This window comes from Melanaphis sacchari, unplaced genomic scaffold (genome assembly GCF_002803265.2).
Source record: "Melanaphis sacchari strain LSU unplaced genomic scaffold, SCAv2.0 Contig167_pilon_pilon, whole genome shotgun sequence".
Classification (NCBI taxonomy): Eukaryota; Metazoa; Arthropoda; class Insecta; order Hemiptera; family Aphididae; genus Melanaphis; species Melanaphis sacchari.
In genome coordinates, this window is record NW_020270769.1 from 358,871 (window position 1) to 430,959 (window position 72,089).

Sequence of the window (72,089 nt, forward strand, 5' to 3'; positions counted from 1 at the left end):
CAAAAATAAACTGTGAAAACTGGCTTTAAAATATGTATTTAATGTTTTCCCCAAGGGTGTTGGTCTTGAGTATGTGGTTAAAACATATTATATACACTTTGTATATATATATATATATATATACGGCGTAGGCGCCTCCTCCGTGTGCCTATACTCTACGAGTAATTTAAATAATATTGCTGCGGTTTCGAAAAGAAGACCACACAAGGTGAATAATTGTTAATACGTAGACAAATATGAATCGAAAAATGTAGACGCCTTTGACCACAGAATGAAAAACTTTTTCGTCAATAATGTGTGTACGTGTGTGTGTAGTGTGAACAGAAACGTCTATCAAATACCACTCAATAATATTATTTTATTTAAAATACCGTTTTCCGTCTCGTTTGTAAGTGTAAAACGGTTATTGTTAGAGAATCCTAAAATAATAATTAATAACACACTGCTTACGTTGAAAAACTGTCGAGCTGTTCAAATCGATAGCATTATAATATTATAATTTATATATATATTATGATACGAAGTGATCTATTTAACGTAAGACACTCGTTATTAAAGACAACGTTAAAGTTTTTGAAAATTTTCCTTTCATATAATAAAAATCCGTAAAAAGACATTTATTGAAAAAAATTATATTTTTACTATTTTTTATCGTTATCATTTTTTAACCTAAGCAGGATATCGTTTGGAATATTTGGAATTAAATTTAGGGAAACAGTTTATCAGTTATATAAGTTTATAACGTTTAAGCATTTAAAGTTTAGATAAGCGGGAAAATGAACCAAAATTTCACTTATAGGTACTTAACCATGTATTGTACTCCACACCATTCATCTAGACTAAAATAATAATAACTCATAAACTATTCGTCCAAAATTCGATTTGTATAAGTACTTAAAAAAATATTCTAATCAGGATTAAAGAATTAATTAAATACGTCATGTTGTCGTTCAAAAAAAGTAAAAACTTTAAATATCATGAAGATAAAAAAAAATGTAGTTTTTTAACTACTTATAATTATGTGAAAAAAATATTTACAGTAAACATTTTAATAGTTTTTGAAATGGTTATGAGTGTCGCGTTAAACGGATCACCCGGTACAAATTCGTTTACGGTTAGTATTCCAATATCATACGCCTTGTGCGTTCTTAACAATAAATAATTTCTGTCGAGACGTGTATTTGTACCTGCTACAGCGCGTGTGGACTATAACATCTGAACATCATGTAGTGTATTTAATTTGAGATTTTATTGTGCGCGCTAAACGACCGAACACTGCGTGGTAGGTATTTTATATTATAGTGATTATACATTTATACCTAGCTGTAGTGTAGTATATAATATGTACCTAAATGGTATACGAACCGGCATTATATTATTCCTTCTCCGTTAACGCGTTCTTGGAGTACGGAGAACGAGTGTACAATAACAATAATATAATATATTGGAATTTAGTATTATTTTACAGCCGTAGCGATGGATGTAGAACATGTGAGACTGAAGCGTGCTAACACAATATCATTGTTGCACGTAACATAATATTATCATAGGTAGTATACGTACGTTATGATATTTTTATTATACTTATTGACATAATAATGATATTATATTGTTGTGATAGTCCCTATAATAATAGGATCTTAGTATGCGTATGCATGTTAAAATATTTTACGCTTTACCGGTACATAGTCTACCTGTGCAGTGGCGGCTACCCTCAAAAAAATATGTGTTGCTAAAATTATTTCTTACGACCCACCACCCACCAACCCAGGTTGGAGGAGGTATGGTAAGTAGCCGAAATATCAATAACAAACTATTTTGAATTACGTTTGTACATCATTTACAAACTAAATAATATAAAATATAGTCCATATAGCGTGTAGGTATTACTTTTATTATTATAAATTAATAATTTTTAATATACAAAAATAACATTGCACAGGAAACGTTTTCTTCCGAAAACGATTTATTTCAGAAATTGTATTTCTATTGTTATATTTTTTATCATATTACACTAATAAGTCATAGTAATAGTAATAGATTAATGGCCCAGCATCTATCCAACTACCTAAATTTTGTATGTGTTGCTCAGGCAACGAGTGGACCATAGGAAGCCGCCACTGCATAGTACCAGCCGCAATATAGTGTAAAATAAATAATACAAAGTCGATAATAAAATTATAATAATGTGATTGTTCGGTGTGCTATATTGTCACGATATTGTACCATTGTCAATTATGTGCCTTACACGGTTTCCGATCGATAGGTATATGTATATTCTTAATCTGTGGTATACCTACAGTTTATTATGGTATTCGGACTTTTAACGTCCCGGGACATCTGACGCTCAACTATTTTTATTGATATCGGACATTCCACACTAGTTATTTATAGAACACGGACAATAATTGACGTCGATCGTGAGACTGTGAGATGGTGACAGTTACGGCTTTAAAAGCATATGTCACCGTCGCGACTTCGCAAGTTAATGTATTGTTAATTCAATAATTTTAAGTTTTAAAATTTGTAACTCTATAAGACTGATATGAGTTTAACCGGAGTAGTATTAAACAAACAGTTATATAAATAAATTACAAAATTTAAAAAAGTAAACTCGGAAATATATTTATTTATTTTTATTTTTTCATTTATTTAGCTACTAGTATACAACTTTGATAGTTCAACTAATATTATAATAATAAATGACAAGAAAATTGTACAGCTCACAAGATATTGGAATTATATTTATTTGTAAAACTTCGCAGTTCGAATAAAAATTCTGAAAAATTGTTTTTTAAGTATTATATCATTTATTTGTTATCCAACATCAAATTTTAATAATTTTATTTGTATTGTTTAATCATATTATATTATTGTTATTATTACGTTCATGCGTATTTTACGAATTTAATCTAACCTCTATCAGTGGGTGTTAAATAATCAAATTTCCTACATTATATTAGCTTATAACTAGTCTGTTTTAATTTTTAGTAGTAATTAACTATTAATTGATATTTTGATAATATTACTATATAGTAAAATATTGTAGTAATAATTCATTTGAAATTCTAAGAATAATCTAACCGCGTATTACGCACAGATGGACACGGGACGAAAGAGTTAATATTATATTATTATAGTGTAATACAGAGGAACACAATACGAGTAGATTCCTTACTTATAGTATTGCGGTCTTAGAGATTAAGGTATCGGAAAAATATAGGAATAGTTAAAATTAATTATTATCATTATTATATGTCATAAATCATAATAATGAGAATTAACCATAATTTATTATTGTGTTTTACTTCGAAACGATTATTATGTTCTCGGTTGATTCCCCGAAGCCCATGTACCGATATATCGTTATCGAAAGTTTTTCGTTTGATTACGTGTAATGGACAATATTGTTGAACTCAATACTTCCAACGACAATTTTATCATTTGATAATATTATTTGTGATAAGTAACTATATTCCGTACTGTTCGGAGTTGTAGTAAAAAAGGTGTGTTCGTCTATAATAGTTCAAGTGCAGAGACACATATTTAATTCAATAAATATCAGACATCATTATCATCATCATCAGAAGGGTTTTAAACATAACAATATGATATAAAACTACTTTTTTCAACAGAATAATATTAAACTTCCATATTATTATTTATTATTTACACCGATTTTATGACCGTGCGGTTGCGTCGGGGTTGGCTTGTCACTAATTCACATCATAATTTTAGTAAAATACGCATAAAATAACCATCACGAACGTCTTAATACATATACATCCGAAACCCCCTTCGACCATAATATTATTGAGACCCTCCTCAGACGCTGCAGCAGCTGCATCGATGTTACAGTTGTTTAAACGGTGTTACTGTTGCAGGTATATAATATCGTTATATTGTACCGAAGTGATAAAACTATTATATAGCTGCGAACAATATCACATGATGGTATTATATTATTATATAACTTACGTGGACGGTGTCCAGAAGATAGTCGGTAAACGCACATGGCGCGACGAACACGGACGATAAAAAAAACAACAAATTAATAATAAACCAATTATATACGGCCGTGTTGTAGTACGACCTTCGTCGTCGAGTCCGACGACGGCGGCGGCGGCGACGACCGCGACGACGGTCAAACCGGTCGACGAGGACCGGATGAGACCCGCGACGATCGAACGCATCCGCCGCCGCCGTTCCACAAAAACCCGATTTATTATTGTCGTCATTAATATTGTTTACAAACGTTTTCGACTTACCGTGTTGTACGCGTATTGATACCATTTAAACCACTCCGGTTATAAATAACTATATATTCGTTTAAATATGTATATATTTTAATACGCGCAGGGTATTGGCTGTCTGTCGCCCGAGAAACGGATTATACTTATGTCTAGTAAATTAATTAATATCGATAGCGGCATTTAGTTTCTAAATAAAAAACGCTTATTGCAGGAGACGCAATTATTATCACAATTATTGAAGTAAATTAATCAGAAGTTTTTTCTATTATTATTATTATTATATATTGTTAGTATGTAGTTGTTACTTTACAGGTTATTAACCGTAAATATAATAATATGATCTCAAGCATATTTGTGATTAAAATTCTCAGTTTTAAAATTTCACGATTCCTCTCTTTCACTATCTGCAGTTCGGTTATACCGAGGGGGTGATCGACTATTATGTAATTTGTAATTTTAAAATCGTGCTACAATATGCTGTAACTATGATGAGGTGTAACATGTATAATATATTATAGAGTGATATACTGATATTTAACATGAACTTGTTTTTAATTTAAAATATTTTTAATTTTGATATTATATAGATATATGCCAGCAGAATGGTGCATGCGTCCTTTAAACTTATTCGGTCGCGAGTTATCCTGCAGTGAACTTTGATAGTTTAATACAGTAAGTATGATACTCTTCGCGAGTTGCGACAATAACACGAAATAAACATATCTATCACCCTCCACAGAAGGTATTACTTACGCCACTGGTATGTATATTGCATTCCGAGTCCAATAAAATTATTATTATTATTATTATTATTATAGTACGTAATGGGGGTTGTCTATCACCGACGCTATGGGATTTGCTAAAAACACGATTCGTTTGTGCGTGAAATAATAATAACAAAACCATTTATGGTGGGTGCGTTTCGCGTTTATAGGAACATTATCGTGTACATAAACGATACGAGATAATAACATATCAGTTTTATAAAATATTGAATGCGTGTGCCGTGGGTACGACGTGAACATATTATATGTACGATGATCAATTCCAGTCTATTGATTACCAAAGAATTAAATTCAGTTTTATTATTATATTTTACAATACCTATTATAGGTATATTACCTTATCGTCGCATTTCGCGTAACAAATATTACACACGCTCGCGCGCCGCCGTTATATTATCATAGTAGATATATATACATGGGGTATTATAATATATTCTCATCTAAATGACGTTTAGGCAGTTTAGCTGTTATGGAAACGATTATTTCATAATCTCGTAACGCGCGTTTCCACCGATTTTTTTTTTGAACCCCCTCGCGCAGTTCACGCCGAGTAGCACACGTAACGTAGGTATGTATAATGCGGTTAATACTAGTTACGGAATTATATAACAATATTATACAATACTGCAGTTTGGGTATATGTAGGTTCGGTGTGCTAACATGCTATAATATTATAGCTGCTGGTTACTACACACGATCGCGACGACGCCAGGTTCGAAATATCCCCCCCCTCCCCCCGAGCCGAAACAAAAATAATATATTATTATTTTCGAACAAACTGCCGCGTATGTCGCCAACGACAACGCGTGCGCCGACGGATTCGGGCATTTACTCGCACGTACATAATATTATACCAAAGTATACCCATACGAACGCTATAATATAACAATATGACGTAGGCATTCCAAAATATATTATTTGAAAAAAAAATCAACTCGACTACTAACTCTTGCCGTACGCGAGCGAGTCATGTGATATAATAGCCGGGTGTACACGCGGCTGACGTAGTCGCGTCTGTCGTGTCATGTCCAAAAATTGTGAACTCCTCTCGACTGCACCGTAAATTTCACGGTAGATCACGGTTAGTGAACGATTCCGTGATTATACATTCAACGATAAAAGCCGCACGCGACACGACACTGCATGCAGAGCAGACGCAACGCAGATGCGAACCCGGCTCGTTACATATTATTATATACGTCGTGTGTAATTACAGGTACACCCATGTGTTATAATCATATTTGTGATGTGGACGTGTGGACAATTATTGTGGTATGAATGAAATAATATCGTTGAACACTCTGCAGTGCCGTGGTCTACGTGTAATAGTTCCCGATAGGTATATACCTACGCGTTTTTATTTATAAACGTTAAGAAATTCACCGTGTGAGTTTAAAATAACACGGTTTAATAATATTACCTATTGGTGTACACGCTAAATATAGACAGATTCAGTTTCTGATGCAACCTGCTGGCGTAGGTAGTTTTCGCTTACAATATAATATTGTATTTTTATAAAATATACAGTAAATTTAGATTTTAGCCCATAGGTCCTGTTCGTAAGTCGTACACCAATTATACTAATATTATGTGCAGGACTAAGATTTTGTCAATGATTGGACTGTTTGAAGTTTTGTAACTATGTATATATGTATATAGAACAAATTATGCATCCAGTACCTTAATTGCAATACAATATTGCGTTACGACAAAATTCTGAAATGTGAAAAATAATATTATGGGGTTAATGGAAAATATGAATATACTATATAATAATCCCTGATAAAAAATTAGTTTCTTAAAATAAATCATTTTGTAGAAACGTGAAATGCTGGAATTCATTAGTATTTTATGTTTGAGTTGTCGGAGGTCCACTATCTAAGGAAGTATTAAAAAAATAAAATAAAAACGAAATATTTGGTGTACAGAAATAATATTGAATATAATTATTATATTTATGTACTTAATGAATATGGTGAAAATAAATAAACTATGCTTTATAATAAAATTAATAACCGTCTGCCAAGTATAATAATATAGTTAAAATAGAGTAAACACAATGTATATTAATTTATTATTTATTAGTTTTTATGTAAGTAACAGACGGATATTTTATTTAAATGTAAAAATCGCAAACAATATTAACATACTATATCGAATCGAGAGAAATAATGAAATAATTCAATGAAATGTGTTTAGAGACGTGTTCAATAATGCGTGTACTAGTTTTAATTTTAATTATTTATATAAACCGAATTTAATCATAATGTATAATAACTGGACAACAGTGCCCGTGTTATACGGTTTAAAATAACTTACCGGCGTATGTTTCGATAATGACACATAAGGCTTAGTATACATTACCTGTATACACACAAAATTCACATTATCATGTGTAGTTGTATATTATTATTATGTATAGTATATTAATATAAATAATAATGAGTTAAGATAAAGTTTACTGCCAATATAGTAATTCACGAGAGGTGCCATAAAATTATTATCGCGAAATAATATTATAAATATTTATATAATAATAATTATTATGTTATTACTCGTCGTTTTTTTTTTTTTTTTTTTTAACGCTGCTGAGAAATATAATGAAGTGGGTATGAGATTTCATTAAAATTATCACGTTACAGACTATCTCGCGTACGGCAGAATGTTATTTCAACAGACTATTAAAACATAATGCACCACTGCAGTCGCGAAGAGTGCACTTATATAAGACAGAAAAAATATTTTTCACATTACTACTATTGCAGGCGCGAGTATCTACGTGCCGAACACAAATGCCGGTGGTGTACGAGCTGAAATAGACTCGCGGGATAAAAATCTAAAAATCGCTTTATCGAAAGTCCGAAACGGAACAACGCGGAACGGACGTCCGACACCGCAAAGGGCGTACGCGCGTGCAGGACGCGCCGTAATATAATATAATATGCCGTAGGAAGGCATAGAAAGGAACAAAACTGCACTCTCTCTCTCTGTATATATATATGTGTGTGTGTGTGTGTGTGGTGAAACTTCGGACGTGTATTCTATAATCTCATTTGATATTGTATACGCGCGAAATGTCGCGGGTGGACGGAAAAACGGGCCGCAAAGGAAAGAAGGGCGCGCGCGCGCTTACACTGTACATTATAATATTATATACGCACGTGAAACTCGCGGGCGCACGGCGTATGTGTGCATACAACAGCACTCTATATACGACGGTACGATGTAATATTATGCCGAACGGTCTCTCGTAGGAGGATGCGTGCGCGTGAACGTCGAAGGGGGCCGGCGGCGGCGGCGTTTTGCGGTATAGCGCGACGAGCGAGGGCGGCGGCGAGGAAGGGGCGCCAAAAGTCCTCCGGTCGTTACGTCGGACACATACACGTAGGGTGGTGGCGGCGGCGGCGGCGGTGGGCGCCGTATTTTAACACCGGCGTCGTCGTCGTCGTCGTCGTCGCCGCCGCCGCCGCCTCCTGAACAAGCGTTGACCGGCGACGGCGTCCCCCACCAACGCCGCCGCAACCGCGTCGGGTCCAACACGCACACGCACACTCGCAAGCGCGTGTCGTATACACACAAACGCGGACGCACACGCACACACGCGGCGCGCCCGCACAGTACGTCGACGCGAGCTCCGTACGTGTGTGTGTGCGTGTGTGCGTGTTGACGCCGTTGCGTGAAACCGTCGACGCTTGCCGATTGGCCGGGCCGGTCTCGACCAATCCGGACGCGACTCTCATTAACACTCGACCGGGGCGTCGGTGTTGTCACATCGCCGCCGCCGCCACACAGTCAGTCGGCACCGAGCGCGCTAACCGTTGTCGTTGTCGTCGTCGTTGTTGTTGTTGTTCTCGTTATCGTTGTCGCTTTTGTCGTCGTTTTTGTGGTCGTAGTAGTAGTGTGACGGCGATTCGTCTCTACTCGGCCCCTCGTGTTTTTACATATTATTCGCGCGCACACACACGATCACTGTCATAATTATTAACGTTAATTGTACGTATGTGTACAAAAAATATTTTAATAATAATCGTCGCGTTTAATATTTTTTAAACTCTTTTCGCGTTCGACGCTCGAAAACACTCCGTCGAAACCGCGCGCGAACAACAACGATCGACCGTGTCTCGCGTGTGATTGCCGATAAAAATAATATTTTTCCGGAACAACGTCGAAACGAATCACAATAACAATCGAAAAATATAATACAGCGAAGAAAACATACATTTCGCTTTGCGCTGGATTTTTTTTTCCTTTTCCGTGCTCCGTCAATCACTCGCGGTAAACATTTGTGAATGCTCGTACAGGAGTCTGGTCCACCGTAGTGGCTGGGTCAAACGGTAACGGCGTGGACGGCGTGGCTGTTATGCGGTTCGAGCAAGCGGACCTCAGGTGCCGGTCACCCCGTGGGGCACCGGACACCCCGCAGACCGCTGCCGCTATGACCGGCGGCCAACGTTCACCAGACACATCGTACACGGCGGCCCGCGCGTCGTCCACCGATTTTTCCGTCAGCTCGCTGCTGACGAACAACAACAACAGCAGCAGTGGCGGCGCGCCGCCGTCCACGGTGCAGCAGCAAGCCGGTGGCCAGCAGCAGCAGTACCCGCCGCCGCCTCCGCCGCCTCCCGGTCTGTCGGCCGCAGCGGCCGCGGCGTACGCCATGGGCGCCTGTTATCCGGGAACCATGATACCCATGCCAAAGATGCACCACGCGCCGCATCACCCGGGCGCCGGTAGCTATCCGGCCGAAGAGATGCTCGCGTTGGCCGCGGCCGTCGCGCACGGCGTCCACCATCCACACCCGGCGGCCGCGCTACCCCGTTCCGTGGTCAGGCCCGAGGACGACGGCGTGGTCGACGATCCCAAGGTCACGCTGGAGGGCAAGGATCTGTGGGAAAAGTTCCACAAACTCGGCACCGAAATGGTCATCACCAAATCTGGCAGGTCGGTCTCGATAAAAAATAATAATACAATATTTACTACCTATTATACTTCATTTTTATCACAATATTAATGTATCCTTATAAGGTACCTTATAATGTTAAAATTTTTACTTAAAGTCTGGTATTGAGTTTGTGAGTAGGTAACGCGTAGGAATTAATATACCCAATAGGTATAACGCGTAATCATATTCTATTATCGATAAATGCAGTTGGGTACTACCTATCATGCAATAATTAATATATCTGATAAGCATATTAGTATGCTGATTTTGTCTTTTTGAAAATAATCGTATGGGTACGCTTTAGGCCAATTTTTTTTAATCGTGCGTGTCCATAATATTATTATTGATAATAATCAGAATTTTTCTATCGTAACCCATTAACGATGGTCCTATAATCTGTATGATTTAATGATTTATATCATATTTACTCATGAGATTCGCAGTAGTAGGTAATAACAATAGCCAATAGGTATTATTAATTTTATTATAAATAGCTAATACAGCTTAGATACACCGACATTTTATTGCTATAGCTCTAAATATTAATTTTATTGAAAATTTTTATCATTTAAATGTTTAATATTTTACTTTATTAAAATAATATAACAATATCATAACCATAATTAAATTTTATATGTTTACGGATTTTATTTTTAACTTTCAAGTTCATAGTTTTTCTTTCTTTTCACCATAATTATTACTTTTTGTACACCTGTATAGATTGTAATATCTCAAAATAAAGTCATATTTAAAAATAAAAAAAAATTTAAACTTTTTGATCGATTTCTTAAATATTATATTGAAATCAAAATATGTTGGTTATTTATCTAATTTATTTTTCATAATAAGTTTCAACCATCAATCATTAATCAAATTAAAATATAATTCACAAGATGTATAAAACCTAATAAAATAGTATTTTTGAAAAAAGTACAAAGGTTGCATAAAAATGTGATTTTTTTAACGACTTTATTTTTAACTTTAATCTCTCCGTGCCATCGCGCTTAAGAATAGTTGTCGTTCAGGTATAATGTAAGATATTGTAATTATATCATAGTCTATAATGTTATTGTTATATATGGGTAAACAATAAACGTTACCTTGGGGCTATAAGGAAAAGCTGTCGCTCAGCCGACACGACCAAATCGCCTTAAACATTATACATCGTAAATATATATATACGTGTGCAGTGTGTGTGTGTACCATCTTGGCGCCAGACGACAATTAAATCCAACATTATGGACGCGTTTCCATTATGATGATGTTGTTGATGATAACGATGATGATGAGTACGACGACGATGTGCCTAATTACTATACTGACGTCGTCGCTACTGTTTTTTAACTGCTGCGGTAGTAGCGTAGTAGTTAGTAGTAGCACCGTGTTAAAAAATAAATAGTTATAAATGGTTTTGGCGATTTCTTCTATAAATTATTGTACTGACACGCGAATCGCATACGGAAAATTTATTATATTTAACCTTAGGTGCGTGTTGGAACTATGGGAGAATGTGGTTATTCCGTAAATATCCGTCACTCTCTTCGTTTGTTATGTAGTATTAATATTTTGGATTTTAACTCGTATTTCAGTTGGTCGCATTGACAAAAATTTGATCGTACCTACAATATTTAAACATTACCTAAATATAATTTATTGTTATTGTTTTCGATGTTATTTGATAATTCGGAAAAGTGTTATTTTTATATTTATGCACGTTTCTATAAGTTCAAACGCGTCGATTATATAATAAAACACGTGTAATGTATGGGTATTTTAATATTTCATATTTACAATTTCATTATTATTGTTGATATTTGCTTCTACCTGCTTTCTCAGCAAACAATAATCGGTTTCGTTTAGTTATACTCGATTTAGATGCAAATGCATTTTATCCAACCGCATAATAACAGAATAAATATAACGCCGAATTAATATGATACTAACAGCGGTTATTTTCTATTTGAATAAATTGATCAGTTTGAAATTTAAATAACATACATTAGTCAATTGGGATGTACCTATTTGTTATTTATAGTAATTAATAATGTAGGTAATACCGATTATAAAATTCTAGTCTTATATTTGTTTACATATTTGGCATTTTAGTCATGTTTAATATTTATTTATAGATAGATACATATTTCATTGCCCAACAATTTTGTGCGCGTACCTAATGATATTATATATTATCTAAATATTAATATTGATCGTTTTAAATTAAATACTGTAAATAAAAAATATTTATTTTTTTAATTTATTTATTTAAACTTACAATGTGTCAACATATTACATGTTATAACAAGGTATTATTTATTTAATAAAATAAAAAATATTTTTCACAGCTAAAAAAAAAAAAGAAATTTGTGAATATTTTTTCTGTTTTTAGAATCGGTTATATTTATTATCTATTATTTACTTCAATATGCATTTAAATTGTTGACTATGTTGACAGTGTTGACACCATTCTACGATTAGGTTGACAAGGTTATAGAACCAATTATTTGTTAAGTTACATGATTCATATAGTGTAAATGATGGATATTTCTAGAGTCCAGTTGCATATATATATAAAAGTGTTTTATATAAACTTTTATTAAATATTCAAGAATAGCACTTGAATGGCTTGCTTTTATGTTTAAAGTGGATATTATTTACCCAATTATTTATAATACAGATTTTAATTAAATATAATTTTTTTTTCTGCATATGTTTTTCATGTTTTTGCAAAGAATACTTTACATTAGGTATCCAAACCTTTACTTTTACAATATAAACACTATTGTAAATTTGTTGCAAATTCAACATTCAAACCAGATTACTTCCTAATTTTTGATTTTATTTATTTATTAATTAAATTTTTTATATCCTCTTCCGCGTTTAAAACGTTTAATGGATGTCTCCTTACTCATGTTTTTAGTTGTTAACATAATTCTCGTCATCTATACCCTTATTGTACTTTGTAGATATTGCATAGATTGTGTGTAACTTTGAAAAATAATACAAATTAATGTGAAGGTACCCATTTATAAGTGTGAGTAACATCATAAATTAAAAAATATATTAAGTTTTTTGTTAACGATTTTTCAATCATTTTCATTTTTTGCAGTTATTATGATGTTTATTATCTTAATTACTTTTTTTTGTTCTCTGTTTAAATTTACCACGGTAATATTTTTAACAAAAGACTATTGTATTTATTGATTTGAATCAAAATAAAACTAAAAAATACTCTAGTTTACATATATAACCTAAATGTATAATATTATTCTACATTTTGAATATTGGCTTCAACGATTGATGTAGACATTATAGTTTTATTTATTTAGTTAAAGCAGATTTCCTATTTATTTAGACAATGGGTTATAGTACCTAGTAGTTGTATAAAAATAATTGTATAAAGATAATACAGATATATTATATTAACATAAAACTTTCATTGAAGTTTTGAACAATCTAAAATAATAAAATAATGAATTAGGTACCTTTCAACATATTAAAATTAATATTTAGTATTACATAGAAATTAGAAATCTAGGTAGTTAAAACAATTTTTTACCTACAAATAAATAAACATTTATTAGTCTGTGAATTATGTATTATAATTAAATAATGAAAAGGTTTTATATTGAACATTTTATTAGAATCACTAAATATATATTTAATAATGTTATATTTACTAAGTATGTTACTGTTGAAATGTTAATTTAGTTAATAACTAGTTAATTTAATGATAAATTTATAACGAATTTATATAAAGTACCTAAAATAACATTTCATACAAATTAAATGTTTATAACAATTTATTGTAAAGCCACTAGGTGTCTCCAATGAGAGATTTCCTACCATGTTATCATTAGTTCATAGATTTTCTTTCTTTTCACCATAATTATTACTTATTATACACCTCTGTATAGATTGTAATATTTCAAAATAAACTCATATTTAAAAAAAAAAAAAAAACAAAAACAAAAAAAATAACAATAGATGAAAAATTGTATAAGGTATTTAGTTTTATACAAAAGATCCATCATGACAATTATTATAAGTAGGCACCTATTTGATATGAAGTATTCTGTACTAATCATAATGTAATAAATAATAATGATAAGTAATCAGATAATTGGTATTGTCGCTGGCGCAGTGGTCAATGGCATTATAAAAAACGTTATATATAAACATATAGGAATGTGTAAAATTGTATAAATTAATAATACCTTGGTATATATATTTTTAATGTAAAATTTGCATAAACAGTAATTTGTATTCTTAAAAACATAGAATTAATTGCAATAACATTGCGTTTATGTTGTATGCCGATAATATATACTGATCAAGTGTTGAGATAAAAATCAATGTTTTTTTGTATTTAGCATTTCAATCGCGTAGAAGATACTCATGAATGGTAATTTTTCTTTAAAGACCTCTTATTCTCTGTTTGAAATAAAAAAATAATATTTGCTCGTTCATCTCGCACTTCTATACTGTACGCTTTTTGAAGTATATTTTTTACTACCGTACACGCGCATTCGCAGAATCGTATACGTATAATATTGTATTTTGGTTCTATATTATTTCTACAGAAACGATTAATGTATGCATACGACTACCGTATATGTGAAACATTGAACGAAGACAACATTTTGTAATTTTATTGTTAAAAATCATCTGGTACTAGAAAAATTAAAGAATTTTTTTTCTCGTGGGTTCATCAACTATATTAAGTAAAGAATTTTAAACATATACACTTGATGATAACAAATTATAGTGTGTACAATAAAAATAATTCCAAATGTTAAAAACATAACAAAGTCAAGTAGGTACAATGTTGAGTTGATTAAAAAAACTAACGATTTTAGTAAACTGCCGTTTGCTTACCGTTGCCTTATTTGTACATTTAATATTACTTAATTTTAAAACGTATTTCCTGTATGGTAGATGTCGAGTGCGTTGCTGTTTGTCGTTCAGCTGTAGTTATGTTATCCGTCGCGTATAAAATTTCAGATACCCTAAAACTGTTGATAATTATAATATGCGTTAATAGAATCAGCTTCAAATACTTATATGCAGTGATAATACGCATTATTGCAGTCGACATTTATATAATATATATCATACTAAATAAACCTACGCGGCGTTACCTATACATGCACATTGCACACCTATTTTGTTTCTATTTTAATCCATACGATTTCTCTCGAGGCTTATCGCTTATAGGGTTTAGGAAATAACTATAATAATAATAATCATATTATTATTAATAGTTAGCGACGATGATCACAATAAGTATATTGTACAGGTCATAACACTCGTAAAAGACACAATAATAACATTAAAGTATCTGCAATATACACATACATACATGGACGCGTACGAGTGTACGACCATGACGACAGGGTACATACGGCGCGTTAACGGATAAAATATACTAATCAACACGATAATATAGTCACACCTATGTTATTGTTGTATATCATTTACGTACGTTCGGTTTGCTTTACAAGAAAACACAAGGCCGACGACTTGCAACGCATATTTTTTCGTCAAAATATGGACAAAATACGAAATGGGATTAATTGGTTTGCCGGAGTTTGCTGCTCGCGCGTATCATCGCAATATTATTATATTATGTGCGCTCGTCGTATAATAGCTTGTGTGTGTGTGTGTGTGTGTGCATGTGCATATGTAGTGCGTGCGTGCGTGTATGCGTCTAGTGTTACAACAAGGGGTAGAGACCGGTAGCGGCGTCGGCGGCCGAGTGAATGGGGGCATACATCCACACACACACACTAACACGTATTTACGATTATACGTATATTATAATGTATATATAATAATATACACAGACGTGCAGTACACACACACACACTCACACACCGTGTTAACGGGGTGGCGGCTATATGGTTATGGTTTAGTGCAACGGTAGTAGGGTAGGTGGTGGGGGTGGGCGAGCGGCGTTTTTTTTTTTTCAACGGCAACAATGGACTTTCCCTCCTCTCGTCGTCCGCCGTACGTTACTGTCGGCGGACTATAATATAGGAGAAGGCGGCGGCGGCGGCTCCTTGACAATATATTATAAAAGTGTGCGTGCGTGCGTGCGTGTGTTCTCCCGGTAATAGTCGTAGTCGTCGTCGTCCTAAGTCTATGTGTGCGTGCGTGTGTGTACGACGTAAAAAAATAATAATAGTAAAAAACGAATCTATGTGCGCACGGTTTGTGCTGTGCAACGCGCGTTATATAGGCGCGCGACACACACACGCACGCACGCACGCACGGCGTTTCTCCTCTATATCCGCTCTCTTTTGTTCTATTCGCGACGACGCGTTGTTTTATTATTTTATCGATCGACGTGTGTGTGTGTGTAGGCCGCGGCTAGTGCTCGGTGTATTCGTGTCGTTCGGAAAACGTTATTCAAATGCGAAGAAAGGAAAAAAAAAAATGGGAAATATTATCAAAAACCGTGTTCGTTTCGAACGAGAGCGAAGAAAGACGGGCGCTCGCGTGTCGGGCAGGGACTGATCGCGTCGCGCATGTCCCGTCCTTTATAATAATAAATTATCATAATTCTAGGCGTCGCGTTTTTAACACCTCGCCATAACACCTTATTACATATATTATATCAGAACGCAATAATATAATATTATATAATGGTTTAGTACTCGCGCACGATCGTCGTCGTCGTGTCTTACGGGCAAAAACCATCAGATAATTACATACGTCGTCATCGTCATCATCGTCATCATCATCATCATCATCATCATGTTATTATCGTCCATCTGTGCATCTCGTATATCTTTGACCGCAAAAACCGTGTGTTGTTGTCGGTCGGTCGGTCGGTCGATATTTGTTTTGGTTTTTTATTTCTCCTGGTGGAGTAGTTGTCGTCGCGTCTCCGCCTGTCGGTCACATTCGTACATCGTAATAACATGTGCCAATTCAGTAATATTATATTAATTCGTGTACACGCTTCACAACATGCGCGGGTTACAGCCGCCAAAAGTGGGAGTCTGCGTTTGTGCGTGCGTGCGTGCGCGTGTGTGCATAACCTCACTTCACTTTATTATATACACACACCGTACATTTATTATATACACGTTAAACACGTAGTCGTGTACGTATAATATATATATATATAATACGACTACCATACATACACACACACACACACTTTGCGCGTAATTACCACCGCGGCGGCGGCGGCTAACCGGTCAATAATAATATAACGCGCCGAGGTCAACGTCAACCACGACGCGAGGCGCCGCGTCGGCCGCCGCCACAGCCGGGAAAATCCTGCCCGCGATAATGATATCGTTACGATTTCCGTGCAACACACACTCGCGCGCGCAGGCCGACGGTTTTTGGGTACCTACGACGGAAGTCGTCGCAATCGTCGTCTGCCGTCGATATCCTTTCCGAATATGGGTAGGTGTATAGGTGGTAGTTTGGTGGTTGTCGAACGAGCGAGACGTGTGTTTAAGTCTACACGAATTCCACCTAATTAGCCAGCCCCATCGCGGCGGAGGAGGAACACACGACGAACGATGTTGTTTTCCTGTTTGTATGGGTTACCACCGTATAATCATAGGTATGTGTGGATAAACACAGGTACCCACATTGTTTTACACGACGTGCCTGTTATTATTATAATGTACATATTATTATATTGGTGAAGCGTATGATGTATATTACGGTTGTTCGTTACAGATAACGAAAATACCTGTTCGGGTGTCGATTGGAAATTTAATACCGTTCGATGTCGTTTTATACCGTCGGTCAAGTGTACACGTTATACGACGACGTGTTCCTTCCGTCAAAGGCGTCGTTTGATCCCGTAACGCATTTTTCTTCTAGAATATCAACCGCCGTGTTGGCGCCGCGCTGTCGGGTCGAGGGAATGAGCGATACCCCGGCAGAACTGCATAATTTTATTATAATGAGTAGTATAGGTTACGGTTCCCGACGTATATTATAATATCGTCCGACCACGGTATGTAATATGGTACCGGACTTTGATTGTACCACGATATATATGCGCCGCATGTATAGGTATTCGGTCTGTGTTTTTCCGATCGGGCCGCGTGTTCATCGCATCACAGTATCATTGTGTGTGTGTGTGTGTGTACGACGTTAAGTCATTTATTGCGATGCGATTACGTAACACGTACTGTACCAATACATCAGTGATGTTAATATCCACATTTTTAAATAGGGTGAATATTAAATCCACATAAAAGTTTATGGGGTTTAAATCCTCGCGTTGTTGTTAGAGATTTAAATCAATTATCAAATTTGTTGAATTTCGTCGAATAATTTTCATCAACATTTTATGAGTTAATTTGTACTAACCCATACTACTTAGTACCTACCCATGTATACATATATATATATATATATAATTTCAAAAGTATTAAGTTGTAGGTACTTATTACCGTATGTAATTATGTATTATACGTATGAAGTGCCCAACCTATATATAGGCGTGTAAAATAATGAGAAAATTATTTCATTCACGTTTGTTACATATTATATAATATGTGTGCGATGTTGATAATTTGTCTCGTGTGGATGGCTATTAAGTAGACTATTATCGCGCGAGCTGGATGAAGCTGCCCTCCGGCAGGGTGCGTGTATCGCGTCTCGGTCGCCGTACATTATCATTACCTATATTGTCTTGAGTGTGTGCCGTGTAGAAATTTCGTGAGTGGAACAACGAACACGCGACGACGTCTACACAGGGCGTATAATATCGTACCATATTATAATTTGTGTATATTTACCAACGTCTAAAAAAAAAAAAACCGGCTAAAACAACACATATTAACTGCAACTATTCCGATATGATTTCGTTCAATTTTGTTTAATTTAGTTTCTGATTTTGGTATATTATGATTTTTAATAATAAAAACTTGAAATGACGGTTTTAAAAATAAAAAAAGTTTCTATTACGGTTATCATTAACGATATTAAGCGGCAGTTTCAGTGTGATTAATATATTACTAAATAAAAAAAATTAACCAAAAAACGATCAAAGTTATTAATATGGACAAAAAATATGTGTTTAGCGCATGTATCTAAGAATATTAAATAAAGTTCTCAGCATTCTTTACCAAATTATTATATTTTGTTAGTTATTAAATTATAATGCATAATAATTAATAATACATAATAGTTTATAATTATACCTATTCTTTGCCTCTAATTTGGCCTAACAATTTCCGCGTGAGTTTACCGATTTTTTTAAATTAAATATTTCATTTTTATTTAACTTTTACAACGCTGCTATCATATCGGGGGGGGGGGGGGTATAGATTTAGAGCAAGTATGGTAACCGAACGGATACCTATGCAGCTGGGATAACCACTTAGCCCAACGACTCGTAGGTTTTTTTTGCTCGGCTTCCGCGTCTATATCGTAGGTAAGCAAATTATAATATTACCCCATTTCTCGGGGTATTTTTTTTTCTATTTTAAAAATATATTTTCCGCTCGTTACCCGTTTGTGGCGGTGGATGCGTCGACTTTAGTGTAGAAGTATACAAGTACAATAGACGTGCATGATGTGTGAGTGAGTACCGAGTGTCGAGTGATGTGTATATATTATATAATATACAGCACTATATATAGGTACTTGCATCACCTCGGCGGTACCGCGTCTGATAATTGTGCGATAATAATAAAAACAACGAAAAGTGAGATAGAGAACAGTGACGAGACGAGAAGAGGAGATGATGGCTGTGGTCTAACAATATTAATATTATTACGACGTCGAGATTACGAACGTGTTTGAGATATGAGCAAATTCAGAGCGAGAGTAGTATTGCAGTGTACCGTATTATAGTATAGTGTAACAACGGGGCGGTGGTGTGATGATATATAAAGTTGATGTTTGCCGCCGGCGACGAAGCTCGTGGCGGCGGCGACGGTGGCGGGCTGAAGGGAAACGGGAAAATTGGACGTGATTAAATAATTGCGTGAGCGGCAGCGTTTGTGTGGTCTCGCGCAATTAGAGCAATTGACTAGATTGAAATCGGTATTACTATACAAACTCGGTATATAATATAATATAACTGCGGACGAGAAGCGTGTTTTTGATGTGTTATGCGACGTGCGACTCGTCGACAAAAATCAAATTTGAATCGAATTTAGCGCGGCGTGCGTTATTGTTATGGTTATTTACGAGTAGGAGGTATAAAAAATGTTATATTGGTAGACTATAGGTAGAGGTCGGATGTGACGATGACTATTATAATATTATTATTATGTGTGTTGTGCGCGTCACGTATACACCGTCGCACACCGAAACTCGTCGCCGTACTTGTGTTTTTATATATCACTTTAACACTGTCTTGCCGGTATATATTAAATCATTATTTAAAAAGAAAATGTATTTGACTTCTCCCTCCCCCCCCGTGTATATTATATATTGTGTATCATGTACACTGTACTGCTGTAGCTCACTGTGCTATATTATATGGGTCATTGTAAAAATCTGATTGCGCGTAAAACTTTAATATAGGAAGCATAATATAATGTTATGTGTGCGTATATATGTAGAGAAAGACTCATTTCAAGGGGCAAACACTGTAGTTTGTTATAGTTGTAACGATTTGGGGTGCAGAAACGCGATGGTCATGTTTTTTTTCTGTAATACTGTGTGTAGTTATAGTTCGTATTATACGACGGGCGCGTGTACACTTCCCTCGGACTGTATAGTTCCCGCCCCCCATAACGAAAACCAACAATAATAGTCCTTGATTTTCGCTTTCGTTTCATATCGTATATATACAAAGTATATAATATAAGTATATAGGCATTATGTAGGTTTATTACTCCTATAGTCCTAATATCTTCCGGTGAGTGGGATTCAAAATACTGTCGGCAGCGATGGTTGGTTTGGTATGTGTACAGCGATAAAAATAAATAAAAAACACGTGAAGAGTCTAATTTATTTTTAATTCTCAGTTCGGCCAAGTAGGAACAACTCCTCTTCCGCGCGAATCGTGTGTGCAAATTTATTACACGCAATGTAATGTCTGACCAATAACGCGACGAGGAGGGAGAGATGTTATGCAGAACGATAAGACGTGTGTGAACTGACTGTGCGGGTTTTCCTGTACGTACTTCGCGATCAATTCGTCATCGATACACAATAATAATATGTAATACAACGATTAAATTTGTGCGGAGAACACGTTATTAATAATAAGCAGGCTTGCGATAGGTGGTGGCGTGTACACGTTACATAAAATTAGTGTATATAAATAATTTATAGGTGTAGGTATAAAAAAAAAAAAAAAGTTTAATCGAGAAAAACTGTTACGTTTTGAAATCGAAAAACACAAAACCGCGACCCGACCGTGTGTAATATATTGTATTATTAATATAATATAATATATATAATGGTAAACACACACGCCTCGTGTATATATATGGTAGGTCGGCCGACCGGCGGCGGTCAGGCGCCTCTCGTTGTTCGTGAGGAGACGACTATCGCGCGTATCGATCGGTAAAAGTGATTTTTTTTCCTCTCTCCTCTCTTCCAACCGCGTGTAACCCGTACGCGCGGCGCACACCTCGGCTCGCGTGGTAGTGCAGCAGTCTTCAAACCGCGTTCTCGCTCGCGTCTATTATATTATTATAACGACGATGACTACGACGCGCTTTTAATATTTGGTCTCGTGGAATTTTTTTTTTTTTTTTTCTTATCGTTATTTTATAATCGTGTAATAATAATAATAATAATAAAATATAAATAATACCTCCGTGTGTTAGGAATGTGCGTGTGTGTGTGTGCGGACGCGCGTCCGCGATCCACCGTGTTCCAATATGCGTTGGCTACAGCAAGAGAGAGAGCGAGCGAGAATCGAGACGTGTCTTGTTAGTGTGTGTGTGTGTGTGTGTGTGTTGGATGGTGTAAACCAAAAACAAACAGGGCGAAGGCGAGAGACCCGGTAATTATAACATCCATCAAAAAAAAAAAAAAATGAAAAAAATAAAACGCTAATGATAGGGTACCACCATACTATATATCCGCGGCCGGGCGGGCGATCGTAGCTCGTTATCCCGTCGTCGACGGTACAGAGTAAATAGTGCGCCGGCGAAACGTACGCGTACCACGACCAAGTGTATAATATATATTATATATATATATATATATATATAAAATATGTAATATGTACATAGCTATAAGTATACGTCGTGTGCACGTAATAATACTATTCAGTTGTGTTCGGCGGGGCAGTGGTTCTCAACCGATTGCACATCGTTCGCGCGCCAGTCACTTCCGCCGGCCCGGTGAGCTCTTTGCCCACCACTGGGGGCATGCACGTATCGCAACCAGTTTACCGCGGTTGCCGTGCACTTATTATATTTTTTTATTATTTTTGTCGTCTCTCTCGCTCTCTTCTCCACTCTCTCCTTCTTGCCGAACACACCACGACGACCGTACTACTATAGTCTTTGGTGGCCGTCATCCTCCCGTTCGCCGCCCGCCCTCCCCGGCCATTCCGGTATCGGCTCTACATGGGAGGGCTTAATTATTCCATCAACGGACCCACGTCGAAGGGGCGTGGCTACAATGGTATTGTGTGTGTGTGTGTGTGTGTGTGTGTGTGTGGTTGTAGTTGAAGTTGTGCGAAAATAAACAATATAATATAAATCATATTAAAAAACTTAACCTATGATATCCGAGTGTACCGCGCGCCTCCGCGCTAGATCATCATCGTTGTTTTCCTAGGGTTTTCGACTATATTTTTGTGGACTGTAGTTGGTTATTTTCCTGCGATTTCCCACGTTCCGTAGTTTGTACACATCCCCGACATAAAATTATTATTTTGAATATTTAAGTCTTCAGTCGATTTTAAGTCGAAAAATTTGTATCTACCATTTGCAACGTCTGTATATTATATTATTATATTAATAATTTTAATTATCGTTTGTGCTCACGTTAATAATCAGCGTATTGGACATCAAATATTGGGGTAGTGGCAAAAAAAGAAAACGCTAGAAATAAATGAGCCGATTAGCTTATATTTAGTCAATTCGGGGACCATATTTTGATCGTCAGTGAAGATATAATTTTATTTCTTATATCCATAGCTCTGCAAAATGTAATATACCGCATTGTTGGGTAGGTATATTATAATAAATAACTTGTATGTAGTCGACGATATGATTAATATTTTAAATTTTAATCACGCTCAGGTTTTCGCGCAGTCGTTTAGATCCGTATAGTGTAATACCTATGTATTAAACGAATTATAACGAGTTTCAATTGTTGATTTATTCTGATTAACACCGCTGCCAACAAAATGTTGTTGTTCTTATTGACGTTCGCGTTATAAATTAAGTGTACAAAATATTATGTATTATATATTGGTGTATACGAAACACAGTAACGTTAAATTATCACTATACGCACGAGGTCGTGACGGTTTTATCGATTTATTATTATTTTTTTTTTTTAATTCACTATTCCCAACGTGTATTCTTCCGACAAATGATTCGGTACACTATAGGTGTAAAAAAATCACACGCGTGAAATCGCGGAACTATGATGGTCGATGAATATTTTGTATACGCGTGTCCGAGTACCTAAATTATACGATTGCAATTTGCATAATCCCAATTAATATGCGTGCGTTATCGTTGATAGGAATATCCCGCGTTATATTTATATAACGAATCCATTCGTATATAAATTTGTACACGGTATACAATTTAATGGTTAGATTTACTCAAGCAAACAAAAAATGTATCGCCCACCCGTTTATTTAAATCTGTGAACTTTGCCACTTTATTGACACACACAAATATACGAACCTATTTATTATATTCCTAATAACTGGGTACGGTTTTTGACTTGAAGAACAAAATACATAATATTATTATTATTGATTTATCATTCGATATTCGGCCGGCTATACTATGTTATGCACCCAAGAGATTACGTATGTCGATTGAAATGAAATAAAGTTATGTAATAATAATGTTTTGTATTTTTATATTCGTTTGTTATACACGGTTTGAGCATTCGTTAAATTTTCAGATTTTTGTGTTAACATCAAAAATATGTCCAGAATTATAAAGTAAAGAATAATAAAATTAATCATTGAAGTTTTGTTTGTCCCTATCATATATTTCAACTGAAGAAAAATAAAAAAAACGATAAACAGTTTTTAACCCGGTCGCTACAGCTTGTATATTTTATTAATATCATACTAATATACCAAGTTAATAGCAAAATGCTTAAAAATATTAAAAAGTATTGGCGTTATTAAATCACTTAGACGAATTCAAAAAAAATTATTTAAATCTTAACAATTTTTTGAGATCTTTTTAATCAGAACTAATTAATCGAAAGTTCAACGACACTTATGATGTTTCTCATAGTGAGTGTGAAACAAAAAAGTAAAAAATATGTGTGAGACTCACTCGCTTATATAATATATTATATATACATATCAGTCCACAAATAACACTATATTGTTTATAAATATATAATTTATAATTTATAATACAAGATTATGAATTAAATAACCAAATATTTATTGCGAAATCTAATATATAGATTAGTATAAGGAGTGTATCACATATTTCTATATATATATATTTTAAACTTCTATGGTCTATTTAATACTTTTGCTGTCTCTACTTCTCTTTCATATTCTTCCTTATCTTAATTGAATTTTCCTAATCTTTGTCTATATTTATTCATGTAGATTCAGATTTCTCAAAAAAAATGTGTTTGTTTTATACTATTGCGCGTATTTTAATTGCGGAAAATAAATTGTAAGCTTGTTCCAAGAATATAATATAATATAACATAGTATAACATAATATAATATAATGTTATTATGTACTTTAAAGTTTTGTTAAAAAAGTGTATACCTACATCTTAATATTTTTCTTTTTTTTTGCGCTTCATTACGGTGTGTACTTTCAAGTTTCAATGTAAGTTTCTTTATTTTTGTTGTAGCTTGTATTAATTAGTACTTAACGCCGTTGCCTCTACTTATTTCATGTAGGTGTATTTAAAATGTCAAACAATAATTTGCTTTATGCGTAATAGTGTTAAAAATATTATAGGCTATAGGGGGGCGTCGACAAAATCACCTCGTACCGACCGGGTCAGGCGATTTTCGAGACACGTAATATAATAATTGTATACCTAATAATGATAATAATAATAATAATAACATATAATAACTTATTTTCCAGTCTAAATTGATTTTCGTGCATTTGTTGCGAGGTTAGTAGCGACGTGATCATAACATGTATCCTTTTATTAACTATATATCTTGTTTATATACTTATACGAGTGTACAGTGATGACGTATTGATTCACGTTAGTACATAGCTTATTCATTTTAAATATCAATAAATACTAATATTGTATGCGTGTCTAATTTGCGCTCTTATAAAATCCGTTTCTTGCTATAGGAAAAAAAAATGTGGCATATGCATTGATATTATAAAATTTAAAGTTACATTCGACTGTGTACTACACAAAAAACTGTCTCGTCGTAGGTAAATGATTTTCTTTTGTATCGCTCGTGTATAAACACATGGACCGTATACGGTGAAAATCTGCATTCGCCCGGAGAGTTTGTTCGCCGGACCGTAATAAGCCAAGTACAAAGGCGCCCTCCGCGACTACCTCCCCTCACTCTTATCGGCCCGAGCTCTTTAACGTCGACAAGGAGAAAATATGGAAAAGCGCTCGTTTTTCCGGAAGAGTTTCTCGCCGTCGTGTCGCATCCGTTTGTCGTCCTACGACCCCCTTTCCTCACACTCCTTCCCTTCTCGATCATCCCGCGAGTGTCCTTAAGAAAATGTTCACACCAGGCTAATTTTCGAGTCTCGTATATATTATATATAATAATAATAATAATAATAATACGTACACTGTTACGAGCAGGACGACCCCGCGTTGTAGAATAATAATAATAATATCCTTTTGACGTGTATTATGTACACTGTCGAGTTCAGTAGTGATTATACAGTAGCGGTAGTATAGGGCTTTCGCCCTTTCTCTCTGCACACAATTATTAATATTTTTTTGCATTTCTCTCGCTCTCTCTCTCTCTCTCTCTCTCTATTTTTAACATGATATAGCAATGTGTTTTCCCCGGTGTTTAATATATGTGTATATTTGTTGTCCCACTTCATCTCGGCGTTTTCGGTCGACACCTCAAAAGACTGCACTGTTAACATGTAAAAGGACAACAGATTTTTCTCGTATTGTTTTTTTCTCCTTGCAGTTTTTTCCATAATAAACCCACTACTGGCTTTTCATAACTTGTCATCAGTTCATTCCACCCTTCTCCCTTCTTCCTTCCCCTTTCACGAAGGCCGTTTTTATTCTTTCGCCCAACGTGTTTTTTTCTGTCAAATATTTCTCATGATGTGATTGTTGTGTCCTGTGTATAATGAGCATTGCACCTATGACATATTTGTATTATATAATAATTAATAACATAGAATATGACTGTATATAGGCAACTTAAACACGTACGAGCGTATAAAACATCGCATTGAAAAATCGTTATGCGTTAATTTGAGTACACCACAATAACAAAATTAAACAAAAGATCCCGTATGTTATTAACACTTAAAAAAATATTTAAACCTTTGAGTAACATTAACCACGTCTACAACTTTTATACAAGACAAAAATTCACTTTCCAGAATTTGGCATTTCGCATCAATTCTCATGTACCTAGGTCTTAATATGATAATACTCTCCACTCTGAGCTTTTCTTCAAAGTCGTGCATGAAAAACGAAAACTCTTTGATTAAAGATTTTACAGCATATTATATACTAGCTCTTTACCATAATCCGCAAGTCCAAAACTTTGCTAAAAATTCCAGGAAGCTCTTCGAGATAACTTGAGCGGAACTGATATCTTATTTTTGAAAAAATTACATTAAAAAAATAAAATAAAATAATAAATAAGTGTATAAATGGATTAAATAAAATATATTTCATTATAATTTATAGTTATTATCAACATATGGTTTTTATTTCAAAATTATTCATGATTTTTCTTTCTCAGTGATTGTATTGAATTCTTATTTTTTTAATGTTACCTCGTTGTACATAGGTTTCATTTTTTAAATAAAACTTAGGCATGTATATGCCATATTCTTATAAATATATAAAATATTATTAATATTAGAATCAATGTACATCGCGGATTTCATTGTTATTGATTACGATGTTAAATATTTAAATTATTTTTCTTATCATCGTCGGTTGACCTTAAATTATCGTCATCGTAATTGAGTAATATTTCAAGAACAAAATCAATTTTTTATTGTTACTTTTTTTTGTTATTTGTGATTTCTGCGTATCGATTATCTCTTTAAACGGTATACGTCTCTCGCGGAATTGTTTCTCAGATATTTCGCATTATTATCCATTTGTATAATTTGTGTGTGTGTGTGTAACCTTAGCATATTGGTCGAAAACCCAATCTTTTACCGGGATTATAATATTCCAATGAATTTATTGAAGTACGAATCCCCGCAAACAGCGCGTGGCTTCACTGTACAGTCTATACAAATATTTAATATCACCATAATTATTATACTATTGAATTCCGAGAACGTGATCGACAATATATTATGACATAATATTTTAGAAATACGATACGGACACGAACGAGCGTAGGCGCCAAAAGTTCGCGAATAACTCGGCAAAGTGTGGTAATGTCTGGTGAACATATTACGTATATAACACACACAACGTACATAATTGTATGTATAATAATATCAAAGAAAATTCAATTATTCCCTGTCTTACGCGTAAAATAGTCACTGACAGAATTTTTTTTTTTATCCGAGCATATTATTGCGATTATGATTGGATATTATTGTGTACTACTAAATAGCAATTGTATAGAACTTCAAAATAATAATTATATCGTACCGAAAACCCGTATCACGTGTATCACCGTATGTATCACGCTTCTAATCGTTTTCAGAGATGTCATATTATTATTGAAATGTTATCAAATAATATTATTACAAGTAGCTATATTATACAGGTATATATATATATATATTTTTTACAAAGGATAGCTGATGTCATAAACGTTGATGTGCCTGTTTCGTTTGTCATTGATGTAAAAAACAATAATTTTTATCCTTGCTCTATGATGTTATGCGTACAATGTGTAGTAATATATACATATGTATATATATAATCGAAATATTACCTCTTGTACAATATATTATGCGTTGTGTAGTATTAAAATAAATACTGATTAAACGCCTATTATGGTATATTATGGTCAAATATAATAGAACGTTAACGGTACTGTTTATAGCCAACATTATACTAATGCGAATACCCGTACACAACAGAGTGATTTACTACTCACGCTCATTAGTAATGCATTTATTAAAACATGGATATTTGAAATTTTTAAGTATATTTCATCAACTTTTTTTCCTTTTTATGAATTGTTTTGAGACAACAATATTTATAGGATGATTTTGTAATAGGTTATTTTATTCTAAAGTATAAAAAAAGATGAGAATGTATTAAATGAATTTTGTCCGTGTTGAACGTGGCCCGCAGAAAAAAAAATGCGTTGACATTGGTTTTATTTTTAAATAGTTAATTTTTCAAATCAGTTTTGATAGTTTCTGTTTTTCCATTAACATTTTCAAAAAAAAAACATCTACTTATTAATTTACAGAAAAAGGGTGATTTTCATTTGAAAATAGAATTTTCTATTGTAACACGATACTTATTAAATGGCATACTAAGTATTTGATTAAAAGGTTATAAAAAAAATCAAAAATAAATGTTAATCCTTACCATGCTTGACGATTACCCTGTATAATATAATATCAGTGTTTTACGAGGGTGGTGGGTTGTGCGGGATTCTTTGATTAGGTATTTGTGCATTCTCACATTAACTGCAAAATAATAGTAATTATAAAATCATGAAAAATTAAATTTTTTATTTTTATAATATAAACCATGCATTCCATCGAAAAATTTCCGATTGCTGAAATATCATCTTTTGTTTGTTAATGCATTATTATTTAATGCATAATACAGTGGTACTCGAACAAGTACCTCACGTTCATTTCAATAAATGAAATTAATAAATACTCCGGTGCATTTCACTAAACTATTTACCTATAATATTGAACTACTTACACGCGTTTATTCGCTCACCCTATTATAATATTATGTAGACGTATTATTATCATAAATCACATGAAAATAATAATACTAATCGTACACGTGTATAATATGTATAAAAACGTCATCTATTTATGAGTGTATGATATTTCGGCCCCGTTTATACTCATATATATATATATATATATATATACACATAACGAGGTGGATACAAACGCCGTATTAAAAATTCGGCGCGTCGTCGTTACCGACCGGGTCGACCGGTTGACGACCATAATAATAATGATAATAATAAAAAAAAACCAACAAAGCGTTTATAAATCAAAAAGTGACGAGAGAAGGTAAAAATTAACTGGAATATTTTTTTCGGGTCTGCCGCCGCACGCGCGTCTCTATTTTATACACACACGCTCACACATTCAAATACACCATACGTACGTGTATATATATTTATTATTATAAAATTTTACGACGACTATGACTATGCGGCGATGGGCGGACACGGGATTTTTTTTCGGCCCGCGGGGTATGTTTGTTTTTACTGCTGGCGCCACCACCCGCTGCCCGGGCTCACCACTATCAATCATATCGCTAACCATCCGTACGCGCGTTCCTACCTACCTAACTAACTTCATATGTATAATGTATATATATATATATATATACATATCACTCACACACACATACACACGCACGCGCTCGTCGTCTAACTAAAATCATTTTTTTATAGGTACTCGTCGTCCGTGTAATAGTGTTTCGATTATTATTATTATTATTATTATTATTACTATTAACATTAACCGGACGATTGTATTTTTTTTTCTCCTCTATATCATAATCTCTGGGCACGGGGTGACATGACGTAAACGGATATGCTGCTGCGTGCATTTACGATTCGGAATGATATACGCGATGGAATTATAAGTACGCGTCGCACTGCTGCAGTATAATATGTAGGTAGGCATGTATATTTTATGAACGAAATAAATTCCGTTCGCGAGACGTGTGTGTGTGTGTACGCACATCGGTAATCGACTTGCGGCGATATCCGACACGGCCTCTCCCCGCCGGTTATAATATTATTATTTACCATGATTTATATAAACGGGTGGAAAATGTATAAAAACCGATCGTCGCTAATACTTCCGTGGGCGTGAAGTGACGGCGACGATATCGTAAAACGCCAAATGTATGTGTGTGTGTGTGTGCTGTGCGCCGAGTGTTTTTTTTCGGGTGCGCGCGTCTTCGTCGTGTTTACACGGTACATTAAGTCGCCGGCGTTGACGAAAGCACAACCGCACACAAATACACACGCCGCCTCCGCTCCTTATTGTATTCGGTTTTCACGTGTAAACGCTCTTATATTGTACACACACATATATATATATATATTGTGTTCACGTAGGTACCCGCCTATACATGGTATATACTATATGGTATATCATATACCTATGTGCGCATATTTATTATGTGTGTATTATATTTTTATTCGTATACGTTATGTATATAGGTAGCGGCGACCCATTACGTACAATAGGAAGAGAAACACCTTCTTCTCCTATAGGTACGTTTATTATTCTCTGTCCAATCGACCGTGTCGCGTCGTTGTCTCCTCTCGCGCCAGTGTGTACTATAATATTATATTATAATAATGTGCACGCCGCCGTCGCCGCACAATGTGACGCGCTCTTTGTAGGTACATATTATTATATACATAATAACATAATATCTCTTAACACACAAAATAACACTTTCTTCGCTCGCGCCGCCCTTTATACTCTTACGTACGGTCTATGGGTTTTTTTTTAGGCGCCGTGTGAACGTTTATCGAAAACCGCGCGTTCGAGCGTCCTTTTTTCCGACGACCGTGGTGTGTGTGTGTAAGGGATTCGAGAAATCGAGAATAATCGCATAATCCCGAAACAACTCTTTTTTTTCCCTTTTTTTTTTTTTTTTTTTATATTTCCACTATTATTCCTTTTTTTCACTAGAAATAAAGCCTCACAATCTTATCGTTTATATTTGTTTAGAGTTTTGCTCGAACAATTGTCGGTTAAGTCTCGTTAACAGATTTCTTATTTGGTTTAGAACGGTGGTTATAGTATGGCTGTGTCTAAGACTTAATTCAGAACACATCAATAACAGTTATTTGGATTTTACGAAATTTGTGGTGAATAAACATAATTTTAAGGGTTTTTGTTTTACATATACAGGAGCCACTAAAGTGAAGTTTAATTTAATATTTCGATTAATAAAATTGTATTATACCTATAAAAAATATCATCGTGTTTTATCTATCTGTGGCATCCATGGCCATTGTATGTTTAACACAATAGTGTTGTTTGAAATATTGGCTTGCTTTATTAAATTTTCAAAAAGTTGAAGAAATATTTATAAATCATTTTATTATTAGACACTAGTACAAAGAATAGTAGAAAATTAATAATAAATTATAATGAAAAATGTATCAAGTTAATTTACTGTAGTCTGTATCTATATGCTATATTCCATGAGGGTTATGTCCGATATGTATTGTAGTAGTTTGGAGATGTTATTTAGTTCCGAGTTTAGAACTTCCGCAAAATTGTTGGAGATTATATTTATTAATTTATACTTTATACCATTTACGTGGAACTACCCATGATAGATTAGGTATTTAGCTCTATTTATAAGTTAATAGTTCTGTGTTGTGTAAGCATATTATTAATTCAATTACGTGCCGTTCTTAATATTTGTTTTACGTAGGTATGATTAAATTAGTAATCATATTTAAAATTTAAATACTTTTAGACTCCGGGACTGCAGTAGGTCAATATTAAGCGATATATATGTGTAATTTATACTTAATCGATTTACTTATCTACACAGTCATTTTTCTTATACTCGGCACATGAATCTACATTTCATATACAAAATGAATAAATACTACTTTTTACGTTTAAAAAATAGAAATATATTATACCAATTTTGTTTATGCATATAAATAAATACCATTTATTTGAAGTTTAGAGTACACTTGTATTTATTTTATGATTTCGACAGTATGCAGATTATTATATAAATATTATGTTTGGTATATAGGTATGTACTGCACTAGTATGTGATGTATGTTAATGTATTGTGTATACGCTTGTGTGTGTTTATCCTTTGAACTGTCGTTGCGCGTTTGTAGTCGTTAAATTGTTAATAGAACATATATTATAAATGCATAGACGATACAAAATTTTACCATTTCACTGTACGATTTGTCATAGTCTGTGCTAAATATATTGTGGCGGAAAACTGTTTTTTTTTTTTCATTTAAAAAAAAAACTGTCACGAACAGAACAAATGCGGAGAGGTTACATTAATTTATATACATATATATATTGGCGTGTACAGACGTACAGTGTAGTTATACATATAGGATTATATAATACATTATGATATCGATGTATATGTGGGTAAAACGATTTTCGAACGTTATTGGATGGCTTTGAAATCCACGTGCGTACACAATGGATCGACAGCAAAATAATAGGAACAAATTATATATTATTATTCTTTTATTTTTTTTCGCCCACACAAAAACCGCATACGTGTTTTTATTGTCCGACCGGACATTTTTCAACAATGCGCGATAACATGTTATCGGTTAAAAAATAATATAATCTATATGTATAATAGGAATAGAAAAAAAAAATACTTAAAACCTATATCATGTTTCTCTCTGCTGTAAAAACTACCAAATAAACGTACACACGCACGCACACACACACATATGTATTATTTCGTTTCGAATACAATATAATATGTGTTTCCAGGGAGAAACAGCCACCCCTGCAACTGATCGAATTCGGTTAAGTTCACTTCCGGACTTTGGATTTCGCCCACAAACACGCCCTACTCCGTCGTGAGTAAGCACTCACTCGCACCCCTGTACCCCGCCATTGATAACGCACCACCGCCGGTTTTCTCAGCTCGTATTTACACACACACACACGCGCACGCACATGTATATAATATTTATTATATAAGGGTTGAAATTTATAAAATATACCGCATGGTATACATATAATGGAACGGGCGCTCGCGAATAATGGATCCAGCGTATATGTGTGCAGGGGGGTGGTGTGAAAAAGGGCGAGCGATGAAGCGTACTTACCGTAATAATAAAGTGCGAGATATCATGCACTCATCCTATTGTGACGATTAAAGATGGCTGCCACCATTTAATAGGGAGTTTTATGGGGAGGAGAAGGGGGGCAGCGTGTGTAGCAGATGGTTTTTATATATTTTTCGGACAAGGAGGAACAGTCGTGGCAATAGCAGCAAGAGAAGGATTTCTGAATATGATGTTTTTATATATGAGGGATATTATATAGACTAAAATATTATATATATATATATATAATGACATCATTTATATTGATACGAGTCCTGCAGCTAGGAATTAAATTTTAAACACGTTAAACTGTGTTTAAACATACGTTGCGTATTGGTTTTCGATAGGGAATAGTAAATGTATATTTTATACACATATGGTACAATAGATACAATATTATTGTCTATAAAATATTATACACATTATAAATTGGTAATGCAGGAAAACGTAAAGCACAACTATGTAATATCATATGTTTACCTTCAGACATAGAAAATATCTGTAAAACAGAATTTTTGAAATATCCTAGAACCTAGAAGTTAAATGTACGTATATTTGTAAATTTCGTACTTGTAATCGCTTCATGAGTGCTGTAAGCTAAAATGGATAGTTTTTAAATCTTCCATAAGCGTAACCGATATGCTCCTATATATGTAGTATATTGCAGCTGTGATACTATGTATAATATTCTCATTTGGGCGATTGGACTTATGTATAATAAGCGCTAAATGGTTTAAATGATTTTTCGAGTGCGCATGATTTTGATTTATGTTATAATGTTTGTGTAATGAGGAAAAAAACCAAATATTCAAAAAAATTGTCTGCAGGCAAATGTTTCCCCAGATGAGGTTTCGGGTGAGCGGTCTGAACGCAAAAACCAAGTACATCTTGTTGCAGGACATTGTGGCGTCAGACGACTACCGGTATAAGTTCCACAACAGGTATATAATATATACATATGACTGCTGTGTATATTAATAATATATTACATTACGTACCTACCTAGTAACGTTGTCATCGTTAGTATATTATATTATGTGAGCCGACTGCCGAGCTGTGCAGCCCAACCCCCCCGCGGTCTAACTTATACGTACACTCCAATATATTAATAAATAACCCGACTTTTATATTTTATTATTATTATTTGGTTTTGTTTTTATAATTTGTATGATAAACCCGTATTGTTTTTTTCCTGTTTTTTAGTTTCTTTTTTTTTTGTTTTGTTCGATTAGGCGGATGTTCCCCGCTTACAAAGTTCGAGTAATGGGGCTTGACAAAAAGGCCAAATACATACTGCTAATGGACATCGTGGCTGCCGACGACTGTCGCTATAAGTTCCACAACAGGTACAAAAAGTAAACAAATTTCAATCAAATGACTAATTTTTTAAATAATATATAATGTTGTAAACAAGTATGTATGTGGAATCATAATCGATGGTAAATTCATAACAATATTATATATAATAAAAATTTGGTTATTTTTGGATTTATTAACTTATCTTCAAAATGACATTACATTTAACTATTTATGCTTTTTAGTAGGTAGTTGTCCATATTTTTAAAATGAACGTGCAGTGACACGAATTTAGTACATAATAATCATTGTAATTTATTACTATCAATGTCTATTGCTAGTATACAAAAATATATTTGTATAATTTCATGGCCTTTTTGTTAAGTATTTTGGTCATTTTATTTTATTACATTAGTTAAAAACCTCAAAATATTTAAAAAGTAAAACCGTGTGTGGGTTGATTCGGCTCAAATATATAATAATATTATGTACTATACATATTTTTATTAATTCACAGCATGATCATTTTTTTCATTCTTCTAACGTTTTAACAAAATAATTTTTAAGTGCACTGTTTTATTAATATTCAATGTTTTCCTTGTTTACTATCAATTTTTGCTTACTAAAATTGGCGTTTAACGTTCATTAAAATCAACAAAATAATATTCATTTATATAATACTCAGCTTTTAAATTATTGTTTCACACATTTAACAACGTTATACGTCGATTGATTTTTATGGTTTTCATTTTGCTTTTTGCATTTTAAAGTTATTCTGTTCGTTTTATTGCATTAATAAATCATGCATTATTTTAAATTCTATACCCGATTTATACGATGACCCTGTTAATAATATTTGTGTGTATATTAATCATTATTTAGCCGATGGATGGTGGCCGGAAAAGCTGATCCGGAAATGCCCAAGCGAATGTACATACATCCCGATTCCCCGTCGACTGGTGAACAGTGGATGCAAAAAGTCGTATCGTTTCACAAGCTAAAACTCACCAACAATATATCTGACAAACACGGATTTGTAAGTACAAACCATTTATTTATATATAATACTGTGTGATATATTAAACACCTCTCCTATATGTTTTTCTCCATAACCATCTAAAAAGTTTGTAACGATGTTTTTCCCGCTGTCATAATACGCTCATTCGGTGTTAAGATTGTAAAGTTTGGTAATTTAGTATATACTATATATTATTATGTAGGCAATCAGCATAAGTAGGTGGATGTTAAGTAGATTTTGGACTAGAATAATCAAATCTAAATACTCGTTTTCGGTTATTAAACACTGCATTGTCGGTGGACAGAAATTTTTATTTAGGAATAAAATAAATTGTAAATAATAAATGCACGCATTTCTTTTTGTGTTATATTTTCTTTATTTTTGTACTATTTTTCATATAAATACGAGATTGTTAACGAAGATGTTTGAGTAATTGAGTATTGATCGTTTATATTTATATATTTTATACTATGTATAGTTGAAGTAGACGGACGACGTGAATATTGCATGTGGTAAGATTTATCACAATGATTTCGATCATTTATAAATTATATGATATCACTTAATGACACTAATGGCCGAGTTTGGTCACGTTGTTCTCCAGTAAACAAGCTTCTTACTATTTAGTACTGTGATTAGACTATATTAAATATCCTGTTTAGCATATATACAACTGTTGTTCCAAAGTTTCACTGTATGATTTATATATATTTATGCAATTATATTTATTACGTACACGATGCTGATGTTAGCAGCAGTCAATACACAGCGGGTATTCCAATCAGTCAGTATCGTATTCACTAAGGGGGAGGGTGATATGGTTGATACATCCCCTCTTGTTTTTGTTTTTATCTTTTAATGTTAATGCATGACATTTAAAAAAAATTATATGTTATTTTTAAATAAATAAGAATTATAATAGGTAGTAGGCGTTCAGTTTTTCAAAACTCAACAAGACATTATTATTTATTCATACCTATATAATTTATGTTGAAAACGTTTCGCACCAGAATTAATTAAGCGTTAGTTAGGTTCTCTCCGTAGTAAAAATTCCAAACAAGCCACTGATATATCGAAATGAGCGAAGACATTAAATAATAATATTTTGAAATAACGATGGCAGAAGAACATTAGCCGCGCACTCATATCATAATGTATACGTTTTATACGTATATTATACGCCTGCTATACAGAATATTTCTGCAGATTCCCGTGAGAACGATTTGTGAGCGGGCGGGAAGCGACGCGCTACGATTTATTTATTTGTTCTGAATTTCTAAAGTATAGGCGAAAAATGGTGGGCGGGCGGGCTCTCGCGACACCCTCGGACCCGAGCAAATATATGCACTCGACCGACGCCGCCGACTTTGCGCAGTTGGCGCAAACTTGGATCGGGGTGCGCGCCGGCGGCGCATTTCAGCTGCGCCGCCGGCAGTAGCGCCGCTACTATAATAATATACGTGTCTGCTACGTATATATACATATAATATGATAGTATACCGTTTTCTCGGGGGCGTCGGCTTGTATGTACACGCGTTGGCGGCATCGATACATAGTGTCGTTAAGTGTTTCACAAGGGTTTCGTGGAGTGCGGGAAAACATTCGGGTCGTTGTTTTATTTCAGATTTTTTTTCAGTCCGTCCGTCCGGGGGGGTTGACACCAAATATTTGCTCGTTCGAAATACTTAAAAGGGTCGGTTTAAGCGGCTGTCTGTGCCTGTTTGTGTGAAAATCGGATGTCACTCCGTAGAGCGCGATGTCAGCACATATACACCGTATATTATGTACCGCGAGCGACGAGACGGCGGTGGCGGCGGCTGTTGCTGCTGCTGCTCGTGTGCGTCTCAGGTTAAAACAATTTATATATATTTCGTGTGCGCACACGTATTGTATGTTTTATATATATATATAGTATACGACAAACGTGTACATAAGATACTCGGAGATTCGACGTGATACGAGATTTTTATAGATGTTCAATTAACACGGGTTCCCGCTGAGAACCAGACTTTTTCTATTAATTAGGGTGCTGTCGCCAATAGTCATTAAACGGTGGCGGCGCACGAGGGTTTTTATATATATATAATATATAATAATAATAATAATAATAATAATATAATATAATATACGTGTGTATGACTGCCGCCAGACGGGTCCGGTTGAGTGCCTAGTCGCCATAGCCGCTGCTGCCGCCGCCGTCGTGTCGTCATCATCATCGTTGTCGTCGTCGTCGCCGCCGTCGCCTTCCGACACCTTTTTAAGACGATTCTTTTATATTTATGTGTACGCTCGCGCGCGCGCGCATGTGTGTGTGTGTGTGTGTATTTCGTATAACGTTTTCGTGTTTTAAAACAACCCCATCCACCCCTCCGCGCACCTACTACTAGACAAGCGCTAAAATCTTCGATTTATGGGCCCCCGCTGACGGTGTTTAATACCCGTGTAAAAATGAAAAAGATAAGACGCACTCACCGCCGTCGCCGTAGATTCAAACTATGGTTCTTCTCTTTCGGCGTTTATCGTAAACGTATTATTTTGTTGTACACATCGATTTACCCGATGTGAATCACACCCCCGACAATGGGCGAACAGCAGTTACAATAATAATAATAATATAATATGTATTCTAATGGTTATAGGTCGTTTATTTTATTTTACCTTTATACCTGAAATGTATATAGGTGTCACCTTATTTTATTGCCGTTTCGTTTTCCGTTTTTCGTTTCGCCAGTTAAGTCATCACCGATACTAGATCACAAACCCGCCGTGTACCGCACTAGTGCAAGCTTGTAACGACGTTTACAATAAATTGTATATAACATTCTATCACAATGTGCTCTTTGATGTCGTCTTTGGTCAAAAGTGCACTCGAATTTATGTTCACTCAAAAGAAATCGGCAGTTTTGTGATTATAATATATACCCGCGCGTTGTATATATCAAGTCCCCTGCGCCAGAGTGTATTATAAATTGTATAATATATCTATAGTACCTGCCGCCTATACCTATGTTGTATATTATATATACATACACACACATACACAACGTATTTGTATAATGATTTATTCTATTATGTGATATCGGACGCGGATCGCCACGCAATTTCCTCAAAAAAAAAAAAAAAAAATTCCTAACCTGTCGGACAAATGTTATTGTCACGTCCGACAAACGAAGAGAAATAATAATGGAAAATATATACACACAAACACAATATAGTATATTGTAATATGGAGCAGTTTTTGTATTTTATATATAACAGTTGCGGTCGACCGAGATATACGTTGATGATAATATATAATATTACCTATATATATCCTTTGCGGCGTTGGCGGCGGCGGTACACTTTAGTGGATGACCGTTTGACCGGAAAGTCGACACGTATAGTTTTCGGTGAGCAAAACATCACTGGCGACGGCGGTATCCTTTTTGCTCTTGTCCTAAACGAATAACACACACACACACCGTAGTCCCGTCGGTGGTAATAATGTGAATTATTGGGTCGTATGTACCTGACACCGCGCCGCCACTCCCGGTGGCGCCTGCCTGCGACTCAAGTGGGTATGTCACCTCTGCCGCCGTAGTATACGCTATATATTATGTACATTATTATATATCCCTCTGCCTGCGTGTACACACATCGTATGATAATGTCTAATATTCTATTTAACACATATATTTAAAACACTGCAGATACTCATAGGTATACACTTATATACTATATAAATAGTATTTTGTCGTAACGGAAATTAGACGAGGCGCCTAAATGCACGACGCGACTGCATGCTGCAGATGCCGTTTCTCGAGATGAGGAAGTCCGACAACATATTATTTGTAGTTACCGGATTTCTGGCGTCGTGCAGAATATTTATTAAGTTTTAATGTGTAAACTCAACACGTCAACGGTAGTAACACTCGGAAAACCTATATGGTATGATGCACTTCAGGGTTTCGTAATTTCATGTACAATATTATGTTTGGTGACCGGCACTATATTTAACATCACTATATTTATGCGTCCAATGTACCGATCATGGTATATGTACACGTGTGCATTGAAAAAAAGGGCGGATCTAGATGATGCCAATATTAATACTATATCCATTCGTGTATACAAAACTTGGATTTTATTAAATAACTACGCACACACATCCGGGCCCCAGCGATTTCTGGTTTATATTAATTTGCAGTTTAGTGCATTTATTTTTTGTTGTGCACGAGTACTTCATGCGTATTTGTTCTCGCCGCGAGCACATCACCTTCCCACACATTTGCCAAAAGACAGCAGCACACTGGACAATTTTTATAGAAATCGGCGACATTATAATTTATAATATAATAATAATATAATATGTTCTCGTACTAGCGGAAAACCAATACAACAATGTATGCGTAAATTGTTATTCTTATAAATTATAATACACTACGGCGAAACATAATATGTAGGTTCAAGGAAGAAACTGGTTTTAAAATTACCAAAACTAACATTTTTATTAACTTACATATTATTTAATTTATGGAAATTGGTGTGCGTACATCGAAAAACTATGTCGATTATAAATAGATGATGTATAATCGCTCGCCTACACACAATTTTTGAATTAATTGTTTTCATTAAAATTCCTTGACACTAAAAATATGTTCGTAATATCTAATTAGTTTTTTTTTCAAAAAAAAAAAAAAAAAAAATATATGTATGAAACATTTTTGATAAAATCCTCTTAACCTATAATTTAATGTAGCATCATCACGTTAAAAAATATATTATTTCATTATAAAATGTTAATAATAATTAAGTCTGAAACAAAGTGTATAGGTACACTGCTTATGGTTAGGTATACTTTTACGCCTTTTATAGAAGATGATATTATAATATTTTAAAATTAAACTGTTCTTCAGGTAGATAAATGGTGTTTGTGTACACACACTTGAGTTCGTGTTATACTATGAAAGATGAAAACAATTAGTCTTCCTTATATGTTGTGTATAATTTTATTTTACAACGAGCGCGTTTTTGAACGTAAGTGTTTGAATGACCGTCCAACGGTACATAATATTATTATTTAGTTCCGTTCATCCAACTTTACCTATAATTCTGATCTATCACCAGTCCGTGATTTAATTGCACTTTAAGTTTTAATAACCGAGACGTATATCAACAATATTATACTAAGTCACATTTTAGTACATACCTATACAATTTATAAATGAAATATTGTGTTGAAATTCCCAACTACCGAGGAATTTACCGATTATTATAGATAACTCGGCGACGGCGTAAAAAATCGAAATAAAAGAAGTAGTGCATTGTGTGCCTATTAGTCGGCCGTAAAGAGAAGAAGACCGTTATCATCGACCCTACTCGAAATCGTCCGCTCATAAACGTTATGTTTCGTTCGTGTAGGCAGTAACAATAACCCATATCTATAATACCGCCGATGATACGATATGTATATATTATATACATACACACACACACACACACACCCGAACACATGCAGTGTACCTACTATTATAATATGTATATATATTGCGATGAGCTCCCGTTTTTCGCTCTACTGGATTTTCTTGCAGCAGGACGCCGACAATGGCTTGGCGGCTACCGAACGGGGCAGAGATGATCATACATTGTGTGTGATCGTCGTCGTCGTGTTGTCGGCGGCGTCCGTCAAATGGGGAAAAAAAATATAAATAATAATGAAAATAAAAAAAAAAAGAGAGATAACATTTTTCGGGTAGGATTAATCGCGGGCCACCGGATTTCTGTAATCGACTCTCTTTCCACAGTCTACGCATAATATAATGTACGCGCCTCGCGCACACACACCCCCATGGGAATACGGGCGGTATATATAACACCGCACGCATACGATAGTAAATGTATAAAGTATAAAACCCATCCCCGGTATATAATGTTATTAGACCACCGCACACATAAGTAACTGTTGCATGAAGACACGAGATCCCACTGGGAAATCAGTGTGCGTATGTATATACATACATATATATATATATATATATATATCCGATAGTCCTGGCCGAGAGAGAAAATATACTCGCTCGTGGTAGCGGCGAGGGAGATTCAAAGTGCCGCGAATCACGAGACGCCGCACTGCGTGTATTATATATAAGTATATTATGTACACACACACACATACATTTATATATTTATATATTTATATATATATATTGCCTATGTGTATATACGTCTCGTTTTTTTTGGATCGAAAGTCGTAGATCGCGGAACGTCGAACATAATATATTTAGGTAGGTGTATATATACGCGATTTGGGACACATTCAATATGTGACTTACCCGCCATAAAATTGTTTTTAGTAAATATAATTTGTAATATGCGTTATATATATATATTTCAATCAAATTACCTTATTAATTCTGAGTTACTATCCGTTATTTTTTTTTTAATATATACTGATTTTTTATCCACAGATGTTCTTAAAAATTGGATTCATTATTCAGATGTAAATAACAATTAGGTATCTTCATTGATTTTAAAATATAGCACAATCTAACATGACAATGGTTATTTTTTATGACGAGTTGTTTGAATGTTGGTGTTTGGATTTGTGAATTAATAAAATACCCTTAATGCGAATCACTGTTTCATTTTTGTATCCATATAATTGTAAAGACAAGAATAAAATTAGATCGTAATAATTGGTGGATCTAACTTTTTTCCGTTTAAATTAAATAGATTTTTTATAGAAATACACAAAATTTCTCGGTAGTCAATTTAGCAGTTATCAATTTGCATTAGGTCTCGTGATTTAGTGTGTCAAAATTGTTCATATTTGTACGGCGGATAGTTGTAATACATATGTTTATGGGCCAAAGATGTTTGTATAATATATATCTAATGCCATTGATTTTCTTTATCCCGGTTACGTTAAACAGTGTAAAACGTCTATATTGGCTGTCATCGTATTGTTTCTCCTTATCACATTACTGTTTCTGATTGGCTTTTTGTTTTTTTGGAAAACAACTCGCACCGCCATTGCGTCATACAGAAACGAAAAAAGACACGTCGTCTATTATCTTCAGTATCGTTAAACTACGCGTTTTCCTGTGTATTATTATGGTGTGATACGTCGCTGCCGACGGTGGGGGTAATAATGCGCGCAAGCCGGGACGCCCAAAGGGGGATTATCCGGGCCACACCCTCCGTCATCGAATGGTCATTCGCGGGCGTTTAAAAGCGTGTTCATTTTCACACCACCTAGTCGCGTTTTATGCGGCTAGGGTTCGTGCAATGCCCTCCCCGAGATTAGAAAAATAAAATGAACACTTCGCATAAATCTATATATATATAATTTAATGATGTAGCTATATTATGTAAATGCTCGATTTTTTTCTCACAAGCGATAAAAAAATCAGGATTACATTACTATTTCCTTCTATCACTGACGTTATCGTTCACGCAAAACGCGAACAGGGTTAGGTTTACCCAGGTACATGGTCTATCCGATAAAAATTAACAACACGATATTATTTATTAATCAATAGCTAGTATTGATCGACGCACACGCACAACTGTCATCATCATCATATTATTACTATTTTGTCATCGGTCGTGCACTCGGTGTAGTGCAGTTGTGTAACGCATGGTGTATAATACTATATACACGACGAAGAACCGGGTGCGCGCGGTATTCGATGACCGTAGTAGATAACCCAAAGTCGTCCTTTTGTCGGCGTCTCGTCCGTCCATGTCCCCAGCACCATTACTGCGGCCGTCGGACGAAAATTCGTTACGAAAAATATTTCCGGATCATATTGACGTATACCGCTGCGTGGTAGATAGAAGAAATAAGACTGACAAAAAATACGGACGCGGACAAAAATGAAGAATGTACACATTTATTTCCAAAAAAAAAAAAAAAACACTCACATACAAGCTAACGACGAATTCGCCGGAAAATAAAACAACAGCTAGAAACGGTGGTAAAACCATCATAGGTATTATATATATCTAGGGGCCAACAATGAAGAATTTCAAGTTAATTGTCCACGGCTACCATAATATAATAAAAACACGAAGCGTATTCTGGTTAATTAAAAAAATAAAATAAAAAATAACCAGGAATAACCGGAATATCGCTGTTTCTGCTGCTGCGCTGCCATACAGGCGAAGGACTCATTCACACCGAATGATTTTTTGCGTCGGATAAAAATATTGTCGTCGATGCCGCTGGCACTACATATTGCAGCAGCAGCAGCAGCCATCGGTTGCGCTGGAGATAGACATCTACGCGTGCTAGCGGGTGTGTGTGTGTGTGTTGTCTGTCCCGTGTGCGGGTAAAAAATGTTAATGCGCTGAAATTAAAATAAACGAATAATAAAAATAAATCGTCTGTCCGTCTCGCAGAACGAGATCTGTTTTTACCCCCATTGTATTTAAATGAAGACCTCGTCGGTCGCGTTTCAACGGAATAAAATTGATTTTTTCCCCTCGGCGTAACGAACGGACGAACGTATATATTATGTGTATTGTATATAAAGCGAAAAATAAAAAATAAAATGATTCAAAAAACACGCGTCAACCCATCTCTGTACCTGTACGCCACGCATGTTGTAATAATATATATAAAAAAAAAAAAACGTTGTGCTTGTGCTGCTCGTTGTGGTGCGTAGACGGTGGCGGAGACGGAGAAGAAAATATCGTGGCGCCCGGTGACGGGAAGACGAAGGCGGCGCGACTGGCGAACCGTCTTCGGCCGGGTGAAGTGGTCGGGGCGGGAAGGAGTAAAGAAATACGATAAATAAATCTCGCGTGAACCGGACCGAGTCCTCGGACTCGCGGTGTTTGTTTTCGTCGTTCGGTGCAACGCAGTATACTTTGCTCACACACAAGCGAGCACTAATTGAATGGTGCACAACGGCAAAACGACTGCGGGGCGATGCCTACACGTCCAATTATTATTACACGTACGTGCGTCGTTAATTCTTTTGGCGCCTCGACGCGCGCCCCGACGACGATAATACGATAATGATAATAATAATAATAATATGCAGAAAAGGTGTATCACGTCCGTCCGCCTCCCCGCCAGGTCCGAACGCGGCGGCGGTACATATCCATAATATTTATTGTACATACGGTTGTATTTAATATTTAGGTACTTGCACTACACCTATTGCTGCGAGCATACCGCGGTCACCGTCGTGGCGTGCATTATGTACACCGTCGTTGTGTTTTTAAGACACCGCCGCCAATTATGCACGGCCACGACGACGACGACGACACACGAATATATAATATCGTATTCCGCCGTGCAGCTCTGACAATATTATAACGAGCGCCGAAAACGGGCCGCGAGAGACGTGTTTCTCACGGACGACTAAATAATAATAATAATAATGATAATGGTAATAATGGTAATACGAAAACGAGCGTATAAAAACAACGTCGTGGTGCCGAGTAGGTAGGTCGTTACATAATATCATATTGTTGTTCGCATAAAAATTACGTTCTTTCTATTTTTTTTTTATATTTTTCGTTTAACGCCCGTCGACGACTCGCAACCGCCGCGGCGTTCAGACATCATCTTAGTACGGGCGTCGGAAATCCCCCCCGTCGACGTCAAAGGAGGATCGCACGGCAAACCGCGGCGGGCGCATCGTATTTATATTTTGGGCGGAGGACTCGTCCGTCGTCGTAGTAGTAGTAACAAAAACCGGCGGCGGAAAACGTTTTCCGTGTTACTGGAATATTATTCAAATTAATATAACGACTGAAACCGTGTACACGTGTTATACGCTCGTCGGTACACACACTGGCGCGGCTACCGGCGCTGCACCCGGTCCTCTCTGGAGCGAGCGCGATGTCGTCAGCCGATAGTACGCGTGTGTGTCGTTTATCTCTCTCGATCTCCTCCGTCCGCCCGATTCTTCCTCTCACACACTCTCTCTCTCTCTCTCTCTCTCTCTCTCCCCCTCTCCCGGTTCAGTGGCGTTCCGACGACTTGTCGTCCGCGTTTCTACCCGAGTTTTTTTTTTTTTTTTTTTTTTTTTTTATAGTATATACACATTATTATTATTATTATTATTATTATTGTGTTTTTGGGAAACGACCGCGGGAAGAGTGCGGCGTGCGGGGCACGACGTCCCGTCGTCTTCGTGCACCGTCCCGAACCGGACCCGCGCGCGTTAATAACAATAAAACGAAACGAGGCCTCGTGCAAGCCAACACACACACACACACACATGCTCGCGCGCCCGCTCACGACAGAGATAAAGGCCACCCGAACGATATTTATGCGGCCAATAAATAACGCCAGTGTTAATGGACATGAGACCCTCTTATTGTTTTTTAGTACTCTAACGCGTATATTATAATAAGTAATATTTGTGTGTGTGAGAGTGCGACGACGACGACGCAGCTCGGCTACCTCAGCAGTAGGTGTCATTAGTCGTGTGATAACAACCGGGCGGCGGCGGCGGTCGTTGTTGTTCTTTCGTCCGAGGTGCGGCCCCTTAATGTTCACACGCATATATTTACCCGGTCGCCGCCGTCGTCTCGGTCGTTTTATTTTCGTATACACGTTATTTTATTTTGTTTTTATAATTGGGATCGGTCCTTTTGTTTTTCGTCCGTCGTGCCGCCGCCGACGCCGCCCGTGTCTCTCAAAACTTGCACGTGTAGTATATAGTAATAACTCCCTCCCCCCCTCACCTGCCCTAAAATAAAGAGCGCGTCATAGAACATCAATGATGATAATAATGCGACGATATCTATTCCGCCTGCAACGCGTCTTCGCCGCCGCGAAATCTATTCACGTGTTCGTGCTTTTTTTCGTATTCCGTCGGCGTATACTAATATATAACGCGTATAATGTAATACGAATCGCGTATAATATAATGTGATATGGGCGTACGATTTAATAATAATAATTATTTGCGTGTTCTTACACACACACACACACAGATATATATATATATCATGTCATGTTTCGCCGCAATAATATTGTACACACCGCAAGTACGTGATGTCATACCTTGAGGGGAAGGGCACACTCCGAGACGTGTCTTGTCCGAGTGTCGGGGCCGAAAACGAATGCAAAAGTCGCTATAGTACTAGCACGCACCGCGCAATCGGTCGTGTATATTATTATTATTATATATAGCAGCTGTATGGAAGTTACGGTGACGGCAGTGATGACGACTACGCTCCGAAGACGACGACGACGACGACGATAGCACACTAATCAGACGACGTCTGCCGCCGTCGCCGTAATGTATATATATTATATACATAAATTGTTGCGTTACACGACGGACAACGGTCAAACGCAGCAGAGACAAAACGACGATGAGAAACTGACGGCGGCGGTGGATTACGTGCGTTGGGTGTGAAAGTACGCCAACCGTCACCGCCGCCCCGCGCTAATACCACAGAGTAGATTAAATACGCCGTACACGGCCCCAACGCGCGTCAACCTCCGCCGCAAGATAGAATAAAAAAAAAAAAAAACTATCAAACCGTTTTCGAATATGTGATTTAGTTGCTTACGTCGCGATATAATGACGACGTCCTCTCGGTTTTGGTCTCCTCCTCCTCCTCCTTACCCCCCCAACAATACATGTATGTATAATACGCGAAGGGTCTCAGACCTCAGTGTATAAAGGTTGAAAATAATATTTTTTCGAAATAGTATTTTATGTTACACGACAAAAATAAGTATTGTACTTAGTGCAATAACACTATTGAGCAAATTCTGAAAAGATTTTGATTCGCAGTCGCCGAAATAATTAATTAAAAAATATGGCATTAGAAGACTTAACCATTAGTTGTAGTGGAATAATAATAGATTTTAACATTTTATCATAGAGAGATTCTCTTAGACCTTATTCTCTTGTAAGTAATACCATGTATTAAATATCATTAAATTTCCATAGATTTTTAATATTTAGTTATAAAAGTAGCGTTTTTGTACAATACACAGTTAACACGTTTTTCCACTGGTTCCTATTCACTCTACGTTCGAACTTGTGTTTAGGTTTTTATTGACTAAGATAATAACGTATGACGTACAAGGTATTTATTTTTTTTATTTTTTATTATTATTGTGTGGTATAGGAGTATGCATGATTTGATCTAAAGTTTTTTTTTCAATAAAAAGTCGTGAGTAGAGCAAATAATAATAACTTATTATAACATGCAGATAGGATTTCTCGAGAATCCGGCTCCGGTGAGGTCAGAAATGCGAAAATGAAAAGTTTAGTTGATTGTAATTTGTATTAAGACTTAAATGATATTCTGTTAAATGTTCGTAGGTACGTGATTGTGGTTAGAAAACAGACCGTCACGCAATCGAGTCTTCGCGTTTCATATCGTTCCTTGACTCAAATTGATAAAAATAACCTATTGAATAATATTTATCCACATTTTCACCCCCCCCCCCCCCCCCTCCATCAATGATTTTAATATACAACCATCACACACATACTATAAACAGAAAAAAAACACCAATAACTAATACCAAAATGATTATATTGCTTGAATCCGTTATTGTTTATTAGGGCTTAAATCAGTTTTCGCTACAGACCATAAACAGACCTATCAACCGTTTCCACAGATTTCCAGAGGTACGTAAAATATTACACTACACCAATATAGTAATAATAATATATAATATTTCTCCCGAGTATCATCTATTTATATATATATATACGAGTATAGTGCAATATAAAACAAGCATAAAACGCGGAACGAGTTTATCGTCGTCTCTTTCCGTCACTTTTTCTCTATCTATCAGCTATCTACCTATCTTTAACTATCTCTTTCGCTCTATAACTCTCTCTCTCTGATCTTGCGTGGTTATAATACAGCAGTTTGTGTACACACACACACACACACACACACACACACCTCGCGAGCGTGCATATATGTATACACATGATATTATTATCTTTTTGTTTTAACGAGATAAATGCCTTAGGGGCCACTGTTGGGTCCACATAGCGAGGAGGTGGGTGGCGGACCCGAGTGATTAGGCGAGCGCCGCCGCTGCAGCCGTGAGAGATTCGTGAGAACGTGCCGGACGCGGCGGAGGTCTTGTTGAATGAAAAACACGATGCGGCGGCGGCGGTGGCGCCAAATGATGTCTGTCCGCGTGCGCGTCCGATTTGAATATAATAAACGCGACGACGGCCGAGACGATTGTCGTCGGCCATATCAATTATTTTATATTAAATAGGTATATTATAAACATAATATATTGTATATATTATAATATTATATTATTATACTGCTATCGTCCGTCCCGCTCATCCTTAGGTATAATATATTATACGATACACCAACTTACTCGTCTGTTGTTGCGACCGATACGTTTTGCTGTTTTTTTTTTTATTATACACGGTCTTAGGATTTTTTTCGCCTCCTCTGAACGTCAAATATATTATAGTACGAGCCATAACATGGCGCGTAACGTATCGTCGTATACGGGTTGGGTTTCGCACGACTGTCTATATAAACTGAATAATATTACCTCACGAAAACAATGAGACGCGAGGGATTTTCTTTTGTTCAGGTCTTATTCCTTGTTGATTGGTTTATAAGTAAATAATATTTACAAAATACCTACTCTTGTGACTTCCGGAAACCTATTTCTGTTGTCTTATACTTAAGTGCTGTGTGCGTAAAAAGGACCGATTTTATTTCGTACATTTTGGTTATCTTACACCATGGCACTATAGGGCGCCCGGATGGATACGGAAACTAGAGAAACTTTTAAATCGCATGTATACATATATATTTGCTCGGGCCAGCGCGAAAGCTCTTGCTGCCCCGGTTTAGGAACACTGCGTGGCAGGGGCGGCAGGAGGAGTTAACGGATATCATGTGTCTCCGGTCAAACGGAACGCACATACAAGGATAATTGGACACGACCGGCGTCTAGTCCTTTTACACACACACACACACACACACACACACACACACACACACACACACACACACACTGTGGTCAGGCAAAGAAACGAAGATATAAGAGAGAGAGAGAGAGAGAGAGAGTGAGTGAGTGAGTGAGTGAGCGAGTGAATGGACCGTCACGACCAGTTCCCTTCCACCTTCCACTAGCGCATATGTCGTTCGATTTGTTCAATTCCGCCGTACAGTCCTTTTCCCGAGACTTGTCCTCTCCGTCTATCTTCACACACATACATACACACGACGCGCGTGTTTACACGTATATCTTATATCGTTAGATCTCCTCTCTTCTCCGGTCCAGCAACCACCAGCAAGACCCGTATATGCGCGCACACACACATCGTCGGAGCCGGCGTCTTTTGTGGCGCCGCCGTCGCCACCAACGTCCGATGGTAGTGTGTTCGTATAGTATTAATACACATGCTCGTAGATATTATAAAAAAAGTGGAATGGCGCGAAAAACGACACACGTGCGACCCTGAATTAAAAAAAAAAATTGTCTTTTTCGATTCTCCCGTAGTATTCAGAGGTTATACGACGAAGGTACGGCTGTACGTTAAACGTTTACACGTCATTATTTTAGCGTCGTTAATATTTGGCGTGGAGATCACTTATACATGCCGCTGTGGTCGATCACAATCGGAAAACGGTTGTCGATTTCCGACCGCTTCTTATATTATACAATTGTATATGAATACATTATACACAATATTAGCATTACGTTCGTGTAGGCTTTCTTGTATACTATAATAATATGTGCAATGTTCTGCGGATATACGTGTGTCATTTATTATATAGCAATCGTCGGTTGGTCGACAAAACTCTAATTCGTGTGTACTGGAAACCCGTAATTAAGTTTAATCAAATAATATGATACGAACGGGTAATTATTTTTATTCGTTTAACATTTAATTTTCGGTTATATTTAATCGTTTCATATATTTGTCACGAATGTATATTACTACGTGATAATATTTAAATAAAAGCTAAAAAAATATAATAATCATGCCAACGGTTGTTAATTATTTAAAAATCGTATTTCGAAAATTAATTATACAGTGATAGTAATAGTAATAGACTGTACCTAGTCCTAGGACTAACCTAACCTAACCTACCTACTTTGCGCAGGGGAATTTTCGTGTTTTATTTTTATTTTTTTCACAGTATTTAATTAGGACTTGCTAGTTATTGTATACACAGAACCACTAATACAGCCAAATCGTGTCGCTCTGGCAACTGTATTTCATGTTAATATTTTAGTGAAACCGAACTAAAGTGACCTATATATATATTATGCATTATATCTATTGTCGTAACAACCGTTTTTTGGGGTGAAAAAAAATTCGCCGGACGTGTCGTTCCGCATTTTGTTAATGTGTCGTGTTCGTATTATACGAGGGTTTTTAATAATTCAAACAACCTTTTATCGCCGGTCAATCAGCACCTGTGTCCCGACACATCAGGTGCCTTGCACGTATATATCAAATGGCCCCTTCGCGTTCACCTCGTGTCGCACGTTTCAAAAATAATAAATTATCTATATTGGATCTTTTCTTTCTCTCTCTAGACCATACTGAACTCGATGCACAAATACCAGCCTCGCTTCCATCTAGTCAGAGCCAACGACATCATCAAGTTACCGTACTCAACTTTCCGTACCTACGTGTTCAAGGAAACCGAGTTTATCGCTGTTACGGCATATCAAAACGAAAAGGTAATGACTCATTTTTCATAGTTATATTTATCTTGCATATAGTTGGGGGATTGATTGACATTTGATCACTCGAGTCGTAGTAAAAATGCACATTCGCTGTTATGTTTACCTACTACAGTGTATTTTCAATTTTTAGATAACTCAGTTGAAAATCGACAACAATCCGTTCGCCAAAGGATTCCGAGACACCGGTGCTGGTAAACGAGAAAAAAAGTGAGTACAAGTATTATTGTTTAGTACGCACATTTAAGAATTATTGTGACACTATGTGTCTATGTATGCACTGCAATACGTACATACGCTATCTCGATACATATATAATAATACTACGGATATAATATTGAATATAATATTTCATAAAATTCGTTGTGGACGATAATATGTTATCTGTATACGTATTTTTTTATTATCATTATTGGTTTGAAAACCAAAACCGTTTTCCCTTTGTTCACTGTTGAAATTACCTCCAATTGATATTTATGACGAACGCACACGTTCACTATAATATTATTATGCACATACATACACAAATCGTGAAAACGATCGTCCGATAAAAACACAAAAAACAACGTGTATAGAACGATACGATTTACATTTTTATTTTTTTCCATCGTTATTATTATTTTTTATTTTTTTTACCGGTCGGAAGTGCGATTATTGTTATAATACTTTAACACTAACACACACATTTTTTCGTGATATGATTTCGTTCTGTCACGTCGCGTGTGTGCAATAATGAATCCTCCGTTTAATAGCTTTTTCAAAGTGTAACGCGCGCAATCGAGATGATTAATCAGTGTACCTATGTCATATATATATATATATATACTATATAAATAACAATACATAATATATGTATTATTAACATATTATTATAATATTATTATCAGTTGATTTTTATGCAGAGACCGTCGCGTGATTATTGCCGCTCGTCCGCGTACAGCACAACTCTTCGCTTATTATAATATTATAATATTGTGTTACACTATATAATACGTAGTATAATATATTTAATTCCACACACGTATAAAAAATTTTAAAAACGCAATAGAAAAAAAAATATTGAAAACCACAAAAAGGTTACCACACACAATATACTCTAAAAATAACAATAATGCGAAGGCTTCAAAAACGATATTATATTATTATCGTTGTATATTAGTCATTTATCGATTTTTCGCTGACAATTGTCGCAGCCATCCACCCTTTTATTCAGTAGTTAATTTAGTGTTAGTCGGTCTGTTTGGTTTGGCTTATATATACATACACAATACGGCTTAATGATATGCGAGGCGTCATCGTCACAGGATAAAGGTCAAAGTGAATGAGACGGTTTCGGGCATGCGTTGCACGAATTACTATACTGGCGGTGCGTTTGTAATTTTTTTTTATATTATATATGGTTTAGCCTTTATGTTAGTTAGGTATAAAGAGGCGAGTGAGCGAACGGATAGTTCATAGGGGTGAAGGGGAGGGTCAAAAGGAAAGGACGAAAAGAAACATTTATATATGTATATATACACACACGCGCGCGCGCGCGCGCGCGTATACTAAAAATAAGAGAGGAGATCCCACTAATGACACCGCAAAGGTCGTGAGCGTGTATAGAGTCGTCGCGAAATGCCTTTTAATTTAAAAAGTCGACGCCCACCAGATATATCTAATAATAATGCGACGGCTATTATCGTTGGTAGAGAAAGGAGGTGAGGGGTGCTGTTCGCGGCCCATTTAATTCTGTGCAAAAGGCTATATACGAATACTACTCGCGTCGCGTTTAAAAATCCCCAGCTGGTAAGTCGAGTGAGAGGTGTGGGGTGGGAACGGGCTTTGGTAAAAAAAAATATAACCGCATAACTCGAAACATTTTAAATGTTCCCCGGGGATGTTACTGCAGTGGCCCGCGTATAATTTCACCATGACCCTCCGCGAACATTTTAATTGTATACTTGGCCGCCGTGCCGTGACCCGCACACGAGTTCTATCGTTTACACTAAAGACCGGGTTACGTATAAACGTAAAAAAAAAAAAAAAATGTAAATAACATTTTGTGAACTTTTCACCGTAAATGTTCATTTTTCGCAAGTTCTTAATTACGCGTTTCAAAAACTATTAATAAAACGCCAATTTTAGAATCTCAAAACGTCGTGTATCAGTTGCGTCGTTGCCTATGCCGCCTGCGTGATTTACTGTTCAGCCTTGATTTTTGGGTTCATATACATATATTGTAATACAACCGGAAGGTTAATAGATATTTATACGCATCGTACCGTGTATAGCACTATAAAAGACAAAGGCATAATGTTCACAAATATTTCAGAGTAGCGAATAATTGAAAGTAGACCAAACGGACGATGGTCGAGTTATAGTAGTACAATAGCGTAGTATGCTGCGGATGATATTAAACGCATTTACAGTCTTAGTAGGTATTAACTAGAACTAGGTTGAGTCCTAACATTTAACTCGCCTCCCCTTTAAAGCATTTCCCAACGCAAATGGCTTCACCCTCGTTTTTTGCGCACCGTGTTAAATTCCGACGGTCGTCGGGTAAGAAATCACCCCCAGCTTGGCCAGCTTGGAAGGTTTTTCAGGTCGGGTTTGGATTTCGCGTGCGGTACCCATGCATTTAAACACATACGCACTCATATATTATCACGGGTATACGATATACATGCATAGACCGTCTCGTTTAATTTGTTCGACGTCCGGGACATGACATGCACGCGCACCCGACTCCGAACTATTAACTATATTATATTATATCGTGTCGTCGTCGTCGTCGTTACTTGTTATACACACCTCGACCGGTACATATTATTATTAAAAGAAGCGCTCGCGCGCGTGTGTGCAGTAATAGGTATAAACGGTGCATAGCAACGACTCGGCAGCAGGTATATAGCAGACGGTACGCGCGTGTGTGTGTATGTATGTGTGTGTACATTCTCGTATAAAATATAATAATAATGTATGTACGTAGCAAGTAGTAGTAGTAGTAGTAATAGGTTAGGTGCCGAGGAGGCGGCTGACAGAAATATTGTAATAATAAATTACCTCCGCCGCCGGCAGAGCCACTCGGTTTGTTTGTTTTTTGTGTTCGGGCGGCTGCTGATGCGCCGTTGCTGATATCCATTGATAAAAAATATATAATATGTATATATATTAATCTTTTCGTTTTTTTTCTTCTTTAATTTTCGTCCTTTTTTTCGCGTCCGTTAAACATTTCACACTCGATTAGTATAAAAATAATAATATAGTATTACTATACTAATACATACCTATGACAGTGTATCGTGCTATTATATAATATTTTCGATAAAATAAAGTTAAATAATGCAATCGTAATTATTGCGTTCCTTTAATCGTTTATATTATGCTCATTTAATATACAATTATGACATTCTTGATGCTCGATTTACCACCACCATCATCATTGTCGACGGTAAAACTCGTCAACATTGTTTTACTATAATACCTACTATATCATGTACAAGTCATTTTAATGTGCAATGTACATCCGTGTTCCGAATTCCACCAAAAACAATATTAGGTAATAATTATAATGATTACTGTGCAATGCGCTTTGTTGCGGTGTATGTAATATAAAATTGTTCTCGATCACCGGAACCTACTCGAATGTTATTATTATATTTGTCTGACACCTAAAATAATCGACACGGCCTTGTATTTTTTTCAATCCCAGTCGGAATATTTTAATCATGAAATAAATCGAAACGCGTATCGAGCGGACTTTCAAGAACAATATTATATTTTTTAAATAAGACCGAGAACAAAGCAATAACTAAAAATCTACTTATACACACACGACTTCCTTATCGTGTAATATATACTGCTGGTCTGACGTTCGCTGATGTTGACTCACACTAGCCAACAATTCGGGAACAATTTTAATATTAATCAAGCCTCACAACGTTTGACATTGTAATATCATCATCATCGGAAGAGGGAGTGGGGTTTTTTAGTGTACACCGTTTTTCTTGATACTCATTTGTAGTCCTTTACCAGTTTAAGTATAATGGTATATTGCATTTATAGTTCTCTCGAGTAACTTTTTTCATTTTGTTTCTTATAATATTATAGTATATATATTATGATTTCAGTAATTCATAATTATTCCGCATTGAGGTTGTTTATATTACATAGACTTTTTTTACAAATAATAATTGTAATCGCCTGTGGTATTAATAATATCATTTATATATAATATTATATAGCTGGCGCCAGGTGAGGCGATGGAATGCCATGTACGGATCCGTGAAACGATTATTATTTTTGTAGCGCCCAACCGTAATCATTTGTCAATTCGAATCCATTAGCGAACCTACATGGTTTTATATCTCTTGACGAAAATGGTAAAGAAACCATCATCGTCGTCATTGCTGCTGCCTATAGACTCTGTCTGGTTTCATCTTTTTGATTTCCTTTTCGCGCGTTTCTTTATTGCCGTGAAAAAAAAAAGACGTCAATAATAATACTGCGTGATTATATACTCAAGAATTCGGTAAACGAGATAATGCGATTTGTCATTACTCGCTTTGGTTTTAACACGACAGACAAGTACGTTGCTCTGTCGTGTAATGAGTTTCGGTCAAGTTTAGGAAGTGTATATTTATATTATTTCGGAATCAGATAATATTTTTTTATTTCCCTCGCGAATATGCGCCATTATCAAAAACAGCAGTATTACGATACCTTTGACTTCTGATAAAATACATAATTTCATTCAAAAAATATCGATTACTCGTGATCGTTCGTGTGAAATGAGAGAAAAAACTTTAACCACGTGGCCCTTTGATCGTATATTATTACGCATGTACGAATAGACATGATAAAGTTTTTCAGTCATTGCTAAGAGACTTTTGCTAGCTTATTTTTGTTTTTCTGTCAATCTGCAGATGTGTACAACGTAATGGTGTTTTCAGGCAAGCAATGTTGACGGCGCAACGACACGGTGGCCAAACAGTTCAAAGCCAAGACGAAAAGCCCTCTGGTTCAGATCACGAAGATGATAAACCACTGGACGTTGTCGGTGGAGGAGACCCTGACTCGCCAATTTCTGCTCACCATCATCACCATCACCATCAACCCCACCAACCCGGTAAGTCTAAATCATATGAACCTTTCAGTCTTAAGATTTTAATTTTAATTTTACTATAACGAGCGAGTTTTTTTTTAATTTTTAGGTTCGTGGTTTTCGGGATTAGCTGATAGTAGTCTGCTCCTAGAGGACGCTATGAGAAGGCGCCTGGCAGGTCATCCGGCCCTTCATCACGCAGCGTTCCTACAACACCATCATCACCAACAAACTCATCAGCAGGAAATTGACAGTGAACAAGAAAGCAGTTGTTCCGAATCAGGCCGGGATAGAATGAACTCGCCGTCCGATAAGGAGTCAGCTGGTCCTTCAGGTAAGAGACACTCTCATTGAATTATTTTACTAAACTTTATTCGATTGTATCCAAAACTACTGTACACTTATAATTTTGATTCAAAAATCGTCAATGCACAAAAATCGTAAAATTGTCGATTCATTGTCACAAACTATTTTTTAATCTATAAACCAAACGTATTATGAACGTCAAAAACTTTTACTTAGTTAACAATGATTTTGTTTTAAATTTTAATACTCTTTAGAATTACCAAACGAAATGATTTATGTATGTATACATAAAAAATGAAATTTTTTGTTTGACAAGTAAAATAAATATTTAACTATTATGTAATGAGTATAATAACTAACAGTAGTCAATGATTTATTTTATATTCTTTTCATCTTTTGTTTAAACAAATATAATTAATACCTTTTACATTTAAAAATATATATCTACATTTTAATATAATTATAAAAAGAACAAAATAGATTTAATATTTTATTTGCTAGTTGTATAGATAAGTGATAAATGATAAGTATAATAATTATTTATAATATTTATCAAATATGTATGTGTTTACAATGATGTATCAAGTAAAGATGGATTAGAATTGGAGAAGTTCAACCGTAAACAAACAATTTCATGAGAATAATAACATCCTACTGTTTTCCAAAACGTATACAGCATAAAATATTTAAGAGGGTGCCCGTATAAAATCGGTCCAGTGCACGATTTTAGCTTAACCCTCCTTTTACCATGTTCTCGCAAAGTCCTTATCAAATTAGTTTTAAAAATAAAGCATTTAATAGAAATAAAACATGACAAAGATAAATATATATTCTTTTAATTTTAAGTTTATTTAAAAGGCAGAACGACAGGTTTACAAGGGAACGTTATAAATTATAAAATAACAACGTGAAATAATACAAAAAAAAAAAAATAATAAAATAACGTTAAATTAAACAAATGATTGTGTTAGGAAAATTGCTGTGGAAAAAGGCACTTTTTTTCAACTCGTAGTGAGTCAATGTCGTTTACGTGTAATATTGTTTATAAATTTAAATTATACTTGAAGGAAACATATAAAGGAAAATATAAAAAAATATAACACTGATGACAAAGACAAATGATACGTAATGATTTTGGTGAACGATGACCAAAGAGTATTCTTAAATTACCATTAGTAAACACATAAATTAACATGTTGTCTGAGAACCGTGTGTAACCGTAAGAACAAAAAAAAAAAATCCTTTTATTTTAATAAAAACCGTCTATTTTTCCCAAAATGTATTGTATTAACCACTATTTGGTTATAGTGATTACGCTACATTTATTATTAGAGATGGGAATTTTAGATAACTTATGTAATTTTTTTTAAGTAATAGTATATAAATATATTTTTTCGTTTAATAAATGTATCATGAACTCAATAATGTTTATATGACTTGTAACCATTGTACCACGCCTTAACCCAAGTATTATGTAAGTTTAAACAACGTACCTAACAATAAATGAGTATAATTTATGAATTATCTGAACTCTAAATTATTTGAGCTAAGGTCTTTTACTTTGCCTTTATAATAATACTTGGTCAAACGTTGTCACACAATTTTATGAACGATAAAAATAAAATTTCTGTAAATTTACCGAACTCCTCCCCCATATGTTCACAACACTATACTTACTACGGCCCACAATATTCATGTTTTGCGTTTTGTGTTCCCACAGGACCCGGACACAGCCCCGGCGACTACCCGTCACCGAACGTGTCGTTTGGACCACCGATCCCCCCGTCGCCGCACCTGTTGCCATACTTGTATCCCGGCATGTACCCCGGCGGCCCTGGCCTGGGCGGTCCGCTCTGCCCGTCGGCGCTCAGCCCTACCACCAACCTGCTGTTCAACGCTCAGCTGGCGCTGGCCGCTCACCACCCTGGGTCGCTGTTCACCCAGGCGTACCTGCAGGGCGCCGCGGCCGGTGGCGGCGCTGGCGGCGGTGGAGGCGGTGGCAGTCACCCGTTCAAGATGACCACCAGCGGTCTGGCCGCGGCCGCGGGCCTGGGCCGGTTTCACCCGTACCACCTTGGCCTCCATCACCCGCTTCACCCGTCGTCCGTCGGCTCTGCGTTCGAAACCGTGACGCCCGGCCGGAGTTCGTCGGCCGGCAGTACGCCGCCGCCCGCGCCGCTCGACCTCCAGTCGCCGACCAACGGCGGCGGTGGCGGTCGACAGACGTCGCCTCCACAACAGCCGCTGCCGCCGCCACTGCCTCAGCAGCCGTCACCGGCCTCGGTGCAGCAGCTGCAACCGCCGCCGCGACAGTCGTCAGTGTCGCCGTCGCAACGGCAACACCACCACCACCACCGGACGGCTGCCGCCAATCAGCCGTCGCCGACCAGCAGCGAACTGAAGTCCATCGAGAAAATGGTCAACGGGCTGGACTCGGCGTCAGCGGCAGCTGCGGCAGCAGCAGCGGCAGCAGTGGCAGTAGCGTCGTCTACGGCCGACGAACAACAAGCAGCAGCAGCATCAGCAGCAGTGGCGATTGTCAAGTAAACCGCGCGTAAACCTCCCCTGCCGCCGTCCTCCACTACCAAATCATCCCCACCGCCCCCTTGAACATTTACACATACACTCATCACACATACGTATTACACTCACATACACGCGTTTCTACTATGTTGTATATATAATATGATATTATATGATAAATTTGACTTCGTTATTGTAGAAAATTATTTACAATTATATATATATTATATATAGATAAGGCATTTTTAGTGTATTTAACTATATGCATAGAAAATAATGATATACATATTATATTATATTTATTGATTAGGAAATGTATAAAATAATAATATATTATATATTATAGAGAAACTATAATACTAAAACGTGCAATAGTATAATAATATTATTTAACTTATAAATATTTAATTATTTAAACGAGTAAATTGCGATTTATTTTTTTTTTTTTTTTTATAATTTTTTTCATTAGTTTTAGCGGAAAGATTGATTGTAGATTGTATTGGTTTTCCCAAATAGTAATAGATAATAATATCAATCTATTATTATATACGATATAAATACATATTATAAATTATATATTGTATCCCCGACCCTGGCATTCAAGACGAAAAAATATGTTCCTAAAAGTCAAATATTTGAAAAGAAAATATATTAATTGTATCGTCTTAAAACTAAAATTTGATAAAAAAAAAAAAAAACAAACAAACAAACAAACAATTCCAGTACAAAAATTTTATATTTCGCCAAAAACAAAACGTGTTTTAATGCAAAACTGTTCCTATGCGGTTTCTTTTTTCAAAACTGGTGCTAATAACGGACTTTTTATGAGAAAAAAAATCTGCTCACGTTTTGAAGAAAATTTCGAAAAAATTTACATGTACATATCCTTTTTGTTAGTGATTATTATTATATTACCGACTTCTTATTGTACATTTTTGAACTGCAAAATTGGCGAAGTCGGTGACGACCGATGTTTTTTTTAAATGTAATATAATTATATTTGTTGTGTGCTACTTAATATTTTTCTTGTGTATAAAGATAAATAAAATTAAACATAAATACAGAAACATGATAATATTATGAGCGTTATTTATTTAATTTTTTTTTTTTGTTTCATCTATGTAACGAAAATCCTTCAAATAATCCTTAACAATTGTGAAAAATCATGACATTTGTTACCAAAAATATAGCAAATATTGTCGAGATATTTCATGGTTTTATGTCAATAAAAAGTCGTAGTGTTTATGAGCTTATGAATTTAAAAGAAAATACAATATGTCAACTTTTATGTTTTTCATCCACAGAAACGTAAGCATGCTGATTTTATTTCATTATAAATCAATTGTATGCAATTTTAATTTGTGCAATACGACGATTGTACTATTTTTCGACAGGTAAATAGAACGAATAATTAGGGATGATCCTTATGTGATTATGGGCTGCTCCTGTCCTTGAATAACGAAGCAACGTTGCCAGATCATTATGAAACAACATAATAAATTAAATTTACTTAACCGGACAACTTTTTTAATATTCACAAACCAACGGTTAATTGCGTATACAAAAGATTCACCTTTTACAATCTATATAAGTAATTTTATTGTTTGAACATGACTAGTTATTAATAAATAAGTGCTTTTAATCATACGATTTTTGTTGGTATCTTTTAAAGCATACCACGTAAACGTTATTATATACGCTATTGTTTTGCAAGATATGTTGGTACCACGTGTGTTTTGCACAGTATGTGTGTAGATAAAAATCCGTACAGGTGTACCTCAGGTCCTTAAACTGGATGTACCTATTCCACAGACTAGTGACTAAATTCGTAATTAATTATATTTTATATGCGGCCGTGGTATCGCAGCAGGTGATTGACGGACAATACGATATGTATTATTCACACAGTGTTTTTTTAATAATAATAATAATGATGGACTTGCAATCCTACACAAATAGTACATTATTTGGGTAACATTATTGATAGAAATTGAAGGCTTTTAGTCAATCTGAAAAAATCTTTCCAACACCAAACAAATAAAAACTAATTTTTATATTATTATTATTACAAGTTTCTATAGAAAAGTAAAAAGTATAAAGAATATTTTTTTAGTAATATTGATGAATGTTTTAAAATAAAATTTCTTATTTTCCTTGCGGAGGTTTTTTGTTAACAAACGGCAATCGAAATGTATAAAAACTGCTGCGGTTACTTTTGCTGCATAGTCTGTTTGAATATTCAATAAATCGTTGAAGTGTAGACATGTAGAATATGAAAAATTAAATTCCGAGAGAAGGAGGCAGAGTTTAAAGCTCAACTTAAAACGCTTACCAAATAAAATTGTTATATTATATAATATTCTTTTCGGTATTTTTAAATTGCTTTAAGAACAACTTTAATGAAACGTTGTGTCACATTTTCAAACCTTATAAATTGGAAACTGAACGAAGTTTTTGAACAGCATTTATTTGTGTACATTTCAAGATTTGATTATCTGTAACGAATTTTCAGCTATTATACAGTTCGAGTGAAGCCACATTTTATTTATTGTACTACTACTACCCACATAAGTAAATAGCTATACTCTCTCACAGCAATAGTACCCGGATTTTTCATACGTATTACGATGGGTAAGTATATGTTGGCAATCAAAAATCACCAGTTTACGTATGCGTTTTTGATTTCAAGGAAAACCCTATCGTCGACGAACGAATATTTGATAATACGCGAACGGCGTGTGAGTGGAAGAGAACGGTAGGGAAACAATAATCGCAGACTGCTGTTGCACCGCTGCAGTTTTCGTAATACCTGTTGAAATCGAAATGTGTACTCGTCGTTAGATACTCATACGTACACACAGCTATACAAGACGTATAATATAATATAATGTAGGTACCTACTGTAAATAATATATGTTTCCTATATATTATCATGCATTGTGTCTCGGTGAAATTGTCGGAGAAATCGTTGAACTGCGGCGGCGGATGATGTTCGCAGGTATGATAATAATATGATATAATATACAATATGTATGCGCACTGAAATATATATCTCGTTCGGAGGGGTACCTCCTATATATATTCTGCAATTGTATTATTATTATTATTATTATTATAAGCCGATCGTATTCGCGCGCGAGATGTAAGTATACGCCGAAGGAGACTACGGTAACCTACCTATATGTATAAATGGAAATCGTTTATTCTTTATTTTTTATTTTTTTTTATCGTTATTATTATTGGTTATAGGAGGAGGATGTGTATTGTTCGTTTTGTTTTGTTTTTTTTTTTTTTTTTTTGTTCGGTTCGGTTTTGTTCGCCACCGCGGCACTCCGTAATGGTCGTCGATCGCGATCGACCAATGATCGTATCGTCTATGCGAGTCATATCTGCTGTCGTTCCGTGTTTGAAGCGTACCTTATATACAGCTACCGGTTACCAGTTATATAGAATAAATATCGGGTTACCGCGGTGTACATGGGTTAGGAAAATTTCGCCGAACGCGATTCACCAACGTCTACATCTGCGGCACCACCGGTTTCGCATTGTAAGCATAATTATGGCAAATGATTTTTTGTTGCCCACAAACCGTATGAAATTCGCAAGTATCTTTTGGCTTAATCATTGCAGACGTTTGATTGCGGCGGCTATGTAGTGGTTATGTCGCAAAACCCGTTATCGTGTAAGACTGCAGGTATGAAGACCTCTGTAGCGGTTATGAAATAGGAACTCTATTCGTTATAAGCATTTGATTGTGGTGTGCATATGCAGCTTTTAATAATTATACTATTACTCTTCCAGTTAAGAGCTCTATAGTGATTAAAAATATGGTTTTCATTCAACCGAGGTGTACAATACACGTTAATTTTTATGAAGGCGTACATCTGTATGTGTGGCGGGCGATTTTAGTTAATGCGTGAAAGTTAGCCCTCCCCTTCCACTATTTTGTCCAAATTACAAATTTTTAGTTGTAGAACTTACTGTGTAAGTGACTTCCAAGTTCATTGACTTAAAGGTATGTTCAGAATTAATTTAAGAGCTAGGGGGGCTAGCTTCTGACTAGTCTCACTATTTTCAAATTTCTCCGGACTTTCAACTTATAATTATATTTACAAATTAAGCTTTTTTTTTTTTTAATTACAATCTATACAGCAATTTTGTACAATAAGTAATATTGATAAAGTATTTACATAATAGCGTGATTAACAGATGGGGGAGGGCACTCAGTAGTGCCACCCGACAGATTAAATTAGAAGGTCTCTAGGCCAGGAGCGTTTTAAACGTCTCAGGGGGTTATCAGGGATTGTTAAAGAGGATATGCGTTTTATTAAAACGTTTATATTTAAAATTTTATTTTAAATTAAGCTACAATTTATTATTTGAAATAAAAAGTGAGCTTCACTACACGCACTGTTCAAGATATCTATTTACCAAATCAACAACTTAGATACCTCGAAAGCTTTGGAGTTTATTTCCATAAAAAAAAATAGTTGACATGCGTAGGTATAATGTACAATTTCAGTAATAATAATTACGATAACCCGTCTTTCTAAATCTGTGCATGCAGTACAGCCAAACGTCTAAACCACTGCTTGTATAGTGTAATAACATATACATACAGTTATACAGAAGCGCGTTATGATTATAAGGCCAAGTCGCGACGAGAACTATTATTATAACCGTGTTAAAACGATAATAAAACCGGTATCACTTAAAAAAAAAAAAAAAAAAAAAACTGACAAATAATTACACTAGGACCGACGCGTCGGCGGGCGGCCCCGTCACTGCGAGCCGTGAACGTATATATTTATTATTTATAATGGTATGAGTAGGAAGTGACAAGGAACTAGTATCAAGTTGGTCTCTGGCAGAAGTCGTTATAATCGAAACAAACCCACTATCCAAATTTGGGTGAATGTTCGATATCTTGCTCATGTACCAATAAATTTTTTTCTCGCACAAAAAAATTAATAGTATTTTTACAATATTATACCTTATTAGTGTACAAAATATTCAAATATACAGATCTTATTGATCTTAATATCTATACCTTCTCCGAATAGGTACATATTGATTCTCCCGGCGGCGTAAAATACATTTTTTCTTTATTTTTTAAGGGCAACTTTTAAATATATTCGTACAAAAATCTTTTTTTTACATATTGGCATGTATCATAACTAAGTCCATTAATTATTATTTTTAAATATGAGATAGAATGTATATTATTTTTACAATGATAATTTGTTTTTTTGATATTTGATGACACTTTCTAGTAGAAAAAATATCCTACTCATCAACTTTGAAGTTGATTTCTGGTATTAAATCGAGTCTAGTTAGTACTTTTAAAAGATCAAAATTGAAAATGCTTAAGACTCTTAAATAATTAAAAAAACAATATAAATATACAAATATTTATTAAAATGTTAATACTACATTAATTGTTGATTTATTTTAAAGTCACATCGTTTTCACTCGAACACTTTTTTCGTTGTATGTGTAATAATTTGTATTTGAATTTGAATTTATCACATCTATTACAATGGCTTTACTATACAAATGAAGACTGAAAAGAATTTATTTACTTGATAAGTTTTTAAATATTAAAATTTACTTATAAAAACGAAGTTTTAGATGATACAAATACTAGGTCATGGATTTAAACGCACATTGCATTTTTTTCAAAATGTCCCAAAAGACTATTTTTCAAGCATAACATTAGTTTCAAGCATTTAAATATTTAAAAATAATATTTTTATTTTTCATTTTTAAAACTTAATTATGTAGAATTCTTAAAATTGACTACATTTTTCATAGACATTATAAGAAAGGATTTGATAACAGTCTATTATGGTAAATTAAATCATTAAAAACAAAATTAAATAGATGATATTTATTTTGCTCTGTAATTTTATTTTTGTTAGTTACTATGTTTTTATCTATGTACCATACAAAAGCAGAGACATGTTGCACAACGGTCTGACAAACAATATTTCTTTCATGTTTATCCAAATATATATATATATATGACAGATCATTTTATTCAACATTAAATTAATAACAATTTTTAAGTTTTATAATATTATTAATTATGCCGTATTTTTCAATAAAATTATCAACAACTTTTTATTTTTACAATATGTATAACTTTCTCGTTCATATTATATATTTAATATAATTTTAAATTTAAACGAAAACGTAAATCAAACAGGAAAATACCATATCACCAATAAATAATTGAGAATAATTAATTTGATGTAACTCGTCAACAGTAAATTTATAGTTACAGCATCATATCATTGATAGTTGATGATTGGACTATGGAACACTGTCTATTATCTTTAATTGCTTATAGGCGCTGTATACTCGGTGCAAATTAAATTTCAAAATTATTTTCTCGGAAATGCACGAGTATTGAGTATCTACTGCGGAAAAACCAGTTATACTGATACAAGTCAAAATGTCAGAAAAGTTCATTGAAAAATAATTTAATTAATTTGTTTTTATACATAATAGTTATTAATAACGGTCTGGTGAATTTTTGTTTTTCTAAGAAATTTAATTTATTTATTTATAAACTTTGTATACTAAAATGTGAATGATTTCAGCGATTCTGTAAAATGGGTCATATCGTATCTACTATTAACCTGCATCAATTCAACAGTATTTAAATAATAATTTTTTTTCTTAAAAAAAAAAATAAAGGTAATTTAATTTGCTCAAGTAAAAAATAATGCCACTTAATATTCAAATAAGTATTCATCAATTTTTCCGCCAGCACTTAGATTTGTACGATAATTTCAGTAATCAAAACCACGCGTACTGAAGCTATCTATACGTTTCGACACCATTATGAATATTAACTATTGGGTACCTATTAAGTAATTTAACGTACCATATTCCGACGATAGAATACATATAATGTCAATGTACATCAGCTGATGTCCGCGTTATTAATATTATAATATAATAAATTGATAACGATCATTGTCGACAGTAAAAAATATTAAATAGTAAATTATGAAGTCATTCGCTCTTGGAATTTCGGTTTTTTACATCGTAGCTCGGCGATATCGAAAGTGCATGTCATGTCGTATATAGTATTTAATAACAAATGTAAGTTGTTAGAAACACTGCAATAATTCAGTGTTTATCAAAAAAGAAAGAAGCTGGAGGGTATCAAGAAGATTGGGCAGGTGTTGTACACGGTTTTACTGGAAGAGAACGCGAATAAGGTTAATATCTATCGAACAAATCGTTATCGTGAAAAAATTACTCGCACACATATTCATTATTATAATCGCTCCGCGTGCATAATAGCTGAACAGTATTTATTATATTATATATATTTTATTATTGCGTGGAATTTATATAATGAAAGCATGCAGTGTGCAGTTGTGCCTTTCCTTCTAGGCATTATGCGAGTTTTCGACGTTTACTGTATATAAATGTATAATATAATATTATTATGTTAATACCTAAGTCATACCTTAATGTTTTCAACAATATTATTTATTTTATAAAAACTCCCATACTTATAATACGCACTTGTACTTCGTCATAAATGTGTGGCATGCGCTGATTATGATAGGAATTCGGTATTAAAACGAATTTAGTCGATGCTAACGTATTTATTTATCTAGACGGATATGAATATAGCTACCCAACATCAATTATATAAAGTTAGTAAAATAATTTACATTTGCTAGTAAATTAAAATATTTAAACTAAAAATGTTTTCATATTGGTAACTAAATAAATTTAAAAATTAAGACATTAGTTATTCATATATTTTTTTAAGTATATAAATATCACCATCTCTAAATGCTAATTTAAGCCCAAGTGATGAATTACATGCTTTTAATATAAATATAGTAATTAAAAATGTACAATGTAAATATTTGTGTTGATTCAAATGTATAACCTCCCTCTCTAGATCTTACTCTGTTCCATTCCCAATTATGTATGTGTGCAAAAACACACATTTGCACATGTGACTTTTAAAACGTCTTTCTTAATTTATTGTCACGAATTATTCACTAAATATATTATATATACAAAAATAATATTATGCTCACGTGGTTAAAGTATTATTATAAACAGAGATCAGAGGGTCGCATTATTAAAATGAAGTATTATATAAATACCTCGACGACTGCAAAAAAATAATGACCTGGAATTGAAAGTATAAATTAACTTGGTAACAATATTAAAAAAAAAAAAATGCTTAAAACGTATTTGATTTTTGAAAATAACATATTGCGTTTCAAAGTACTTATCATGCGCCCAGATCCAGAACCTAAAATTTTTTATTCAAATAATAATTTAAAAATGAAATGTTTTTTTATTTTAGAAAAAAGCATTTACTGAATATTTACCATATATATATATCTTTCAACTATGGTACTATACCCTACTACAATAAGTACATTTAAATAAAATAATAAAAAAATATTGTAATATAACTTGTAGAAAAACAGCAGAGTTACATTTACCATGATTATTTATAAATTAAGTTGTAAATGCTAAGTATTCAATAGAAATAGGTCTGAATATTAGTAGACCACTATAGTTTAGTAATATTTTTGAATTTTTTAAAGTAGAAATTTTCTATATATTTTTCTCTCAAATTTATTCTTTAGACTTCTAAAAATGCGTAGGTCGCAATTATGCGTCTTTTTGGAACAATTAAATCCGATTTAACATTGTATAGAAATTAAAAGAAATGAATCGATTCCGCGGAATGTAACGGAATAAAAAATAAAAAACGTGTTACACGGTCTGCGTTATGCAGTGTACTGAAATATTATGTTTTGCAGTTTCCTGTGTATCCAACCGGTGTTGGCTTGCTACAGCTGTCTTCCGTTATATGCGTTAAGTGTTAATAAGACACAAATAACTACGCTGATAATTATATGTATAATACAGATTTATATCGCTTTTAATCACTATTATCGTGTATATTATACATAAGCGTGGATGTTGTATAAACGCGCGCGCACGTACATCATAAAACTCAATGTTAATGTGAATAATATATATTGCTTATATTTTATGTGCATTGATGTTAAAGTAGTCTATACTCGTTAATAACAAAATATAAGATCATTATATACTTATCTGTACCATACAGGCTTTATACATCTTGATGAATTGTGAGTGTGCGCTGCAGCGGTCATATTATAAGGATGTTGTACGTCATATTATTATTATCATTATCGTCGTCACCATCGCCGAGCTGCACAAGTAGCCAGTGGGTTAAGCTTGTAGATACTTGTAGTAATAATAATATAACAATATATTATGTGCCGGTGAGAATTCGGTATAAATTATTTTATTAAATCGTAAGTAGATATTATATTTATATGCGATTTTATTAGTCATAATATAATAAATGTTTTCTTGGCGTATCGATAAGCTGACAACTGTATTAATATTTTATACATACTTGTTGGCGCTGACGTGTATAACGAGAAAACCACTAACATGCAGCAAGTTAGTTTTTACGCTCATGTCATAATACTAATAATGTTATATAATATCACATACTCTCATGTAATACGGTCACGCTTACTACGCAGAAACCAAATTTATTTGTATTAAAGCGATCATCAAAACGATACTTGACATCTGGCAATACCATTTGTACATGATTACATAACTCATGAGCCTAAAAATCAAAATCGATATTGTTTTTATCAAACGCTGATGTTACGATAAAACTATGATAATTTGAATCTAAAAAAAAAAAATGAAAATTCTGTCTATTATGTGAATCTCTATTTATAGGTTTAAACTACAAAACAAAAATTTAACAAATATTAGATTAGATAACAATAAAAGGTTATGACGCTCTTAATTTTTTCTATTATTTGCACTTTACCGACCCAATAAATACTAAGTTTCCATAGATTATAATTTCTCATTTTACCTATTACCTATTATTGTATTATTTTCTCTTCCGTTAGTTGGGTTTCAAACGGAAAATATAACATTGAAGTTTATCGTACTAGCTGTAGAAGTAAGAATCAAAATAACCATAATTTAGTCACCTAGGCTACATCGTCCTACGCCATTGCGCCGAGGAATCCCGAAACGTAATCCTAAAAGTTTAATAAAAAATATAAGTAGGTAGGTGCCCTGGTTTAACGCCACACATAACACTAAATCGAAAACAGTTAATGTGTTATGTGTGTGTGTGTGTGTGTGTGTGTGTGTATTTATATATAATAATAAATGTTAGTGAGCCTAAGTCGTGGATTACGCTTCAGGAAAAATGCGGTATACCGTATAGACGTCTAGTACATATAGATGGCATATCGCGGATGAACAATAATCTAATAATAACCGTTAGATTCATTTTTTTTTACCCTCTATCGTTTTTCCGAGCACACGTGGGTGCTATCGTTTTCGTGGAGGATTTAATAGCGGATAACACTGCCACAGCTCAGATACTGATACTAGTCAAACAACATGTACACACACACACACACAAACACATACACATACATATGTATATATATATATATTGTACGCGAGAATAGGGGGAGAACCGCCGTCCGAACATCGTGCCCGCACCACTGCTCATGCCGGTGCTACGAGTTCACCTCCCACCCCGACACACTGCACGGTAGTTAATCAGTATGGTTGACCTTTCGCAGGGCGCTTGTGGTGGTTAGGGGAGGGGGTTTGTCGTAATCCGTCCGACGGCGTGCAATTGATTGCCCATCGCGTGGCAGTGGTGGATACGACGAAAATGTCTGGGGGTATTTACGGGGGTGGGAATGGTGAGGGGGTTAGCGAAGACGAAGACGGGTCGCGCAAGTGTGACAGAGATGGCTTGCGGAGAGAGGGTGGTAAGAACTAGCTGTAAGTGACGAGGTGTGAGTGGAGGGTGGAAGATAAACAAAAGTGGCCGAGATGAAGACATGCAGAAAGACCCGTTGGAACGGACAGTTTTCCTCAACGATTCCTTGGCGGTAGATCGCGGGGTTGGAGGAGAAGACCGAGACTACACACATCATATATAGATATATATACTCTTTATCATGATATATATATATATATATGTGTGTGTGTGTGTGTGTGTGTTTTGACCGGCCGCCGTTGCAATTGAAAAGGGGCTGCAGATAAATCATGCAGCTTTTGATTGTCGAGGGTCCCGCCGGAATCAGCCCGCCACCGCCAGTATAAGGTTCACGGTCCATTTCACCTCGCTCTCCCGGACAAATCGTTCGGGCTTTTCGTTCGTTTCATTCTTTCACTTTTTTTCTCTCTATTTTTTTTTCTTCTCGGGATATATTTTCCTTCGACCCTTTTTTTACGCACACGCACGCCGCATTTGTTCTATGTATATAAAAGCGTACACACACGAACGTATACGTTTTTATATACACGTATATAATATAATATGTATATTCATTATACTCACTCGCGTGTATTGGTTCCCATGGTCCGCAATTTTTGTTTTCACATAAATATGTAATAATATCATGGTGTACTTACCTAAAAACAACTCTCGAAATCACCCATCTTACCGAAATATATATAGTAAAACAATTTAAAAGTTAAATAAATTTTATTATACTTATACGTATAGTTAGTTATGTGTGACCATAACTCAATAGTAAATTTTATAAAATATAATAGCCTTTCACCGTGTATAATCGCACTCCCACTGTTATTCGCTAGTTTATTTACATTTCATGGCTTTTAGAAATTCCTAAAATTCTGGAGAATTGGCAATTATAATTAAAACAATCAAATATATGCAGATAGATGTTATTATGATAATTAATAACCAATAGGTATTATTAAATATTTAAATTATTTAGTATTGTGAAATTTGACACTTCAAAACACTTTAATTTTCGATCGATGTACAGACCTTAATCTCTACTCACTCAGATCTAAAAAAATAATATTCCTAGATATTCGAAGCACCAAAAAAAATCTTGGAATACTCAAAAAAACTATTTTACAGATCGCTTGGCATTGGTCCTATTGCTATACGTTGAGTTTGTATAAAAAAATTGTGGTAAAAGGGGACAAAAGTGATGGTTTGAACCTAATTTAATTTTATATTTACAAGAGAAGAGATCCAAAACTTCAAAATAATAAGACACGTCTTATATTCCGAAATATTTCAAATCCTAAATTCGAAATTTTGTTTAATTCATTTAAAACGATTTTTTAAAAGAGTCCATTAGATCAAACTAAATCAGTTCTGTCGCTCTATGGTGAGTTGTTACAACATTTTGATGAGGGGAAAACACAGATCGCTTCTATCAATTAAAGCTTTGAGCTAGAGTAGGCTCTATTACAAATGAGGATACAAATAAAAGTACTATCTATTCATAAATTATAACTGTGAATTTATATATTTTAATATTTTATTAAATTTAAATTGAATAATTTCACGATTTTTTAAATTTTTCTTTTTTCGTGTACGTATAAGTACATTTCATGCGTATTTAATAATTTTTAGTGTATTACACAATATATATTATATTTAGCTACTTCGGTTTGTGATATTCTGGAGAAATTGTGCAAAGTTAATCTGTAACTACAGTTATTATTGGTAAATACTATCAAATCATGGCATTTTGATAGGATAGGTAAGGACATTTGTGAACATATTATGAAGTAGAGAAAACAATTTTCGCTCTGGTTAGTTAGGTCTAAGTCTTGGCGGTCTGAGTGGGTAACTTTGGACAAGTGATAACGCTCAGACCATGAATCACGCAGTCAGTTATAGCCATATTACATTATATGACGTATGTAATTATATGTACCTTTACTATACATTGTATAGTACTATAGTGTATATGACATACTACACTACACTTGAACAAACATACAAGCGATCGCCATGCCATTTTATTATAAGATTTAGACTGATTGTCGGTAATATATTTTTG

General features: G+C 35.0%; 1 protein-coding gene across 9 annotated transcripts; it reads left to right on the forward strand.

Moving 5' to 3' along the window:
* Positions 1–8,703: 8,703 nt before the first annotated feature.
* On the forward strand, positions 8,704–59,394 carry LOC112592292 (optomotor-blind protein-like). 9 transcript variants are annotated; one of them, XM_025336304.1, is made up of 9 exons: positions 8,704–9,979; positions 34,110–34,223; positions 35,461–35,614; positions 48,130–48,195; positions 51,108–51,254; positions 51,391–51,467; positions 56,165–56,367; positions 56,453–56,677; positions 58,370–59,394. In XM_025336304.1, the coding sequence occupies exons 1-9, from the start codon at positions 9,399–9,401 to the stop codon at positions 59,194–59,196; spliced, it is 2,394 nt and encodes a 797-aa protein (XP_025192089.1). In that variant the 5' UTR covers positions 8,704–9,398; the 3' UTR covers positions 59,197–59,394. The 9 variants fall into 9 exon arrangements, with proteins under 9 accessions (XP_025192089.1, XP_025192087.1, XP_025192088.1 ...); XM_025336302.1 differs by lacking the exon at positions 34,110–34,223 and adding an exon at positions 34,515–34,637 and having other exon boundaries at positions 8,706–9,979; XM_025336303.1 differs by lacking the exon at positions 34,110–34,223 and adding an exon at positions 34,515–34,628 and having other exon boundaries at positions 8,709–9,979.
* The last annotated feature ends 12,695 nt before the right edge of the window (positions 59,395–72,089 follow it).

What these genes read in the sequence shown, in the direction of transcription:
- LOC112592292 (XM_025336302.1), top strand. Translation starts at nt 9,399, where the DNA reads ATGCGGTTCGAGCAAGCGGACCTCAGGTGCCGGTCACCCCGTGGGGCA. An exon ending in TTCCACAACAGGTACAAAAA is followed by an intron (nt 34,638 to 35,460) that starts GTAAACAAATTT and finishes ATCATTATTTAG; the next exon opens with CCGATGGATGGTGGCCGGAA. An exon ending in GGAGTCAGCTGGTCCTTCAG is followed by an intron (nt 56,678 to 58,369) that starts GTAAGAGACACT and finishes GTGTTCCCACAG; the next exon opens with GACCCGGACACAGCCCCGGC.